Here is a 68,754-nt window from a genome sequence, read left to right on the forward strand (position 1 = left end):
GTACAAATACTCAGGTAAGATTGATAGGGGGATTATACATATCATCTGTCTTAGTGTTCTGTTGCTATGAAGAGAAATCATGACCATAGGAGCTCTTATATATTGTTATATTCTACACATGTATATTAACAGTAAACATGTCAGAGGAACAGCAGATGGCAACTGAGGTTCAAGATGTCAGTCAAGCAAGAGGAAAATCTCTGATGAACCAATCTTATTTAGACCACGAGATGACAGGCTCCAAAATATCTCTTGCTTCTGCTGTACTTTTACATGTTGTTCTCTGGTATCTGATATTATATATAATATATATCATATATGAGTAAATGTGTATAAATATATGTATATATACGTGTGTGTGTGTGTGAAGAGTCCCCCACTACCTGTATTGTAGTGTGTTTGTCTCATGAAAACATCCTGATCTTGGACATTAATATCTGTGGATTGTCAGAAAGATGACTCCTCCCTAAGCTGTATAATTCTGATCAACAAAAATGCTTACAAGGATATGCTGCACAGTCAATAGAATCTGCTTCTGTTCTCAGTTCAAATTCATGATAACTGGGAGCCAGAATGGCTCGAGTTCCTTTACTCTTATGGGTGAACTCCACCGGCTGACATAAAGCTTCAAAGGAGCTTTGAGTTAGACCAGAGGCCTTGTGAATGGTTTTTAAGACAAACATTCCCAATCTTCAGTAGTTCACAATGACAAACAACTGTACTGTCCGGCTAGGTTGGAAATACAAAAAAAAAAAAACTCAATTATTGCTAGCTGCAAATGATTAGGTCCTTGCACACTTTGCTAACCTAAATTTGTGAAAACAAACTCTGACTAGTCAAGGCTAAGAAAATGATTTGACTCTGTAGCCCAAAAGAGGGCTGCAGGTATTCTTAGATAATTAAAAATTACACACAGGCAGAAAACACACTTTAGTTTTAGATCTTATGGGCATAGTATCATGGAAAGTGTTGGCTGAGGTGATATTAAAACATATACAGTAACCTAGACCTGTACTAGAAAATCTATGGCATCTCCCATTGCCCCTGCATCTCCATGCTCTGAGACTCACAGTCTCCAGAGCACCTCAGAGATCCAAAGTAAAAATGAAATTTACAACTTCTGATTCCAGAGTGTTAGTGAAAAATGTTTACATAGCCGTGAGTTCTATAAATAATTCAGTTAATAATTGAATGTAGCCCTTTTGTGAGCCCTGGACTGGCTGAGAGAGTCTGTTGGAATATGTAAGCTGTAAAAGGGAACAATGAAGTGGTACATGAGAGAACAGCGGGGTGAGAATAAAGAGAGCCTGTGAGTGTTCTTCCCTCCCTACCCCTCAGACAGAGAAGTCCTGGCTTCCCCACGCTGTGGATTCCCTTATGTCCTGATGCTGCCTTAGAGACTGGACCTCTGAGGCAGTGATAATATTCACACTCATAGTCTGCAGGGTTAATTAAGGTTGGGGAGAAAGTTTAAAAATTTACTGGAATTTCTGTTTCCATCGCCACCTAGTGGTTACAAAGGACACTAAGGCAGGAAGATCCCAAGTTCAAGGACAACCTAGGCTGTAAAATGAGTTCAAGGCCACTGAAGTGGTCTTAGTGAGACCCTGCTTCAAAAGTTAAGTCAAATGAAATGCCCGAAGGGGGTTCGGGATGGAGCTCGGGGGGGAAGTGCAGCATTTCAAGGTCCCTGGCTTCACTCTCCAGCCCTGAGAAGAAACATTCAGGAAGTCATACTGGTACAGTTTGGTTGATTTTGTCAACTAATTTCAGCAGTTAAATATTTAGATATAAGTCTAACAGAACATCCACAACTGTGTATGGTGAAAACTACACACTAATTAAATAAGGCAAAGGGGGCTGGAGAGATGGCTCAGTGGTTAAGAGCACTGGCTGCTCTTCCAGAGGACCCAGCTTCAGTTCCAGCATCCACAGGTGGCTCACAACTGTAACTCCAGTTCCAGAGCACTGACGCCCTCTTCTGGCCTCTACAGACACTGCACCCACATGCAGGCAAAACATTCACACACAAAATAAAATGAATAAATCCAATCGATAAAAAAATGGCAATGAATGAAGAAACATACTGTTTGTGAGCCAGAAGAGTTAGCACAGTAAAGACAGGCACAGTCTTCAAACCCGTCACCATCTTTGCAAACAAAGAACAAGGCAAGAAATTGGAACAGCTGAAACTGTCTTGAAAAGAATAGAGGCTGGAAATCCGTCTGCCAATGTTAAGGCTTACACAGCTACAGAAATGAAGATGTGTGTCACTGGCGAAGAAATTGGATCACATCAACAGAGCAGAATAACCCAGATGCAGGTCAACTCAGTATTTCCAATTAGTGCATATAGTGTGTGTGTGTGTGCATATGTGGATGTGTGTGAGTATTTATGTGTGTGTAGGTATACATATGTGTTATGTCTGTGTGCATGTTGTATGTGTGTAGGGATGCATGTGTATATGTACGTGTGTGTGCATTTGTGCACGTGTATGCGTGTGTGTGCATGTGTGTGTATGTATGGTGTGTGTGTGTGTGTAGTGCACATATGCCACCATGCTGTATCAGAGGTCAGAAGACCATTGTGGGAATTAGTTCTCCTTCTACTCTTTGGTTTTCTGGGAATCAAACTCAGTTGCCAGGCTTGGCTCAAGCATCTTTACCCACTCAGCCATCCTGTAGCCCCTAAATAATTTTTGATGAAAATGTGAAAAGTTATGGAGAAGGCAGAGTTTTCAACACACGGTGCTGAAGGAATTAAACACCCGTAGAAAAAAGAAAGTCCATGCCTGGTGGCAAAGCTGATAAACCTACCATGTGGGAGGTGGAAACAGGAGGGTCGGGAGTTCAGGACCAGCTTCAGCTACACAGTGGGTGATGCTGAGGCCAGCCTGGGATATCAGAGATTTTGTCAAGAAACCCTACAGGCAAACAGCTTTACATTTCATATTTTAAACTACCTTAGAATGAATATAGACTAAAGCAGACAACATAAAATTATAAAACTTTTAAAGGAAAAGTCATCAGGCAGGAATACCCAAAGAGGAAAATTTGTGAGAAACAAAACCAAAGCTGAACCAGGAAGGAGTAGAAAGAAGAACAGAAGCGAAGGTGAGAACAGCCCGGTTTTTCCCGTGCGGAGCTGGCGTCTTTTGGGCTCTGCAGCAAAGAACAGGAGGCTGCACACTCCTCAGAAAAGGAAAGGAAAACAGTTTTATATTAAACATAAGAAATCGAATAATGCTCAGGCTTTACTACTTCAAACAGTTCATGCTCTTTATTGCCATGTAGAACAAATTCTGAGACCATTTGAGAAAGAATAATATTCCTTCTGGTGCTTGAAAAGGCACCAGAAAAATTTCCCACCAACTAAACTATAATTGATTTTAAAGCAAGCTAAAGTCATGAAGAAAGTGTTGATGTGCCCCAGATCAAGCCATCTAAAATCCCGAATGGATGGGAGGGACTCACAAGTCCCACCCTTAGCTGAGGAGCTGCTGCAGGCAGTTGACGGCTGCTGGGGTTGGAGAGTCCATGTTCTTCAAGGGTGCAGCCCCTGACAGGTCGCCCACACTCAGCAGATGGACCTGCTCCCGTGTGCATGCAGGCGGGGCTAAGCTGACTCAGTGGATAAAAGCAATAAAAGCAATGAGAGGCAAATGTGCTGGGGAGGAGAAACTGGAAGCGAGAGGATGAGCTGGATTTGAGGGAAACAAATAATAGGCATGTATGAGATTCACAATAATTAATGGAGAACAAAATGATGGTCTGTTGAAGGGAGCGAGCTGTTCCACTCACAACTCCAGCCTTCCCACCTGCATAGAACAGGAACACTCCCGATTTTGTCAAATTGAAAACCAATTAACAGGTGTCAGGAATTCGGCAAACCAGAGGACTTCATTACTCCACTAAGATCACTCCTGAGTGAAATTAGTTCTTTGATTTAGAAGCACACAGCAGTGAACACAAAGGCGTCTCTGCTGCAGGCTGGAATCACTGCAAGACACACACAGTTTACCATCGTAGACTTGGAACTTCTAGTGCAAATAATCAGGAATAGAGCCAACGATACACAATAAATAAATGAAGAAAGAATCCTAGAACTGGACCAATCAGCGATAAGTTAACAGACCTGGGCGATTAGCATCAATGGTTATGGTAACATCTTGAAAAGAGAAACAGGATAAAATGTGACTCCAGATAAAGGTATTGCCTCCTGTAGATGCCAAAAGGACCAAACCAGAGTCCGACCCCTGCCTCTGCATCAGAAAACATAAAGGGCAAAACCGTGTGTTAGGTGGGCCATGAGTGTGCAGGGAACAAACTCCAAGTGTGGGAAACTCTTCACCATGGGTGACTCAGGCTTCTCAACAAATTTAATCCTAACAGAAAAAAGGATAAAATAAAATGTCTGGAGGTCTAAGACACAAGAAAGCAAAGGAGTGTGGTACTCAGATGTACACCTGGCTGAAGAGGCTGTTAAATAACCCCACAGTACAGTGTGTGCCTGCAGGGGTTTGTTGGCCAAGGCAATGATGAGTTCTTTAGAGACTGCCAAGGTCTGTGTCCTGCTGAGTTGGTAATTACAAGGGCTTTGTCTTAAATATGTCACTGAATTATACACTCACTACAGTTATCTGTGCCTGTTTTGTTTTACAATGCAAGGGATTTGAAACTGACCATCTGGAAGACTGGAAGCTATGGCTGGAAGACAGAAACACTGGGGTCCCCACTCACAGAGTTAGAGTCTGACCACAGAGACTAAAACAACTCAGGACCAGAATGAATTAGGTCCTAAGGGAATCTCTGGACAGTGTCCTGGCATGGGCACTACTGAGTACAGGCAGGAGGGAGAAGGACCGAAGGGGAAGATACACGCTGTATCTCATGAATCTAGAGCCAGGGTTCTTTACCCGCCCCAGGGTCCTGGATTTTGACACTCCTTCAGGCTCTGGGGAAGAAGTGTCCGTTAGGATCTTACTGGAGATGAGGTGGAGAAGCTCTTGAGACCTGCAGGAACAATGGGGGGGGGTCTCAGGGGCTTCCCACCCTCCCATCCCAGAGACTCAGACAACCACCCAGCCAGAGGCCTCCTTCATCCCATGATATCTCACTCTGGCCAGAGAACCAGGCAATGATCTGTCAGTCAAAGACAAGGAACTGAAGCACTTACCTCATCACCTGACCAGGTCTCCATAGATGCTGGAAAGAGAGAATGGGATCCCTAGTCAGGATCAAATGGAATTTTCCTGAACAGGTGGCCTGCAATGCCACTGTCTCTGCCTACCCCTTGGGGGTGCAATGCCAGCACTCATCTCTCCTTATCCCTGGGGGAGGGTGCAATGCCTACACTCCTCTCTGCTCACACACACACACACACACACACACGACTCCCCTGGCCTTAGAAAACACTATCACAGTGATCCCAAGCACAACCAGCCTTCCCTCACTCGGATCTGTACAGTAACGGAAGTACAGGGCACACAGAAAGGTTCTCACGGGTGTGCTACCTTTGCAAGCCTTGATGTGGATAACAACCCCCACCAGGAAGACGATTAGCCCAATCAGGAACGCTGCACCTCCACTCAGTATCTTTTTCCACGAATATTCAGACTGAGCCACTGTGGGAAACAAGATTTAAAGTCAAAGTAATGTTCAATGTTCCCAATACTGAATGGAACTACTTTGTGTTGTTACTATTGTTTTGTTTTTGCTTTGCTTTTAGAGACAGCATTTCTCTGTGTAGCTCTGGCTGCCCTAGAACTCACTCTGTAGACTAGGCTGGCCTCGAACTCAGAGACCCTCCTGCCTTTGCCTCCTGAGTGCTGAGATTAATGCCATGATTCACCACTGCTCAGCTGAACACAACTTTTTAAAACCCCAAAGCCTATACTGAACCCCATCCAGTACTGCTCAGGGAAGAGTCAAGTCTAAAACTGGAGATGCTTCCCATCTGTCACCCCATCTGTCACTGATTCTCTCTCTGTCTCTCTCTCTGTCTCTCTCTCTCTCTCTCTCTGTCTCTGTCTCTGTCTCTGTCTCTCTCTCTCTGTGTGTGTGTGTGTGTGTGTGTGTGTGTGTGTGTGTGTGTGTGTGTGCCTGCCTGCCTCATCCTCAGCTCCATCCACCTTTGCTGACGCTGCTGTAGTTGTTTTTGCATTGGCCTGGGACTCACTAGGCAGGCTAGGCTGGGAGCCCATGAGCCCCAGAGTCTGCCTGCCTCCACCTCCCTGGCCCTGGGACTACAAGTAGGCACCAGAGCTCCTGGGGATCAACCTCAGGTCCTCAGGCTTAGGTATGACAAGCACTTTACCAACTGAGTCACTTCTCCAGCCCTGTCCCTGGCTTAGAGCCCATGACAGTGTCCCTAACAACAAAAGCAAAGTGTGATAAAGGATTCTAGGTCCCAGAGTTGGAGACAAGTGCTGAGTTAAGAGCCTCCTTGTCTCTCGGACACTCTGAGGATGGATGTCTACCATGTTTTCTCCTACCCCAACCCTAAAATTCACAGATCAAGATGAACACAGAAGTGACACCAGCCCTACAGAAAAACCACTAAATAAAGCTCACCCCACTCCACAGAAACAGGACTCTGGAGGCTGGGGTGCTCCACGAGGCAGCTGTAGACGTCCCCAAGCTCCGGGGTCATTTCCAGGGTCACTGTCATCTGGAAGGTCCAGTCTCCGTTCCTAACAAGGCCAGTGGACATGACCCCAGACCTCTGCTCCTGTCCGTTCCGAAACCACCTAACATTTATGTCCCCGGGATAGAAGCCTGTCACAGAGCAGAGCAGCAGGTTGTGTTGCTGCAGCAGCGGGGTCCTCTCTGGGCTCACTGTCACCTCCGGGGGCACTGGCAGGAGAGAAGAAAGGGCTCACAAGGACAAAAGCTTCTATAGGGCTGTGTTCACCCTTGATCCGTGGCCCAGGCGAGCTAAGTAGAAGCTGGAAGTGCAAGAAAGTTGACGAGATGGCTCAGCAAATAAGGGTGCCAGCCACTAAGGCTGAGGACCCGAGTCCAGTCTCTAGGACCCACACAATGGAAGGAGAGAACAAGCTGCCTCAAGATGTCCCCTGACTGCCACGTGTGCACTGTGACATGCATGGAACACACACACACACACACACACACACACACACAAACTATAAATAAATGTAATTTAAACATTTTAAGGGCCTCTCATAAGAAAGGTTCCCATGGAGACCCCCGCTAGCCCCGCCCTCACTCACCATTCCTCTCCACGGTGAAGGGGGCCCCCAGCTTGTAGTTCTGCCTGCAGACCATGTTCACAGACGCTCGACTCTGCTCCACGAGGTCCCAGCGTTTGTTCCACTGCTCAGCATCAGGCTCCCCCAGCTCCGTCAGCGCCACAAACATCCCCAGGTCACTGTCGAAATGTAAATACTCCTCCAGGTTGAAGATGAACCTGACCACGAAGCGCACCTTGTCTGTCCCGTTGGTGAAGTAACAGTCCGCCTTCGCCTGAATCACAAAATCCTCTGGAAACCACAGAAGGGTTAGGAACCAGCTGCAGCTCCGGGAAAGCCCTGCCTGCTGCACCAGTGCAGCTCCAGGAAAGTCTGTACCTGCTACACCAGTGCAGCTCTGGGAAAGCCTGTGCCTGACATACCAAGTCTGAGGGTGTGGATTTGACAGTCATTTTGCCTGCACCATGCCAAAAAGCATAACGTTAAGAGATGAGAACACCGAATGGCTTCAATTCTCAGTGGCATTTATTAAAATGTGAACTCTACAGGGAGAACAATTCTCAGCAGTGAGTCCTCCCCTGTCTAACACGTGGGTCCTGCAGATTGGACTCAGGTTGTCAGTGCTGGCTTACCAACTGAGCCATCTTGGACACATTTTAAATTTCTGATCACACTTGGAATGGTATCCATGGAGAGGAAAGAGGAGGAAGGAAGCAGGAAGAAGAGAAAGACTCCTTGTAATGATACCGTGCTGTGACTCAGCTCTGCACACTTGAGAGTGATACAGCAGGCAGGTCATGGGAGAGCTCCACGAATCTACTCTGAGCTACGACTCCAAGGATAACAGCTATTGTGCTTGATCTGTGATCTGCTCACTGCTAAGCTCAGCAACCTCCACCAGCGAGGCCCCGCCTCCACCCAGAATGACCTGAATGGCCATCCAGGCTCCTCTGTCTTGGTCACTGAGTTCAGGTGACCTGCCATCCTCCAGTCCCTCAGCGTTTCTCCCATTCTCCATTCCCTCGCACAAGCCAAAGAAGAAAAAAATATGTGGATTATTTCATCCTTTAAAATCTATGCTGAAGCTGTGCAGTGGTGGCACACACCTTTATTCCCAGCTCTTGGGAGGCAGAGGGAGGAGGAACTGTGAGTTCGAGGCCAGCCTGGTCTACAGAGTGAGTTCCAATAGAGCCAGAGCTGTTACACAGGAACCCCTGCCTAAGAAACAAACAAGCAGAAACAAAAACAAAACAAAAAGCAACTCTATGACTTTTTCATTTGTCAAATAGACAAGGTGAACCCAGAGCGGGGTTGTTTTTTTTTTCTCAGAGAATAGCGATGCTCCCTCCCCAAGCCTTGTTCCTCTTCTGTATTGGTTGAGACCCTGACATTAAAGGGAAATCTTTTCTTAGCATATCACATCCTGTTTTCTGCTCATAACCCCACGTCTTCATGGTCTAACAACGTACGTGTTTGCACAGCCTGTCTCCCAGGCTAGAAAACAAACTGCACACAGTAGCCTAAGGCCAAAGATGATCAGCATATTCAACTTGTCTCTTCCACCTCAGAACTGTCAGCACAGTGCTGAACACTTCCATGGGTTTAATAGAGGACAGAGGAGGTTTTCTCCAGGTCCCCAGATAAACAGAAAGTCAGAACAGCGTGGACTCTTGTTTAGGAGACTCAGCAGTTCGCAAACTCCAGCTTTCACGGTTCTAGGGTCTGATATTGATGCATAAGGAACCCAATAAGGAAAAAGGTCTCCGTCTTCCTTCCTACAACCCCTGGCATCTGTGACTCAGGTACTGGAATCCCTTTCCAGGCAGCTCCTTGTCTGTGGTGAGGAGGGCATGAGGGCTTCCTGGCCAGCAGGAGGACCGCTGCTCTTTCAGTCAGAGCCACTCTATCCTGAGACTTTGCTCTATGGGGGAGACGAACCCCCACACCAAACACACCCAGACACAAATCTCTTTCTTACCTGGGGAGTCTCTGCCTTCAGACATGAAGGAAGCGGGCCTCATGGTGCTCACTAGGAGAGCCACCACCCAGAGGGCCCTCCCAGCACCCATTCTGGGGGGACAGGAGACAGGAAAGAGGCTGAGGGGCCTCTTTAGAATGGGCTGTCTTCCACACAACTGAAAGAAAATCACAAAGCATAGATAACTCTCCAGCTTCCCCTAGATTGGGACCATCTTCACACTGCTAACCAATCAGGACTGGAGACTTTGCATCATTTGTTGCTAGGCAGATGCAACTTTGATAAAGTTGCATTGGTAGAGTCAAGAACTGGTTACCTGGAGATCAGTGTCCAAGGTTTAGGTCAGGAGGCAGGAAGTCTACAGAGTCTGAGGTCCTAGAACAAAGCAGGCTGTCTATTGTGTATCCTGTGTCCTCATTACAGGGTCCCTGAATTATTCAGACCTGGAGGTCTCCCCTCCTACAGGGTGGCTGACATCTGAACTATCCTGACCAGGAGGTCTCCCCCCCTACAGGGTGGCTGACATCTGAACTATCCTGACCAGGAGGTCTCCCTCCTACAGGGTGGCTGACATCTGAACTATCCTGACCAGGAGGTCTCCCTCCTACAGGGTGGCTGACATCTGAACTATCCTGACCAGGAGGTCTCTCCTCCTATAGGGTGGCTGACATCTGAACTATCCTGACCAGGAGGTCTCCCCTCCTACAGGGTGGCTGACATCTGAACTATCCTGACCAGGAGGTCTCCCTCCTACAGGGTGGCTGACATCTGAACTATCCTGACCAGGAGGTCTCCCTCCTACAGGGTGGCTGACATCTGAACTATCCTGACCAGGAGGTCTCCCTCCTACAGGGTGGCTGACATCTGAACTATCCTGACCAGGAGGTCTCCCTCCTACAGGGTGGCTGACATCTGAACTATCCTGACCAGGAGGTCTCCCTCCTACAGGGTGGCTGACATCTGAACTATCCTGACCAGGAGGTCTCCCCTCCTATAGGGTGGCTGACATCTGAACTATCCTGACCAGGAGGTCTCCCCTCCTACAGGGTGGCTGACATCTGAACTATCCTGACCAGGAGGTCTCCCCTCCTATAGGGTGGCTGACATCTGAACTATCCTGACCAGGAGGTCTCCCCTCCTACAGGGTGGCTGATGTCGACAGCAGGGGGTGCTGAGCTAAGATGTAGACAGTGTTGTGACCGTGGCTTAAAGGGAGTCAGTGGCGGGCTTGTCACAAAGCAGGAGACAGAGTGCACTGTGTCCTGTATGCCAAGCAAGAAAGGGGGAGGAGACTGAGACAGGACAGACAGGGAGAAGAATTCTCAAAGGAATAAAACCGTGCAAATATATTCATAAGAACAGAGTATAAGGAAGCACTGGGGGCCAGGTCAGCAAGATGGAAGGATGGGGTTCTATAGAACACACTGGCTAGCAGGACTACCAGTTCATGGGTTCAGTGACAGCCTGGGCTGCAGAGTAAGTCCTGGTCTCAAAATAATAATAATAAATTAATAATAAAAATAGTCAGTGATGGTGATGATGATTGACAAAAGTTTAAAAGTTTAAATACAGTGCTGAAAACTGCGTGGGGAGAGAAGTGGAAACTGATCCACCTCTGCTGCCTCAGTCAGCTCTCTGTGGCTGTGGTGAGCACCAGGGTCACAGCCTCCTGAGGAGGAAAGGGCTTATTTCACCCACAGCTTATGGTCCATCACTGAGGGAAGCTGGGGCAGAACTCAGGGAGGAGCCTGGAGGCAGAGCTGAGGCAGAGGCAAAGGAGGATCTCTGCTTGCTCACTGGCTCCTCGTGGCTTGCTCACCCTGCTTTCTTACAGAACCCAGGACAACCAGCCCAGGGATGGCCCCACCCTCAGTGGGCTGGCCTTTCTACATCAATTATCAAGTAAAAAAAAAAAATGTTCTACAGACTTGTGTCAAGCTGACAGACAGGCTCTCACTTGCATGCTCATGCAAACACACACACACACACACACACACACACACACACGACCAGTACACCCAACAAAGTAATTTAAAGATGTGTATATTATGCAAAGAATTTTATCCTATTGACATGTTTATATATGCATTTTAGCACCTAAACAAGGCATTGTGGGCAATGGCAAAAGATTTGTAATCACATCACCAAGCCATTCACTTGTTCATATGATCCAGAGGGTGATCTACAGTAGCTGAGCTTCCCATTTCAAAATGGGAGAGTTTATTAAACACACAGCAAGCAAAATGAATAGAATAAATAGCCAGTAGCAGACAGAAAGGGCAGATAAAGCACAACACCATCTATCGAGTGTTCCATACACCCAGCAGAGAGGACTAGCGCAGATAATATCACAACACCATCTATCGAGTGTTCCGCACACCCAGCAGAGAGGACTAGCGCAGATGATAACACAACACCATCTATCCAGTGTTCCGCACACCCAGCAGAGAGGACTAGCGCAGATAAAGCACAACACCATCTATCGAGTGTTCCATACACCCAGGAGAGAAGACTAGCACAGATATTAACACAACACCATCTATCGAGTGTTCCGCACACCCAGCAGAGAGGACTAGCGCAGATAATATCACAACACCATCTATCGAGTGTTCCAGACAGCCAGCAGAGAGGATTAGCATTGCCAACTGAGAGCAAGCAAAGAGAGCACACCAAGCAGGTTCCCAAGAGAAATCAGCTGGGGAATTGCACTGAAGCAGTCAGCTGTGTTCCCATGGGTGGGGAGAGTCCTAGCTGAGTGGCCCTGAGGCAGTCAGCTGGAAATTGGATCAAGAGAGCCCAAGGTGGAGAATTCTTCCTCTTCCTGTAAAGTTTCTGACTTCCCAGCCCCGCCACAGGCATCATCGTATTATGTGATAAACAGTAAAAACCTCAGTTAGAAATGACTCAGCTTCCAGCTGTTCTCTAATGCCCTCGGCTTTTTGCTGTCTTCCTTTCTCCCTGGGTCAGGCTGACCTCCAGAAATTTTGGAAGAGAAGGGGAGGGGCCTCCTCACTCCCGAGTCCACTTCCAGCCTGTGGGAGTTCACCAATGTCACGTGCACTGTATCACTGACAGACACATCCACGAACTAGCGTCTCCCATAGCTACAACTTTCAGTGTAAAACATAAATTTCAGAAAACCACATTTAGATAGCTGCTATTTGGAAAATGTGAAACAGGAGTACGTAAACTTCTATATCCCAGTGGTGTAGGAGGTCCTTCTGTCTGTGTGTTGCTTTTATTGGTTAATGAATAAAGAACTGCTTTGAGCCTATGGCAGGGAAGAACAGAACTAGGTGGGGAAAACTAGGCTAGGAGACAGCGCATGCTGGGAGAAAAATGGGTGAAATTAGAGAGACGCCATGTAGCCCCACCGAAGACAGATGCTGGAACCTTAGCAGGTAAGCCAGAGCCACATAGCCATACACAGATAATAGAAATGGGTTAAATTAATACGTAAGAGTTAGCCAATAAGAAGCTAGAGCTAATGGGCCAAGCAGTGATTTAATTAATACAGTTTTATGTGGTTATTTCGGGGCTAAGCAGCCAGGAACCAACAAGCAGCTCTCTCCTTACTACATCCCAGTTTTCTATTGCCGAGATAAATGCCATGGCCAAAAAGCAAGTGGGGAGGAAAGTGTTGTTTGGCTTACAAACCTCCATTACAATGCCATCTAGAGGGAGGCCAAGGCAGGAACCTGGAGGCGGGAACTGAAGCAGAGGCCATGGAGGAACACTGCTTACTGGCTTGCTCTGCCTGATTCCTTATATAACCATGAACCACCTGCCAAGGGATGGCCCCTCCCACCGTGACCGGAGCCCTCCCACATCAATCAAGAAAATGTACTACACGCTTGCTCAAGGCCAGTCTGGTGGGGACATTTTCACAATTGAGGTTCCCTCTTCCTCAACAAAACCAACCAAGGAAGGTGGGCTGGAGAGATGGCTCAGTGGTTAAGAGGTCCTGAGTTCAATTCCCAGCAACCACATGGTGGCTCACAGCCATCTGTAATGTGATCTGGTGCCCTCTTCTGGCAGGCAGGTATACATGGAAATAGAGCACCATATACATAAATTAAATTTTAAAAAAACTTTTAAAAAGTGGGGGACAACACACTCACTTAAATGTAGGTTAAATCTCTCCAGAATGACAACCCTAAAGTTGAGAACTGGATCTTCTGGCCAGCCAGGGCGTGACGGAGTGAAGCTGTGTTAATATATTACACATTCATACATTTTAAAATGCTGCGGGAAGGTTACAGCTAACACCTACCCACCTGCTGGGGCGTGGCCTCATGGACTATTTACCTGGATGTGGAAATGCATCCAGCCCCTTCCTCGTCCTCTCTGCCTTCCCTGCTGGACCCTGGTTTTGCTGGTTCAGTTTGTTTGAATCTCATCTTTATGCATCGTTCCCGCAGAGAATCCTGATTTGTAGGTTTTATCTATTAATAAATACCTGTATACTGTGGGATTCCTTTCAGTTAAGCATCTGATCTCCGCCTCCATTAAAAGGAGAATCGTGAGAGAATAAATGTTCACAAATGTTTGAAGACTTTTGTTCCCAAGTCAAAGTCCACCTTGTTCAACGCTGAGATCCTATGACGTTAGTGGCAGTTTCTAAACTTGTGTTCTTATTTTCAGATTGGGATAGCCACACCTGCTACATGAGATTATCTTGAGAATAAGGTAAGAATATGTACACCAGGCATAGCATTCAGAAAGCATCCAGCTCGTGAGAGTCCCCAGAATGACCCAGTTTTTTCTAGAGCCACCAGGTGGCATCAGACTCACACCAGTGCTGGTCCCTAGCTCACCAGACTAAGGAAGGTCTCCATTTCCAAACCCTGACTACTCTACATTCCCTCCTGGGGATCCATGAAGGCTGTGCAACCTCCAGGAGGCAAATCCGACTGTGCAAGACACTGAGGACTTGAGACTGGATGCTGTCCCCACAGAGAACAGGGAAAACTGGGGAGCTGTCTAGATGTCCCAAAGAAATGGACAAATAGAGTGGCCCCTCTCCATTCATATTCTAAGCCTTCCCTACCCGTCATCACCTACCAAAAATCAAGTCAGAATGGAGCAAAGACTTCGATGTAAGAGCTGGAAACGCAGCCACAGGAGACGCTGCAAGAGCGAGGTGTGAGTGGTGACCGCAAACGCTCCAGCAGCCCGGGGGTGGGGAGTAGAGAATTGAAAGTGGGGTAGCATTAGATTAAAAGGCTTCTTAAGAATCAAAGAAACTGAACAGGAGAGACAGGTGGAAGGGGAGAGACGGAGAGAATGGGAAAGAACAGTCCCACTGGTCAGCCTTGTAGACCAGGCAGTGGTGACACACACCTTTAATCCAAGGCTCACACTAGTTGCCACAGAAACTGGTGGTAGTTGTGCACACCTTTAAACCCAGCACTAGAGAGGAATATAAGACGGGAGGAGACAGCTCTCACACACAGTCTCATTCTGAGGATTCCTGGAAACAAGATTGCCATTTCAGACTAAAGTCAATGTAAGAACCAGTGGCTGCCTGTTTTTCTTTGATGACCTTCAGGTTAAACACCGATATCTGTCTCTGGGTTTTTATTACTCATGCTACAGTAGGTACTTGTAGAACAGCCTACAAACCCATTGACATGTTGTGGGACAGCCTATGAGACCATAGATGTTGTGAGGAGGCCACTTGTTTGTTCCTGGCTGCCCAGACTCAAAATAACCTCCCAGAAACTATATTATTTAAATCACTGCTTGGCCAATCACTTAAGCATATTGCTAGCTAGCTCTTATATCTTTGGTTAACCCATTTCTATTAATCTGTGTATCACCATGTGCTTGACTTACCAGTAAAATTCCGTCCAGCATCCAGCATCTGTCTCTGGCAGGGCTCCATGGCTTTTCCCTGACTCTACCTTCTTACTCCCAGCATTCAGTTTAGTTTTCCCCTCCTAGCTCTATTCTACCCTATCACAGGCCAAAGCAGTTTCTTTATTCATTAACCAATAAAAGCAACACATATACAGAAGGACTTCCCACACCACATAGATATATTGTAAAACAGCCTACATACCTATAGGTAGTTGTGTAACAGCATACACGCCCATAGGTAGGTTGTGCAACAACCTACACAACCATTGATAGGATGTGGAACAATCTACAGACCCACTGATAGGTTCTGGAACAGCCTGCACACCCATAGGTAGGTGGTGAAACAGCCCACACACCCATAGGTAAGTAGTGGAACAGCCTGCACACCCATAGGTAGGTAGTGGAACAGCCTACACACCCATAGGTAGGTAGTGGAACAGCCTGCACACCCATAGGTAGGTAGTGGAACAGCCTACACACCCATAGGTAGGTGGTAGAACAGCCTACACACCCATAGGTAGGTAGTGGAACAGCCTACACACCCATAGGTAGGTAGTGGAACAGCCTACATGCCCATAGGTAGGTGGTGGGACAGCCTGCACACCCATAGGTAGGTAGTGGAACAGCCTACACACCCATAGGTAGGTAGTGGAACAGCCTACACACCCATAGGTAGGTGGTGGAATAGCCTGCACACCCATAGGTAGGTGGTGGAACAGCCTACACACCCATAGGTAGGTGGTGGAATAGCCTGCACACCCATAGGTAGGTGGTGGAACAGCCTACACACCCATAGGTAGGTAGTGGAACAGCCTACACACCCATAGGTAGGTAGTGGAACAGCCTACACACCCATAGGTAGGTGGTGGAACAGCCTACACACCCATAGGTAGGTTGTGCAACAACCTACACAACCATTGATAGGATGTGGAACAATCTACAGACCCACTAATAGGTTCTGGAACAGCCTACATGCCCATAGGTAGACGGTAGAATGGCCTATATGCCCATAGGTAGGTGGTGGAACAGCCTATACACCTATAGGTAGGTGGTGGAATGGCCTGCTATATTATATTTACGGTGCTCTTCCAGGTGTCAAGAATGACAAGTGTTGTGATTGTGGCAAAAACTACCAGAGACTCCTCACAGAGCATCTTCCACAAGGGCTTCAGCTTCCCTCAGGTCACTAAATGAAAGAATTCTTTTCACCTTATAAAAGGGGCATTTTGTGGAGAGGGAAGGACAAGGTTTCTCCCTCCTGAATGCTTCTCTCGCCCTGCCTGGGAGGTGGGTGGGTCAGAGGCTGCTGTGCACTCTGACTCCTCTGCTGTGCACGCTGTGGGCGGCCAGGCCGGGAGACAGCAAACAGTCCCAGCAGGCTCTGGCTAGCGCTGGAAAGTACCTGCTGTTTCCAGGAAGGCCTAAGTTTCTGTTTCCTAGAACTGGAGTGTGCCAGTCCCAGCACTCCCAGTGCCCGTGAACCAGACGGAATCTAATTCTCAGTGGTGGATCTGCGGCAGGAGTTCCCTTCTCCAACAGACTTGCTATTCATGGTCTGTGAGCCTGGGCTCTGTGCCAGGCCAAAGACACACAGCCCAATGAGACATGTGACTGTCCCTGGGAGCTCCAGGCCTAGAGGACAAGTGGGCAGGGAGCTTAAATGAGGTAAGAACCAGACTCCTGGAAGGGAGTCTCCCAGCTGAGCATGGGGAGGCTTTTCCTGGAAACCCTCAGCTAACTTTGGAAAGGCTTGTGGGAAACCAGGATGATGGCCATGGAGCTTCCTGTGGCCTGGGCCAACGGGACTAAGAAAGGGAGGTTCGGGTGTCCATGTGTGCTGGGCAAAGGCCCAGACGCAGGTCATAGAAGTGCCACCAGCCCAAGGGCACTCCAGGAAGAAAGCTTGCCTTCCTGAACAGCTGGGACAGGGAAACTCAAAAGAAACCTGTCTGGAGACAGAATGAGCAAAGCGGTGAATGGCAAAATCCTGGGAGAGAATACACTGGAGGTGATCTCCAACGAGCCAGGGGCTTCACTTGGTCTGATTTGGGTTGGAGATTCCGGACAGGAGATACATTCAGACTCCAGGTCTATGCAACACCAGCTCCTGCAGTGCACGACCCCGGGTGGTGGCTGGCTACAAATGTCTATTGCAGGCTGGAGAGGCGGCTCAGGGGTTTAAAGAACTCATTGCTCTTACAGAGGCCTGAGTTAGATCCATCCCACACCCACATACCAGCTCACAGTCACCTCTATCAGGGGATGTCTGAGTTGGGTCCCCCCTGCACTGATGGAGGAAGGTCATTGGTTAAGTAATAAAGAAACTGCTTGGCCTCATAGGTTAAAACATAGGTGGGAGGAATAAACAGAACAGAATGCTGGGAGGATGAGGAAGTGAGCTCAGACTCAACAGCTCTGCTCTCTGGAGCAGAGACGCCATGCTCCGCTCTCCTGGGCGGACGTGAGAGCTCTGCTCTCTGAGGCACACGCGATGAAGCTCCGACCCAGGATGGACGTAGGCTAGAATCTCCCTGGTAAGCCACCTCGTGGGCTACACAGATGATTAGAAATGGGCTAGTCCAGGTATGAGAATTAGCCTAGAAGAGGCTAGATAGAAATGGGCCAAGCAGTGTTTAAATGAATACAATTTGTGTGTTGTTATTTCGGGGCATAAGCTAGCTAGGCGGCCAGGGTGCTGGGGACGCAGCCCTGCCGCTCCTATTACTACACTGCACCCACATACCAGCTCACAGTCACCTGTATCAGGGGATGCCCTTTCTGACCTCCACAGACACCAGGCACACATGTGGTACACACACACAAACATGCAGGCAAAAATGTACACATACTATTCATATGCACACACTATTCATATGCACACACTATTCACATGCACACACACTATTCACATGCACACACTATTCATATGCACACACTATTCATATGCACACACTATTCATATGCACATACACTATTCATATGCACATACACTATTCACATGCACACACTATTCATATGCACATACACTATTCATATGCACATACACTATTCATATGCACACACTATTCATATGCACACACTATTCATATGCACACATACACTATTCACATGCACACACACTATTCATATGCACACACTATTCACATGCACACACACTATTCACATGCACACACTATTCATATGCACACACTATTCATATGCACACACTATCATATGCACACACTATTCACATGCACACACTATTCATATGCACACACTATTCACATGCACACACACTATTCACATGCACACACTATTCATATGCACACACTATTCATATGCACACACTATTCACATGCACACACACTATTCACATGCACACACACTATTAGCTGCTTTTCTTATTGGTTCAGCAAACACTTGACAAAAGCATCTTAAGGAAGGGTTTACTTGGCTCACACTTCAGGGTACAGTCTGTCATGTCAGGGAAGGCAGGAATGGAGGTGACTGGTCACATGGCCTCCACGGCAGGAAGCAGAGAGATGACATTCCTGCTCAGCTCACTGCCCCCTTCTGTGTAGTCTGGGCCACGCCCCAGCCCATGGGATGGCTCCCCCACAGTTATTCCAAGCTTGACTAACCCAGTCTAGAACTCCCTGATAGACATGCCCAGATGTTTGTCCATGATGCTAGGTGCTGCTAAAATGTCGATCAATATTAACCATAACATATATTAAGGAAAAGCGTTTTATACTTATTTATTATATTCAGCAAAAAAAAATGTTTCTAGAACCACGAAGCACTCACTCCACCCATGACCACTCCACCCCCCAACTCCCACCACTCGAGCTCATCAAAACACACAAGGTCCAAAAATGGTCCCGGTCTTTATCCAGCCTCCAGCACAGTCCCGTGGGTCCGTTTCTGGCCACAGGCCTGAGAAGCACTCACTCCTCCTGTCGCTGCTGTACCAGGTGAGCATAGACATCCTGGTCTTCCCTGAGCTGGTCTTGCTCCAGCAGCTGCCCCTGCTTGAGCACCAGGACCTGGTCGGCGTTCTGAACCGTGTGCAGCCTGTGGGCAATCACCAGCACCGTCCTGTCTCCCTGCGATCTCCAGGCCTGCAGCTGCAGAGGACAGTCACAAGCCTCAGAAAGGCAAGAGTGGGACAGCACAGCTGGGCCATGCCCTGTGACTCAGGGGAGAGAAGGCACAGCTGTGCAGGGCTGCAAAGGCAGGTGATGGGGTCTGTCCCTCCTGGCTGCGCTACTGCCGCTGGGAAAGGCAGCTATGGAGGACCAGACACCCCGCACCATTCTCCTTTCATCCTGAAGATAGTTCATCTTCATTGCCAACTCAGCTTAAGAAAGCCCAGGGCATGGGCAAGGCACACCTTTGGATGTGTCTATGTGGACTGACTCATCCAGAGAGGGCTTGACTGAGGGAAAATCCACCCTGAAAGTGAGCAACACCATTCCATGGCCTGGGTCCTGGATCACTCTCTGCTTCTCGATCCACCAAGATGTGAGGAGTGCAAACCACACACACTCCCACAGCCATGCTGTCCCTGCCATGAGGGCTTGTGTGCTCTCTCAACCCTGTGAGCCAAAATGGCCTGTCTTCTAAATTCCTTTTCTCGGGTATTTGGTTCAGCAAGAAAAAAGTAACCATTGCAATTCAAGCAGTGTACAGCCCTGCAAGGTGCAGACTTTCTCCCCATCACTGGGACATCCGCCCTTCCCAGCCCGCCCGTCCAGCTCCACACCACCTGACCCTTCACTACTTCCCTTAACCGCACTGTCCTCTGCCCTCCCCACGCTGGTACTCACAGCCTGCTCACACTGGGCGTCCAGGGCACTGGTAGCCTCATCCAGGATGAGGACCCGTGGGTTCCGCACAAGAGCCCGGGCGATGGCCAGACGTTGTTTCTGTCCCACAGCTAACTGGCCCCCTTTCTCCCCTATGTCTGAGGAAATCAGAGAAAGTCCCTCTTGAGACACAACAGGTCAGAAAACACCCCTCCCTGCTGGGAAGGACAAGTTCGCCAATCAGGTGATAGCAAAGCCTGGCAGGAGGGGAAGGGAGTGGAGAAGAATAAGAAGTGGGAACAAAGGGCGGAGCTGGGGGCGGGTGTATGTGTGTGGGCTCTTCCTCCGCAGTGTCTGTCTGTTTTTGGAACAAAGTCTCTCACTGGCTTGGAATGAGACCTAAGGAACCTCCTCCTGACTCTGAAGACCGAGAGCTGGGATTTCGCACAGCCTGGCTTTTTTCCATTATAGAATGGTTTCCAGACATGGAACTCAGGTCCTCATGCTTGCAACGCAAGCGCTGTATCCAATGACCCTTGCACCAGCCCCCTTTTCTCCTTCCCCCGGCAGGGTGGGCTCGGGACCTGTAGGTACCTGTGTGTATCCCGTCAGCCATTTCCCCTATGAAGTCGTCTGCACAGGCTGCCCGAGCAGCTGCCATCACTTGAGCGTCCTCACAGTCCTTCAGGCCGTAGGCAATGTTGTCCTTCACAGACCCGGAGAAGAGCACGGGCTCCTGTCCCACCAGAACCACCTGGACAGAGGGGACGCGTGCAGAGAACTGGTACCTCCTCCCCCCACCCCCTACACCCAGTCTCTCCTCAGAGGTCCCTGGGATGGACCCCAGCCTCTCTTCCCAGGGGCTGCCTCGTCTGCCCCCCATGCTTGCTCCTCTCTCCTGGCCCTCCCTCTCCGGAGCCCCTCCCACCTGGCGGTGCAGGTAGTGGTGATCATACTGGACCAGGGGCTGGCCGTCCAGCAGCACCTGGCCCCCCGTGGGCTGGTACAGATTCTGCAGCAGGGCAGCCACGGTGCTCTTCCCGGACCCGTTGGGCCCCACCAACGCTGTCACCTTTCCAGGGTGCAGTGTGAACGTCAGGCCCTAGAAAAGCAGGAAGAGGTGAGGGCAGCTTTCTAGAGAAGCCGATGTACAGGCTGCGGTGCCTGACCACGGGGTCTCCCAGTCTCCCGCAGGCACCTTGAGTACAGGCTTCTCGGGGCGACCTGGGTATGAAAATGAGACGTCTTGGAATTCCACGCGGCCATCCAGACTGGCAGGGGCCAGAGTCCCAGGCTGGGGCAGATTTGGCTTTCGATCTATGTAGCAGAAAACCTTCTCAGCGGCACCCACGTTGCTCAGCATATCCCCATACATGTACACCAGGCTCTGGGAAACAGGAACGGACAGGAGAACTAGTCACACCCCACAGGAAGACAGGTCCCCATCTCAGCTCCCCACACACTCTGCCAACAACATGACCTCCACCAGCCTCTCCCCGCCCCTACCCAAAAATGAGCCTTTACCTTTGAACGTGTGATTTGGATGGAACTGGGGGAGGGAAAGTTGGCGGGGTTGTTTTTAGTTAGGAGGAGAGAGAGAGTAGGTTTGCCTTTGCTCTTTTGAACAGTTTTGGCTCTGTAGCCCAGGCTGGCCTCGAATGTGACATCTTTCCCCAGGGTGACAAGAACCATAGGATTACAAACACGTGCCCTCGTGACCAGAGTAATTTTGGTAGAATTTAAAGCTGCAGTGTTCTGATTTGCAACTGAAAAGCTCTGAAATCCACACAGCATCAAACCTCAAGGCTTCGGCTCACTGCTCTGCACTCTGTGTGCCCGGTGTCGCCTGGCTTGAGACAGGAAACCCTTTTAAAAGTGGCCACTGTGGGCCATGGGGGGCCCCCCCAAGGCGCGGTGCCCCCGAGTGGGGTGCCTGCACTCTCAGCTTCCACACCCTCACCCTACCCCTACATCGGACACCCCCAAGGTGAGCAGCCTGGCCAGGCGCCTGGATTTCCAGGAGGAGCCGATGACAGGATTCGTGAGTTCTCGTTAGCTGGGGGAATTTGGCATGGACGAGCTGAGGGGCTGCAGGTGGGGCAGGATGCACGGGTTCTGGGTGGGGATTGAGGGGTCTTGGAGGCAGGGCTGTCCCAGAGGGCGCCCGCCGACCCACACCTGTCTGTGAAGTATGTAGGGTGGGCAGAAGCCACAGTCGCCGCCGCCAGGGGCTTGCTCCTGGCTCTGTCCTTTGCTTCCCTCCGTCCTCGCTCAGTTGTGATCCAGCAGCCCCCCTCCCCACTGCCTCCCCAGCTCTCAGTGACCCCGACTGTCTCCTGACTTAGCCGAGTTCAATCTCATCCCTCCCAGCAGCTCCCCTTCCACCCCCCGGGGAACTGAAGATTGTCCTGGCCGCGACCTGAGACCTCCATGAGTGGAGGGAAGAGTGATCTATGTCTCTTCCCCCAGCAGCTCGGACCAGTCCTAGCCCCGCCCCCAATCCCTTTCCCTTGGGGAGCTGGGGAATTCCTGCCAAGCACCTTGAATGGGAGGGGTCCTTGAAGTGGGCAGGGCTGGGGTCCAGCGGGGGTGGGGGAGGTTCCTGCTCTGCCCCTGCCGGGTCCCACCCAGTCTTGTCCTCCCATCCTCTCATCTGTTCCCCCGCTGGAGACGGAAGATCTTTTATTTTCTATTATTTATAACCTCAGACTTGGGCCCCCTGTTCTACCCCATTGACTTGAGTGTCCTGTGTGAGAGACCGACAGACAGATGCCTCAAGGACTTTTACTTTTTATTACATAAAAAATTAAAAAAAAACAATAAAAAAAATAAAATTTTAAACTAAAAAAAAAAAAAAAAAAAAAAAAAAAAAAAAAAGTGGCCACTGTGGCCAACCTATCCTTTGAAATTATCAGATTGCCTGGCACAGCTCTCCACACATGGCAGATGGTGAAGAAGTAACCAGGAAAATTATGGTCAGAGCCAAAACAAGGTAACTTATTTTTTTTTTTATTTTCGAGACAGGGTTTCTCTGTAGCTTTTGGTTCCTGTCCTGGAACTAGCTCTGTAGACCAGGCTGGCCTTGAACTCACAGAGATCCGCCTGCCTCTGCCTCCCGAGTGCTGGGATTAAAGGTATGTGCCACCACCGCCCAGCTTTTTTTTTATTTTTTTTTTAGGTAACTTATTTTTTTTAAGTGATCAAATGTAAAGAAATAGCTAAGTACCTGTCCTAGTCAAACTATGCCACTGGGTAACCCAGCAGTGGATGAGATCAAGTCTCTCAGCTGGTGCTTCCAAGTTAATACGGGAAGACACCACAGAGCAGAACTCTTTACAGCCCTGATGATTTAACAGATGTAAGGCATTGGTTATCAGTGGCAGACACCAGCACCAAGAGAACCAGATATGCTATGTCTCCCAGATAAAGAGCACAGCCATGGGCTGGAGAGATGGCTCAGAGGTTAAGAGCACTGACTGCTCTTCCAGAGGTCCTGAGTTCAATTCCCAGCAACCACATGGTGGCTCACAGCCATCTATAATGACATCTGGCGCCCTCTTCTGGTGTGTTCTCTTATTTCCTGCAAGCATATATAGAGGCAGAATACTGTATACATAACAAATAAATAAATCTCTTTTAAAAAAGAACATAACCATAAAAAGGGAAGTGGTGAATCTTAAAGTTTCTGTATTTATCTACAGTAGATAGAAAATACAGACACAGGTAGACACTGGGGCAGTACTACAGAGACTCAGCCCACAGAAAGAACACAGTCCGCAGGAAACACCACAGGACAAAAATATGCCTTCCTGTTGGAGACTGTAAATCAGCAGATACAGAGAGGTTGAAAGGACACCAACCAATGACACCGTGTGAACCTGCGGAGATCTGAGCACTGTGTGACTGGATGGATCTAAGAACTTATTGCTAAGTTTTTGGTGTGATAATGACTTTGGGGGCTATGTACCTCAGATGCTTATATTCTAAAGTCAAACATGGAAATGTCTACAGATAAGACTTGATAGTCTGAATTTGTTTCAAAGTGGTATGAGGGAGTAAGGGAGAACCCAGCTCGGTGAACTGTTAGGAGTAGGTTAGGCTTAAGGTTAGTTTAAGGCTAGGGGTAGGGTTGGGTTTGGGATTGCAGTTAGGAATAAGGTCAGTCAAGATGAAGCTAGGTTAGGGTTACGGATATTTGGGGTTGGGTTGTTTGGATGGGGTTAGTGCTAGTTTAGAATGGAGTTAAGCCAGGGTTAGAGTTAGTTATGGCTAGAGTTAGGGTTGGGGTGAGAGTCAAGGTTAGGGTTTTGATCATCGTTAAAGCTGATAATAGTTATTTGAAAATATATTTTTTAAATATTTATTTATTTATTATGTATACAATGTTCTGTCTGTGTGTATGCCTGCAGGCCAGAAGAGGACACCAGACCTCATTACAGATGGTTGTGAACCACCATGTGGTTGCTGGGAATTAAACTCAGAACCTCTGGAAGAGCAGGCAATGCTCTTAACCGCTGAGCCATCTCTCCAGCCCCCTTGAAAATATATTATAATGTATTTTATAGCATGTTCAAAATTATCCATAAGAATATTAACTAGTTTGTTTGTTAAGCAAATAAAGCTCATGGCCCAAAGGTCCAGAAAGAATGCCCAGGCCTGTCCTGAGGCATCTCACTCACCCGGACATAGTGCCCCACTTCCTCCTGGTACAGCAGGAAGGAGAGCAGGCCTCCCCTGGTGACCTCACCAGCCAGGATCTGCTGCACCCCGCAGTTCAGAATCAGCACCTGCATGCCCAAGGCCATCACCTGGAGGGAAGAGGGGAGAGATGGGTGAGCCCCCCCATTTAGTGTGCCACCCTGGTCCCCAGAACCTCCGTGGTCTGGCTCCTCATCCCCCTCTCCCTCCACAGACCGCCTCACCCTCCGGATGACTAAATACACGGCTCTTTCCAGGTCTCGGCGCCACCACAACTGTCGGCATCGTTCCAGGGCCTCCTTATAGCGGCTGACCTCCTGCTCCTCGGCCCCAAAGCTGCGCACCGTCTGCAGCCCTCCTACCGCCTCGCGCACCACCTGCCCAGCCTTGGCCACTGCATCCTGGATCTCCGTTAACACAGCCTGGGAAAGAGACAGTAGGCAAGCTGGTTAATGCGACAGAACACAACAGGCGGGGCGGGGGGGGGGGGGCGGGGGGGGCGGGGGGACTAGAGAGGGGACAGAGGGAGGGGATGGGAAGGGAAAGTGCTGGGGAGATGGCTCACTGTTTGCCATGCCAGCATAAGGACCGGAAGCCCCAAGGGACCCCGCCTTGCTCCTAAAAAACACCTGCGTGTGCACACATTCCTGGCACCTACCCCCCATCGTGTGTCTCACATGCACACTCAAAGAGAAAAGGAAGGAGAGGATGCACATTGCTGAACTCTCACTGGTGAGTAACTTCCGTGTGAAGAAAATGATGTCAGGTGGGGAAGAGACGCGGTAGTTAAGAGCGATGACGGCTCAGCTCTGTAGAGAGCTTGCTGCTCCTCCAGAGGACCAGAGGGCAGTGCCCAGCGCCCAAGCTAGGCGGCTCTCAATCGCCTGCAACTGCAGCTCCAGGGGATCGGGTGCCATCTTCTGGCCTCTGAGGGCAGCTACACACATGTGTGTGCACACACGTGAGCACACACACACATGCACAAATGGTAAAACAAACCTTTATTTAAATAAAAAGGTGGGGCTGTAATTCGAAGTGGATCAAAGACCTGAGTGTAAGAGTTAAAATTGTAAAAAAAAAAAAAAAACAACTCTTTCTATAAAGACTTATTGTGTGTGCGTGTGTGTGTGTGTGTGTGTGTGAGAGAGAGAGAGAGAGAGAGAGAGAGAGAGAGAGAGCAGGGGCCTCTGAGGCTGGAAGAGAGTACTGAATAGCTCGCATGTAGGTGCTGGGAACCAAACTCCAGTTCTCTGCAAGAGTATTAAAGCTCTGAGCCACTGAGCAACCTCTCCAGCCTCCAGCTAACTGGCTTCCTTACACGGGTTTGATAATATTATCTTAAATGGACACCAAAAGCACAAGCAACAAAGACAGATGCAATGGACCCTGTCCACAGGGCAGCACAGGACCCTGTCTACAGTGAAGGAGACATCAAGATGCATCTTTGTAAATAGGGTAAGAGGCTAAGGCAGCTGCTGCTCTGGGAAGGCAGCTGGTCTGAGCACCCCAGCTGCACAGCAGGAATGTTTTGCTTCAAGGCAGGCTGGGCTCAGCAGGGCCTTTGCCTCTGAATATACTGTTATCTCCAAAGAGTGAACCACAGCAAGCACCAGCTGCCAAGTGTGGGTGCCACTTTAAGACCTGCGCACTGGACTGAGCTGAGTCTGAGTCATGGTGAAACCGCCAGAGCCTCAAGGCCACGACATGCACAACAGTGACTATCCAGGACACCGAGACATTGAACACAGCCCGACTGTGTGTGTAGGAACACACACACCCACGTAACAGGACACCGAGACATTGAACACAGCCCGACAGTGTGTGTAGGAACACACACACCCACGTAACAGGACACCGAGACATTGAACACAGCCCGACAGTGTGTGTAGGAACACACACACCCACGTAACGGGACACTGTGACATTGAACACAGCCCGACAGTGTGTGTAGGAACACACACACCCACGTAACGGGACACTGTGACATTGAACACAGCCCGACTGTGTGTAGGAACACACACACCCACGTAACAGGACACCGAGACATTGAACACAGCCCGACAGTGTGTGTAGGAACACACACACCCACGTAACAGGACACCGAGACATTGAACACAGCCCGACAGTGTGTGTAGGAACACACACACCCACGTAACAGGACACCGAGACATTGAACACAGCCCGACAGTGTGTGTAGGAACACACACACCCACGTAACAGGACACTGTGACATTGAACACAGCCCGACTGTGTGTAGGAACACACACACCCACGTAACAGGACACCGAGACATTGAACACAGCCCGACAGTGTGTGTAGGAACACACACACCCACGTAACAGGACACTGTGACATTGAACACAGCCCGACTGTGTGTGTAGGAACACACACACCCACGTAACAGGACACCGAGACATTGAACACAGCCCGGTGTGTGTGTAGGAACACACACACCCACGTAACAGGACACCGAGACATTGAACACAGCCCGACAGTGTGTGTAGGAACACACACACCCACGTAACGGGACACTGTGACATTGAACACAGCCCGACAGTGTGTGTAGGAACACACACACCCACGTAACAGGACACCGAGACATTGAACACAGCCCGGTGTGTGTGTAGGAACACACACACCCACGTAACAGGACACCGAGACATTGAACACAGCCCGACTGTGTGTGTAGGAACACACACACCCACATAACAGGACACCGAGACATTGAACACAGCCCGACTGTGTGTGTAGGAACACACACACCCACATAACAGGACACCGTGACATTGAACACAGCCCGGTGTGTGTGTAGGAACACACACACCCATGTAACAGGACACCGAGACATTGAACACAGCCCGGTGTGTGTGTAGGAACACACACACCCACGTAACAGGACACCGTGACATTGAACACAGCCCGACTGTGTGTGTAGGAACACACACACCCACGTAACAGCAGCTCCTGAGACTTCTCCTGTGCGCTCAGCCTGCCTGCTGTCTCGGCTGAGGCTGTACCTCGGTGTCTCTGGTCAACCCTCTGCTGCTGCCTTTCCTGTCTTGGAGAATTCTGCCACAGCCCGTGTGTCACCAGCCTACCCAGCATGCCAGCTAACATCCAGAAAATATGCAGAATACGTTTTAAAAATACATAAAGAATGTCTTTTAAAAAGCAAATTTTAAGCCTGACAGTGGAGGTGTACACCTTTAATCCCAGCACTTGGGAGGCAGAGGCAGTCAGATCTCTGTGAGTTCAAGACTAGCATGGTGTATAGAGTGAGTTCCAGGACAGCGAGGGCAACACAGTGAAACCCTGTCTCCAAAAACCAAAAACTAAAATAAAAACAACAGCAACAACAAAACTACAATTTTTTTAAAATAAAAGAAAAAATGGACATAGGAATTCTCTTAGCCAAAGGGCCGAAAAGCAACAAAAGGAATTGGATGGGCATCCCTCCAAAGAATGTCAAATGTCCCGAAAGCTCATGAAAACACACTTAACAACATCAGTGGTTAGGGAAATGCAAACCAGAGCCACGATGAGCCACTGCACCACAGCCAATAAAATTCTAAAAATTAAATGGCAGTAAGTTGGTGGGGATTGAAGAATCAGAAGGCTTGCACTTTGAACTGTGGTCCAAAGGTGAGGAAGATGGTGTTTTTACATCCTGTGTGCTTTACTACAACAGAAAGCCTGAGGGGGAACTAATTCAGACTCAAGTCCTCCCACCCCTGCATGCCATCCAATTATGTATGCTGAGGTGAAAGGGGAAACTTTCTAGGGGCTGGAAAGATGCCTCAGTGGGCGAGAGCACCGGCAGCTCCTCCAGAGGACCCAGGTTCAATTCCCAGTAACCTACACTGCTCACAACTGTCTGTAACTCCATCGCCCTCTTCTGGCCTCCTCAGGTACTACACACAAATGATGTATATACATTCAAGCCAAACACTCATACACATAAAATAAAAACAAAATGTAAACCTCCTAAGATGTTCTTCACACTGATTCCCAAACATTTGTGGGAAAGGCATGCACCAAGTCGCTCTCTCTCTCTCCATGCTGAGATTCACATGTGGAAGCCTGCACACCGCCACACTTTAGTCTCCTCTCAGGGCACTGTGACATGCACACGTACCTGGTGGCGGGGGTTGTACACCTTCTCGGCTGCTATTGTGAGGGGCAGGTCCAGCAGCGAGAGGAAGGTGAGTCTGGGCGACACCCGGAGCATGAAGAAGTAGAGCCCCAACACCTTCACCAGGCTCCGCAGCAGGATGTTGGCATTCAGGGGGAGCCAACGGCTCATCAAGGAGGTGTCCGAGCTCAAGCGTGAGTTCAGCTCCCCTGGGGAGGACAGAGAGATTGAGCGGACCGGGAACACTGCAGAAACCCAAAAGACTCTGGGCCCTCTTACTGACTCTCTCCCGCCTCTTCCCCCACAGAGACTGGGCTATACCTTTACCCTGCTCTAAAAGGCACCTGCCAGGGGGCTGGAGAGATGGCTCAGCGGTTAAGAGCATTGCCTGCTCTTCCAAAGGTCCTGAGTTCAATTCCCAGCAACCACATGGTGGCTCACAACCATCTGTAATAGGGTCTGGTGCTCTCTTCTGGCCTTCAGACATACACACAGAAAGAATATTGTATACATAATAAATAAATATTTAAAAAAATAAAAGGCACCTGCCAGGCCCCAGAGGTGGAAGGGGGAAGAGGGGGCAGGGAGGAGAGTGACGGGACAAGGAAGGGACAGAGGACCCCAGACCCAGATGCCAAGTTCACCTGTTTTGGTCTCCTGGAAAAAACCAAGGTCTTGGCGCAGCAAGGACGAGAAGAGCAGCTCTCGTATCCGCAGGTTGATCCTGGACATGGTGAAGAGGAAGAAGCCTCCTCGGCAGCCTGCAGACAGGGAGCTGGGGGCAGGGGAGAGAACAGGAGGGTGGGGTGGAGAGAGGGAGATAGAGAGAAGGGGGAGGGAGGAAATTGGGGCAAGTAGATAAGAGGAAAACAGAAAAGGGAGGTGAGAACACATGAATAAATGGGTAGGAGGGTGGATTGGGGGCTAGAAGTGGGGTCAAACTCAGAACAAATCCCCAAGTGCTCACACGTGCCTCATGTGGGAACAGCGGCAAGACCCTCCTTCCCATTTTACCAACTCCCAGTCACCAATCCCATCCTCCAACAAAATTTTTATTATATAAACTTACAGGAAGAAATGTTTTTAAATGCATAAGTGCAGGTGTTTTACAAAATGTACGTTTCATAGGCAAATTTAGCATATTGAATAAGCAGATATGAAATGGTGGAATTTGGGCAATCACAGTAAGAATGTGTGAGTGTGTGTGTATGTGTGTGTATCTGTATGTTAAACCCGGGTTTATAAAACAGCTCAGCATGAACCCACGTCTGAGAATCACCTGCCACAAGAATATTTTTAAGAAACCGAAACACACTGCGTGGCCATGCCTGGTAATGACAGAAGTGCCGCCCCTGGAGCCCACACTGTGAAGAGACAGAGCTGACTCGGCAAGCTGGCCTCTGACCTCCAGGGTGCACGCACACACCCTTACTCACAAAAGAACCACGAGGGTGGGGGTTGGTTTAGAATACACCCAACAGGCCAAACTTAAGGGTCTAGAAGAGGAGAAGTCTCCAAAAAGGCAGGGTAGATGGGAGGGTAGAAGGGAGTTTCACACGTGCTAATTCTGGAAGAGACCAAAGTGAAGTACCAAAGTCAGCAGCTACAGAGACACTGCAGGGAATCAGAGGAGACACCTCAGGGAATCAGAGGAGATACCGCAGGGGATCAGAGGAGACACCACAGGGAATCAGAGGAGACACCTCAGGGAATCAGAGGAGATACCGCAGGGGATCAGAGGAGACACCGCAGGGAATCAGAGGAGACACCTCAGGGAATCAGAGGAGATACCGCAGGGGATCAGAGGAGACACCGCAGGGAATCAGAGGAGACACCTCAGGGAATCAGAGGAGATACCGCAGGGGATCAGAGGAGACACCACAGGGAATCAGAGGAGACACCTCAGGGAATCAGAGGAGACACCGCAGGGAATCAGAGGAGACACCGCAGGGAATCAGAGCCTGGGTCGGGAGGCTTTGGGAGGGAACTGACCCATAAGGTCATAGCTTCAGAGGGAAAACAGCAAAACTAACCAGAGGCACAATGAAGGCTAGGAAGGGAGGTGGGAGGAGAGAGACAGACAGACAGGCAGACAGGCAGGCAGGCAGACCCTCTGGAACCTGCACCCTCTTTCTGCACCTGATCGTTCTCACGCTAGTCACAGCTCTGCCACGCAGTCTGGTTTTTGTTTACTTGAGACTGCGGGCACCTGTGTCTGTATAAGAAGAAGCAAGGCCCACGGTGAGGAAGCAATAAGATGGGGGGCAGAGAAGGAGGGAGGCCGGGAGGAAGAGACACACCCTCCCCTGCTGGAGAATCCTGGAAGATACTTCAAGACACTGAGAAAGGTCCCGTTTGACACATGGGCTATTTTTGTTCCATGCGACCCTCCTCCCTAGCCCTATAAAATAAACTTTGAGGATGTTGGAAAATACAAGGAGGAGGAGGAGAATGGACGAACGGAGGTCGGTGCGTGTTTCAGTTGAAAAACTTTGTGCTTTGTGAAAAGCAAATTCAGGCTGTCCAGACCCTGTCCAGACGAGGGTCTACCAAGGGGCCTGAAGTCAATCATCCACTCACCTCCCAGCAGAGAACAGGCACATGAAAAAGATGGCACTGGCAAAAGTATTCGGGTCAAAATCCCCTCCCAGGATGTCAATCACACGACCAGAATAGTGAGGAATTAAGGTCTCCCCTGGAAGAGGCAAGAAGGATAAGGGGGCTGCCCCCTGCGAAGGCCCTTCCCCCCACCTCCCTCTCACTGAGGCCTTTCCCTCTCACCCAACACAGCCACCACGAGGAAGAACAAGGCAGCTATGAGGAAAGGAAGGTCGGGCCTGGAGAGCTTCAGCAACCGCCACATCAGGGCTTTGTTGTTCTCCTGGCCTGGTTCCTTCTCCTGGGCTGCCGGAGGGCTCAGCACAGCCCACACGGCCCACCCCAGCGCGGCAGCCCCATAGCCAGCCAGCAGCCAGCCCCAGGAGGCAAAAGCCACTCTGACTGCTGGGGCACTCATGGTGCCTCCCACCAGGGCTCTCAGCGAGAAAAAAAGTGGGGTGGCCAGGCAGAGCAAGGGAAGAAAGGTGCCAACAAGTCCGAGCAGCCCTCCCGCTGTTAGCAGCCCCCACAGTCCTCCAAGGCGCAGGGTGCTCTCCAGCCACAGTCCTGGAAGTCCCTGGGGAAGCAGATTTCCCAGAGACCCTCGAAGCAACGCGAGTAAAGCCATGTCCACCAGCAGCAGAGCGGCCCAGGGCGTCAGGTGGGCCAGCGCCATGATGGGCTCTGCAGGGAGAAAGGGAGAAATTAGGGCGGTGGAGTTTCCAACCCTGGTCATGGGCCTCCTGCCCCAAACCGGCATCAGGATTCTCAGCTTCTCTCATTTTGTTCAGCCTTGCCGGAAATGTCACCTCCTAGTCACACCTCTCCCCGGAAAGATGGCACGCTGCTTGTCTGAAGGAGTGGGGAAGGCCACCACACACACATACACACACACACACACACACACACACATACACACACACACACACACACACGGGAGGGGGCGGGGAGGTCTGATCTGCTGCCACCACGCCTGTACCCTTGAAGCTTCTTGGTGTTAACTAAGAAGACTCAGTCCCCAGTCACACTCCCTCCACTCCCCGGGTCTTTAGGGCCTGGAGACAGGGTGCAGCGGTGGGATGAAGCCACAGAGGACTTGCGGCAGGCGGCGCCAGCGCCGGACAGGAGAAAGCAGTGGACTCCGGGCAAGGGAGCAGAGGACCTGGGCAAGGGGTGAAAGGGAACCTGGGACACTGGGTGCGGGGCACAGGACCTGGAACCGAGGACCTGGGACCTAGAATGGGGCAGGGGAGCGGGGCAGGGGACGTGTGGCAGGGAGGAGCGCCGGGCAGAAGACCTAAGACAGGTAACGCGGAGAACGAGCAGAGCGAGATGGGGACACCAAGGGTTTGGGAGTGGACCGCACCCCTGCTAGCGCTCGCACTCTGTCCACAAGCACTCACCTGCGGAACAGCAGCTCAGGAGGTCTTCTGAAATCTGCTTCTTCCCAAACTGGATCCCTTGGGTGCGCCGGCGGCTCTCTTAAAGAGGTCGCTGGTCCCGCCGCTTTCGCTTTCGCTTCAATCAACGCTGCGCACAGCGGCCAGCAGGTGGCGCCTGCTATCTGCGGGCGGGGTGAACGCCCAGGTCCCTAAGGAGGCTCACCCTCGTTGGCCGCTACTACTACCAAAACTCTCAGAGGCTCTGAGCTGCTTTGTAACCGGAAAAAGCCTGCGCTTCCCCGGTTACTCCCTCGAGCTCAGAACTATTTCAAGAAGCTCTCATTTGTCTGGGACTGTAGGTGAGAGGTAGGAACACTTGTCTGAGCTCCAGGTTCACTCTCCAGTAGATATGAGGAAGGGGAAAGGGGCGGAGGAGGAAAGGAGCCAAGAGGAGGGAAAAGGAAGGAAACAGAGAAGGGAGGAGAAAGGGGGGAGAGAGTGGAGGAAGAGAGAGGAGGGGAAAGAAGGAAGGCAAGAATGGAGGAGGGAGGGGTTTTAGGTGCCCTCTGGTCACCCAAACAGGGAAAGAGAGGGGGGAAGAGGAGTGAGGAGGGGTTTGTTGTTTTCATTTTGTTGTTTTGTTTTGTTTTCCAGGCACACTCAGGACAGGGTCTTGGGGTAAAACACAGGGCCTAGATAGAAGGCCTCGCCGCTATCACCAGGCCTAAGGTTTCCTTTCACAGATTTTGAACCCAGGAGGCTCTGGCCTTTTGTCCTCAGACTTCCCCCTCTGTCGCACCTGGGGTGAGGGAGAGGCTGCCAGAGGCTAACACTCTCAAACAGCGACAGTTTCTACCGACTTCCTCCCCCAGAGCCCAGGTTGTGAAGAAATCAGCCCTCAGGGCTCAAGGGTAGAGCCCTTCTCTAGCTGAGGCTGACACCGGTTCGTTCTCAGCTATGAAAACAAGGTGTCTTTGTCGCACACGCCAGGTCCCTCCACAAAGCCCCACACTCAGAAATGACTCGGCGGGTTGAAACCACCTCTAAAGAAAAAAATCCCCTTTGAAATGTTGACTACTCATGAAGCACTTGATGTTTAATTTCGGGCTGGGAGGTAAGAGCATTGAAGTGGGTCCTGCTACATAGCCACCCTTATCTGTCCCTAGTGAAGAAAGCTCCTGCCTGGATGCTCGTCTTCTCCTCTGCCTGGGGCCTGGCTCTTGACCACTCCTGTGCTTCCGACCCTACATTCTCTTCTTCTCTTTCTCTTTTTCCTCTGCTTCTCCGACTCTGGGGAGTCTGGCTCACCTCTCTTCATTACGCTCTCACCACACAGCCAGAGGTGACATCGTGAAATTGAACCCCAGCAGCATCTTTATATTCAATATCCAGTGTCACAAAGGTGCTACTTAAGCGATTCACAAAGCCCTCCGGGGCACCCCAAAACATCCACAAGGGGGCACACCGGCGTCCCCAGACCCTGACACTCCAGGAAGGGCGGCGGGCCGAATGAAATGGAAAATGAGTGTCCAAAGAGAAGGGTGATGGGTCCTCCTGAGAGCTGAGCGCCAGGGGATGTCCAGGAAGAACCTAGTGATGCTCGGCTACTCAGAGAGAAGGTGGCGCCCCCTTCTCAACTGAAGCCCTGCTTGGCTTCCTGTTTGCTCCCTAACCCTCCCTCCAAAGGACCCCACAGCCTGCTCCATTCAGCCACAACACAGAGATATGTATAACCGTTTTTCTTTTATTGTACTTAGAAGGTACCCGGGGATGGGCTGCTTGGGGAGACAGAGGTGAACCTGGCCCTCTCCACGGCCTCAGAGCTTTCTGTCTCCAGCCCGGGTTGGGCCCTTCTTTCTCCTGGCACTGAAGCTGACCCAGGTCCCCGAGTACCCAGCAGCCGCTGCCATCACTGACTGGCCTCTCGGTACTTGTGCATCAGGTCGCTGACATCCGAGCTTTCCACCTTCACCCAACCGTCTTCCTTCATGTGGTACACTGTGAGTGATTGAGAAAAAAAAATGGCGTCAACCTGTTCCTCAGTAAGCTTCCAGTCTTCAGTAAGCCTCCGGTCAGTGGTGTGGCGTGGCTGGCAGCAGCCGCTTACATGGGCTCTCGCGCTCACACCCCGCGTCCACACACAAGCTGAGAACCTTTTCCTGGGACTTCTGTGTTGTCAAATGTGAAAATCTCCAACCCAGTGCCCCCAAGTCCCCCAGTCTAAAATCCCCCTCCCAATGAGTTTGGGGAACCCCAGACCAGTCTCTTACTATTGACTACTCCTCCAGAATAGCAGTCTCTGTGGGTGGCGTGAACGATAGCCCTGCGACCAAGGTCATAGGCCTCTTCGGGACTGAGATCCTGCCGGTAGCCACTGTCCATCACCCCATAGGCGTAGCTGTTCCCGCTGCCCGTGGAGAACATCTGTCCTGAGAGCCGAGTCCCATTTTCATCTACGTAGTAGAGTCCTGGTCCCTATAGGATGGGAAACCATCCTGAGAAAAGTCTGGAACTGGTTTGTTGGTAATATAAAGACTTAGTGTGATTGATGAAGAGTGGCCATCATAGCGATACTGCCGTGGAGAGCACACTCTGGGGGCTGGAGAGATGGCTCAGAGGTTAAGAGCATTGCCTGCTCTTCCAAAGGTCCTGAGTTCAATTCCCAGCAACCACATGGTGGCTCACAACCATCTGTTTGTCTGGTGCCCTCTTCTGGCCTGCAGGCATACACACAGACAGAATATTGTATACATAATAAATAAATAAAATAAATTTTTTAAAAAAAAGAGAGTACACTCTGGTAAACATCAGAACCGGAACCAAACATGGAGGAAGGTAGTGTTCAAGGGGTAAGAAACAGCTTATCCAGAGTGGGGAGCATAGGAACAGGTCATCCCTTCTTGTCCCAGCCACAGCAAGAGTGGGGAGCTTAGGAGCGGGTCACCCCCTTCTCGTCCAGCCACAGCAAGAGTGGGGAGCATAGTAGCCGGTCACCCACCTTCTTGTCCCAGCCACAGATCATACTGCCCATGGAGAGGCCCATGCCCCGGTACTGGAGCATCATGTTGGAAAGTAGCTTGGAGGCTGCCGACACGGATATACGCTCCCCATTCCGCAGGTAGTACAGCCTAGGGGAGAAGGAGGGAAGCCTAAGGGGTGGCAGGTGGAAGGACTCCCACAGAATGAAGCAAGAAAGGATTGCAGAGATGAGTGTTTGGAAGCTATGCGCTGGTGCAATATGAGAACAAGGCAGAGATTTGGGATTTAAATTATCTGAACCACATTTTAAAAAGCCTGGTAAAGTGGGGCACACCTTTAATCCTAGCACTCGGGAGGTCGAGGCAGGAGGATCTCTGTGAGTTTGAGACCAGCCTGGTCTACAGAGTGAGTTCCAGGACAGCCAATACTACACAGAGAAACCCTGTCTCGAAAAACAACAAGAACACCATCCTGCCGGGCGGTGGTGGCGCACACCTTTAATCCCAGCACTTGGGAGGCAGAGGCAGGCGGATCTCTGTGAGTTCGAGACCAGCCTGGTCTACAGAGCTAGTTCCAGGACAGGTTCCAAAGCCGCAGAGAAACCCTGTCTCGGAAAAAAAAAAAAAAAGAACACCATCCTACAGGATGGATGGCGTCCACATTAAAGAATCGGCAGATTACCTGGTTTTATAAGCAGAGCGAGGTCTAAGATTTGGAGATTTTTAATTGCCCAAAGCCTTTTTTTTAAAAAAAAAATCCCTTGCCGGGCGGTGGTGACACACACCTTTAATCCCAGCACTCGGGAGGCAGAGGCAGGCGGATCTCTGTGAGTTCGAGACCAGCCTGGTCTACAAGAGCTAGTTCCAGGACAGGCTCCAAAAAACCACAGAGAAACCCTGTCTCGAAAAACCAATTTAAAAAAATCCCTTATTAGCGCTGGGCTGGATGGCCTGGGTAACTGACCTCGGAGATGTGAGGATTGAACAAATGAAATGAGGAAATCTGCCCACCTGCATTCCTTGGCCAGCAGCCGCTCCCAGTACTGACAGTCAGCAGCGCAGCCAGACATGGTGCCAAGCAGGTAAGGGTTAATCTCGATCACCTTGTTCACCCTTAAGGTGGCTAGAAGAATTTTGAGATCAAGGGAATGAGCCCACAGTGCACCAGCTCCTTAGTAGTGCTCTACCTAAGGCGGTGTGCAGGCCTCAGGCTACCGAGAGAAGGGAACACCTCCCACCCTAAATCACGCATACTCACCAATGTAAGTGCCCGCAGAGGCCCGGGAGTCCACTGCCACGATGACCCCATGCTGGAACTTGAAGGCTAGTGTGGTTGTACCATGGGCCATCTCGATCTGAACATTCCTTTCTTGGTCACAACCAAAGGACTTCAGGAAGTCAGTGGGCTAAGAGAGAAGAGGCGGAAAGGGGGCTTTGGACACCTCAGTATCAGCAGGGTTTTGGAGAGTAGTGGGTGAGGAGGGGTCTCCCGATTCTCTAACCACCAACAGCCAGACTGGAGATGGAGGAGGAAAAGCAGGAGGCATGGCCGCCATCCTTTCTGTTTTCCAGCACGAGGGAGCAAAGGTCATGGTAACTGACTTCACGGTGTTTGCCATCCATGGCTCCTTCAGGTCTCACAAAGCACATTATATTAACCTACGCTCACTTTACAGTAGAGAGGCTTGAGACCAAGACCAGCATGTTCCAGGACACACAAGGGTGGGTTGTCGAGGCCAAGTGAGCCACCCAAGTTCACAGGTCATCCAAGACAATGCTCGGCCCCTGTAGCAGAGTTGTGTCTGTGAAGGTGTGGTGGTTTGTGCAGTGTCTTTGGGTGGGCACCCCCATATTCTCTCTGTTCTCTCTCTCTCTCTCTCTCTCTGTTCTCTCTCTCTCTCTCTCTCTCTCTCTCTCTCTCTCTCTCTCTCTCTCCCCTCCCCCTTCTTCTCTCCTCTGCCTTCACCTCCACGTGGGTTTTTTATGGCTGTCCTGGATGCTGCTCTCCTGGGCAGTCCCTCCAGGCTTCCTCACCTCCTCAGACCCAGGCAGACCCTCCTTCCTCTGCCTCCCGTTGCATCTCTCACGGGTCCCTACAGTCCTTACCTGCATCCCCCGCGGAAGCGCGAGCTCCGGAGCTTGCACAGAGAAACTGTAGTGTCCCGGGTCCGAGCGATACCCGCTTTCTGCACCCAAGGCAGCCCACTCGGGCCGCTGCCCCCCAGCGCCTCCGCACAGATCCAGTAACGCCATGACCGTTTGGCCCCGGAGATCCGTCGACTCTCCGACAAGGAAGTGAAAGCGAAAGCCACAGCACAAAGGGGAGGGAACCAGAACCCCCCCCCCCCCCAATCCCCTGCCCTTTCCGAGAAGAGCCCAATGAATGGGTGTCTGAACTAAGAATGTCATACTGGGGATGAGTTTCCCTGTTGCCCGGTGGGTGAGACCAGCTAGAGAATGGGCGGTGGGATGGAAGAAGAGGTGTCTTTAGAGGCCCTGAGCAGTGGGGTACGTGAGAGCCCACAGGCGGGGCATCCTCTGGAAACAGTAGAGGACCGGACAGGGTACCGACACCTAAAGAGGTGCTCCAAAAAGCTGGAGCCTGTGAGGAGCCTTGAGCAGCTTCACCTAGGCGTGCGTCCTGGGGAGCGGGGCGGCTTGCAAAGGCGCATCATTTTAGAGAACCTGGAAAATACGATAAAAGGGCGCATGGGGTCCTTAGTTCCTGGGATGATGGGGGTGGGGGGAGCCAGCCAATGCGTAAGGAAGGGCCGTTCAAGGAGAGCGCACAGTTCGGGTTTTTCCATGTGGTCCCTCCTAGGGCTCCTCCCGGTTCAACAGTCTCAGCACCCCGAGGCCACCCACGAGAACGCGCCCTTCTACCCCGGCTGTTTGCCGAGTTCAGGTTCCTGCTGAGCGCTTCTTCCTCGTATTCTTCTAAACCCCGCCTCTCCTTGCAACCTGTACGGACCTCATCTGCCCAGCAACTGCTGGCGTCACAGTCATCTGGCCCTCCCTGAATGGAGAGATTTACTAGATAATCCCGTCCGCTTCTTTGAGATTATCCCAGCGTGTGCCTCTGAGGCGCCAGGTGAGAGATTCAGAAAGCATCAAGTCTGACGAGGTGGCCCAGTGGCACCCTGGCTTCCCCACTTCCACACTTCCTTTTGCCTCGGGCTCTGAGACCCAGCTACTGAGGGAGCTGCGGGGATGGGGGGGGGGGGGGGGGGGGCGGGCCTGCCTCCTGGTCCTGCTCAGCACTCAGTGCTGAGGAAATCAAAGATGAGTGAGACTCGGGGCTGTGTGTTGGGAAGAGCCCTGGCTAACTCAGTGAACGGTTTGCGGACGCTGAGGAACTGAAGTTACAGTACAAAACAACAGTTTTATTATAAATATCAAGAGCCCACGGGTTACCCATAGGCCAGTTTATGCCTTTGGTTAATTAAAAGCTGCTTCATTTTGAGCGTTTCTTCTCATCACTTCCATCCCCAACACCGCATAAACCAGGTTTTTGGTGCTGTGGTACCAGAACAACACCAGGAGAGAGGAGGCAGGAGAATCCGGAGTTCAAGGTCTTCCACGTTTAGGGTCACTCTGAGGTACATGAAATCCAGTCTAAGAGGCAGGAGTGGGGGTAACATTCGTGGTAAATTCCGGGCATCTGCCAAGTGTTACATTTTTATCTTGCTCCTCAGCTGAGCCCCGCCAATGGGTGTGGTGATATATTTGCTCCCAGGGTCTCTGCCACGCAGAGCAGAGGACAGGGGAGGAGGGCAGTGTGCAGAGCGCAGGTCCAGAGGCCTGTCAGTCTGAAGGAGCCCTAAGAGCCTCCACCATGGCCCGGTAGCACGATCCGTTCTTCTCCATGAGCTGCAAATGGCTGCCCTGCTCGCAGATGGAGCCGTCTTTGAGAAAGAGGATGTGGTGAGCCTGCTCCGCCAGGCTGAGCTGCTGCGTGATTAGCAGCACTGCTGGAGAAGCCGGTCCCCGGTTCTCATAGAGGAGCCGCTGGACCTGCAGAAACACAGACTTCATAGGCCGGGGCCTCTGAACTTCCAGGGCTGGTGCACACTGCAGGGCGACAAGCCCGGACACTGGCATTCCTGGTCTGAAGCCTTTTTTTGTTAAGGCCTCTTCGCAAGAGGTGGCACAGATTCACTAAAGCACCAGTGGAGGGAACTGAAGACTCCCTCATCTACCCATAAGCTGGGAATTTTTTAAATTTCTTCTTTCATTTATTACATCCTGACCTCAGTTTCCCCTCCCTCCTCTCCTCTCAGTCCCTCCCCTTCACTTCCCCTCTCCCCCATCTACTCCTCTGTTTCCCTTGAGAAAAGGCAGGACTTCCTGGGATATCAATCAAGCATGGCAAATCAAGCTGCAGTAAGACTAGGGTTGCCTCGTCTAGCCTTAATATGTGGGTATTTTTTTACATTCAAGAATATATGTTAATTTGTTGTTCATTTGTTTGTTTGTTTTTGTTTTTTGTTTGTTTGTTTGTTTGTTTGTTTGTTTTTCGAGACAGGGTTTCTCTGTGGTTTTGGAGCCTGTCCTGGAACTAGCTCTTGTAGACCAGGCTGGTCTCGAACTCACAGAGATCCGCCTGCCTCTGCCTCCCAAGTGCTGGGATTAAAGGCGTGCGCCACCACCGCCTGGCTATATGTTAATTTGTGCTTTGAGAATTTCACACATGTATACAATGAAATATAATCATACCGCCTCCCATTTTCCCTCCTCTCTGCCCCACCCATCCACACACAAATTTCCCTGTCCCTACTGCATACACCCTTTTAAATAACCCACTAATAAACTGAGAATGTTTATATTTAAAGAAATTTAACTTCGGAGCTGGAGCGATGCTGTGGAATATTTCTTTACACTGTGTGAAGATGTGCCACTGTGATTGGTCTTGATAAAGGGCTGGGTGGCCATTAGTTAGGCAGGAAGAGGTTAGGTTGGACTTCTGGGGACGGAGAAGACTCAGAGAGTAAGAAACCAGAGTCGCCAGCAAGATGGGGAGGAAACGGGATGGGCAGTACAGAGTAAAGGTGCATAGCCACGTAAAAGATATGGATTCATGTAATTTGTAAGAACTAGTTAGTGAGAACTCAAGAACAATGGCAATGGGTTTCTGATCCTACTGCACGCACTGGCTTTGTGGGAGCCTAGGCAGGTTGGATGCTCAACTTACTAGACCTGGATGGAGGTGGGGGTTCCCTGGACTTCCCACAGGACAGGGAACCCTGATTGCTTTTCGGGCTGGGGGGAGACTTAATTGGGGGAGGGGGAGGGAAATGGGAGGCGGTGGCGGGGAAGAGACAGAAATCTTTAATAAATAAATAAATTTAAAAAAATCAAAAAAAAAAGAAAAAAAAAGGAAAAAAAAAGAATAAAGGCTGGAGGATGGAGAGATGCTCGGCAGTTAAGAATACTGGCTGCTCTTCCAGAGGACCAGGGTTTTACTCTCAGCACCCATAGAATGGCTTACAACTGTCTCTAACTCCAGTTCTAAGGGGATCCAATGCCCTCTTCTGGCCCCTGCGGGAACAGCACGTGCATGGAGGACAGACATACATGCAGGCACTACTCCCCACCAAATAAACAATGAAAACTGAAAAAAAAAAAACAAAATTATGTTTTTTACTACTAATGATGGATATTTATTATTTTTAAAATTTCATGTATTTTGTATGTGTGTACTAATTTGCACATGGAAATCATAGAGGACAATTTTTAGGGGTTGAGTCTCTCCTTCCACCATCACATGTACTGACCCCCAATAAATAAGTGTAATCCAAAAAAAAAAAAAGAACTAGTTAGGCCAGGCGGTGGTGGCGCAGGCCTTTAATCCCAGCACTCGGGAGGCAGAGGCAGACAGATCTCTGTGAGTTCGAGGCCAGCCTGGTCTACAGATGAGATCCAGGACGACTAGGGCTGTGACAGTGTCTCAAAACAAAGAAAGGAAGAAAGGGAAACAAGCCTAAGCTAAGGCCAAGCTTTCATAAATAATAATAAGTCTCCGAGTCATTTTTTGCATGCTGGCAGTACAAAGAAAAACCCGTCTACCATCTCAGCAGGTAAGGTACTGGCTGCTCTTCCAGAGGACCAGAGTTGAGTCCAGCACCCACATGGTGTTTCACAATCACCCGTAACTCCAGTCTCAGGGGATCCAGCACTCTCTTCTGACTTTCCCGGGCACTAGGCTCTCATGCAACACACACATATTCAGGCCAAACACTCGTACACATAAAATAAATAAGATGCTCATAGGCAAAATAAACACTCATATACATAAAATAAGTGTTCATACACATAAAATAAATAAGTCTAAAAATGTAAAGAAAAATTTAACTTAGTAACAAAGAACATGAGAATTCAGGCAGAGGACTTGGATTTGGAGCCATTGCTCAAAAGCTGTGTGATTTTTAGAAGGTTAATCAACCTCTCTTAGTCATCCACAGAATAAGCAGAGCAAAGGACTCTGATGGACAAACGAGTACAAAGGGCAGGATAGCATATCTGGGGCACACTGCACACTCAGCCCTTGTCGACACACTTCTAGGGCACAATGCATACTCAGCCCTCATCGACACACATCTGGGGCACAACGCACACTCAGCTCTCATCGACACACATCTGGGGCACAACGCACACTCAGCCCTCATCGACACTGTTAGGACAGAGGCCCTTTTTACGGGTTCTGAGTGTCCTGGAGAAAAGTTAGCGGGAACTGAAAACTCCCAAGACAGGTTTGAACAGTTATGTTGTTAGAGTAACTAACTGGATGAGCAACAGAAGCAAGGTCGTGGCCCTGAGACCTTAAGGAGATGACAGAGCAGGGCAACCCCACCCTCAGAGGGCAGGAAGACTGCAGTGAGTCAGGGTCCTGGAATATTATTTTAACTGGGTGAAGATGTGTTACATTTGTTTCTGCATCCTTTGTTTAGGGATGTAAAGATGTGTTACATTTGTTTCTGCTGCCTTTGTTTAGGGATGTAAAGATGTGTTACATTTGTTTCTGCATCCTTTGTTTAGGGATGTAAAGATGTGTTACATTTGTTTCTGCATCCTTTGTTTAGGGATGTAAAGATGTGTTACATTTGTTTCTGCTGCCTTTGTTTAGGGATGTAAAGATGTGTTACATTTGTTTCTGCATCTTTTGTTTAGGGATGTAAAGATGTGTTACATTTGTTTCTGCATCCTTTGTTTAGGGATGTAAAGATGTGTTACATTTGTTTCTGCTGCCTTTGTTAACAATGTAAAGATGTGTTACATTTGTTTCTGCTGCCTTTGTTTAATTACACAGAGATGTGTTGCATCTGTTTCACCTTGCCTGACTAAGGCACTTGATTGGTCTAATAAAAAGCTGAATAGTCACTAGCTAGGCAGGAGAGGGATAGGAGAGGCTGGCAGGTAGAAAGAATAAATAGAAGAAATCTAGACTTGAAAAAAGAATGAGAGAGAAGGAGGAGAAAATGAGAAAGAAAAAGAGAGATGCCCAGGGCCAGCCAGGCAGACACGGAAGAAGCAGGAAAAGTAGGACATACAGAAAGAAAACGCAAAACCCCCTGAGGCAAAAAGATAAGGAGAAACAAGTTAATTTAGGTTGAAAGAGCTAGCCCAAAATGAGCCTAAGCTAGGCTGAGCATTCAAAACTAATAACAAGTCTCCATGTCATGATTTGGGGGCTGGGTGGCAACCAAAGGAAAAAGAAAGCCTACTACATGTCTGACGCCAGCTTGGTCTTCAAACTGAGTTCCAAGCCAGCCAAGACTACGGCAAGATGGTCCCAGAGAGAAAGAAGAGGAGAACAAGAGCCTCACCCGTAGCTGGTTGTTGGCATCCAGGGCACTGGTGGCATCATCCAAGATAAGCAGGCGTGGCTTCCGGATCAAAGCTCGGGCCAAGGCCACTGCCTGTCGCTGACCCCCTGACAGCTGGTTCCCAGTCTCACCCACCTCTGCAGAGGGAAGAGACCAGCTGAGATGGAGACAGGTGTGTACACACACATGCACACACTCACACATACAGACACACATTCATACACAGAGAGACTCACACACAGAGACATGCAGACACACACACACGCACATGGCCAGCGGAGGCAGCTGGAAGGGGAGTTCTGAGGATGTGAACCACAGAAACAATAGTTTCAGCTACAAATTGAGATGCATAGGGCAGGAAGACTTGAGTAACAAAGGCAGGGATATCAGAGTCTGGGGTACCTGTGTCATAGCCCTGAGGGAGTCCAGAGATGAAATCATGGGCTCCAGACTTCATGGCCACAGCTCTGATTTCCTCCATGGTTGGAGTCTGGATCAGGCCGTAGGCAATGTTTTCTCGGAAACTTCTTCCAAAGAGCAGTGGCTCTTGTCCCACGGCAGCCACCTAAGGTGAAAGGTGAAGGGCCACAGGCAGGAAACACGGGAGTGTTATTGTCTAGGACTGCAGTCACAAGTAAGGGCACACCGTACAGTCACGTGTCCTGCACACTCACAAGCAAGTGCACACTGTACGGTCACGTGTCCTGCACACTCACAAGCAAGGGAACACCATACAGTCACGTGTCCTGCACACAGCCCCCACTGCATTCTCCCGAGCTTCTGCAAGAGTTTTCACTGAGAATATCCTCCTGGCTTGGTCTCCTCCCCTCCCCTACGCTTGCTCCTCTCTCCTGCCCCTCCCTCTCCGGAGCCCCTCCCACCTGGCGGTGCAGGTAGTGGTGATCATACTGGACCAGGGGCTGGCCGTCCAGCAGCACCTGGCCCCCCGTGGGCTGGTACAGATTCTGCAACAGGGCAGCCACGGTGCTCTTCCCGGACCCATTGGGTCCCACCAATGCTGTCACCTTTCCAGGGTGCAGTGTGAACGTCAGGCCCTGGAGGCAGAGAAGCACATGGCAGGAGCTCCTCCAGCCTGGAGCCTGTCACTGTTCTCGTGTGTACTGTGACATATTACCCAAGAGGAAACATGGGAGAAAACAGAGCAATCCCTGGCCTCTGTATGCATGGACTTCTGGGATGACGTCATGGAGGGAGAAAAGAGAGAAGCTGGGGCAAATGAATGGGCAAAAAGCATCACTGGGGGGGTAACCCAGACCCAAAAAGATGAACATGGGATGTACTCACTCATAATTGGTTTCTAGCCATAAATAAAGGTCACAGAGTCTATAATTGGTGATCCTAAAGAAGCTAAATAAGAAGGTGAACCCAAAGAAAAACATATAGTTATCCTCCTGGCTATGGGAAGTAGACAAAATTGCCGGGCAAAAAATTGGGATCTTGGGGGTGGGGTGGGATGGGAGTAAGGGGAGATGGGGAGAGAAAAGGGAGAAGGGGAGGATGGGGGACCTTGGGGAAAAAGGATGATTGGGATAAAGGAAGGTTGGATAGGGGAGCACGGAAGCACAATTCTTAGTTAAGGGAGCCACCTCAGGGTTGGCAAGAGACTTGAACCTAGAGTGGCTCCCAGGAGCCCAAGCCGAGGTCCTCAGTTAGTTCCTTGGGCAGCTGAGGATAGAGAACCTGAAACGACCCTATCCTATAGCAATACTGACGAATAACTTGCATATCACCATAGAACCTTCATCTGGTGATGGATGGAGATAGAGACAGAGACCCACATTGGAGCACCGGACTGAGCTCCCAAGGTCCCAATGAGGAGCAGAAGGAGGGAGAACATGAGCAAGGAAGTCAGGACCACGAGGGGTGCACCCACCCACTGAGACAGTGGGGCTGATCTATTGGGAGCTCACCAAGACCAGCTGGACTGTGACTGAAAAAGCATGGGATAAAACTGGACTCTCTGAACATGGCAAACAATGAGGGCTGATGAGAAGCCAAGGACAATGGCGCGGGGTTTTGATCCTACTTCATGTTCTGGCTTTGTGGGAGCCTAGCCAGTTTGGATGTTCACCTTCCTAGATATGGACGGAGGGGGGAGGACCTTGGACTTTCCACAGGGCAGGGAACCCTGACTGCTCTTTGGACTGGAGAGGGAGGGGGAGAGTAGGGGGGAGGGGGAGAAGGGTGGGAGGAGGGGGAGGGAAATGGGAGGCTGGGAGGAGGTGGAAACTTTTTTTTTCTTTTTCTCAATAAAAAATTAAAAAATAAATAAACACCCACTTAACCCCCCCAAAAAAAGAAGCATCACTGGGGAGTAAAACTGGAGGCTGAGCAATCCCAAGAAGTAGAAATAACATCTGCATCTCAAACGGCAGCTGGAGTCGCACGTTGCCTTGCCAACTCCTTTGTCATAGGAGCTTTCTCTTAATTTTTTAAAGATGTATTTGTTTAATTTTATGTGTATGACAGTTCCCAGCATGTGTGCATCCATGTCATGTCCATGCCTTGTGCCCACAGAGGTCCAAAGAGGGCACAGGATCCCCCTGGAACTGGAGCAGGTGGTTGTGAGCCACCATATGCATGCTGGGAACTGAACTGGGTCCTCTGCAAGAGCAGCACATACTCTTAGCCACTGAGCCATCACTTCAGCCCCAGAAGCCTTCTCTTTGAAGCCTCCTCTTGTCATTGGTAAACAACCTGTGCTTGGGTTGAGGTCATGTATAAACACAAGGCTCTCATCGGCACTTTTGAGGGTTAAGAAGGAGCCCTGGTACCAAGATGGAAGAGGCAAAGGTAGGAGAGGGGGATTCAGGTTCAGTGGGCAGTACCTGAAGAACCTGAACATCGGGATGGTTTGGGTAGGCAAAGGAGACGTCCTGGAACTCGACAAGACCTTCCATGTTTAAGGGTGCCAACGAGCCACTGAGTGGAGAACAAGGAGTCCGGTCCAGGTATTCAAATATTTTCTCTGAGGAGCCCACAGCCTTCTGCATCCAGGGATAGATGGAGAGAAGAACCTGCGTAGCAGAGTGGAATGTGGGTGGGGGCAGGATGGGGCAGGAAAGCAGGTCTGACCTGACTGACAGCATTCAGTGATCTGAAGAAGCAGAGAACCGTGAACCTGCACAGATGGACAGACAGAGACAGTCAGTGGCAGGCAGAGACAGCAATGGGCAGGGAGAGACAGCCAATGCCAGACAGAGACAGCCAATGTCAGACAGAGACAGCCAATGCCAGACAGAGACAGCCAATGTCAGACAGAGACAGCCAATGCCAGACAGAGACAGCCAATGTCAGACAGAGACAGCCAATGCCAGACAGAGACAGCCAATGTCAGACAGAGACAGCCAATGTCAGACAGAGACAGCCAATGCCAGACAGAGACAGCCAATGTCAGACAGAGACAGCCAATGTCAGACAGAGACAGCCAATGCCAGACAGAGACAGGCAATGTCAGACAGAGACAGGCAATGTCAGACAGAGACAGCCAATGCCAGACAGAGACAGCCAATGCCAGACAGACAGCCAATGTCAGACAGAGACAGCCAATGCCAGACAGAGACAGCCAATGCCAGACAGACAGCCAATGTCAGACAGAGACAGCCAATGCCAGACAGACAGCCAATGCCAGACAGAGACAGCCAATGCCAGACAGAGACAGCCACTGGGCAGGCAGAGACAGCCATGGGCAAGCAGAGACAGCCATGGGCAGGCAGAGACAGTCAATGGCAGGCAGAGACAGCCATGGGCAGGCAGAGACAGCCATGGACAGGCAGAGACAGCCATGGGCAGGCAGAGACAGCCATGGGCAGGCAGAGACAGCCATGGGCAGGCAGACACAGCCATGGGCAGGCAGAGACAGCCGTGGGCAGGCAGAGACAGCCGTGGGCAGGCAGAGACAGCCGTGGGCAGGCAGAGACCGTCAATGGCAGGCAGACACAGCCGTGGGCAGGCAGAGACAGCCATAGGCAGGCAGAGACAGCCATGGGCAGGCAGAGAGCAGACACACTGCACCGGGGTCTCACCTCGACAGCACTGGTGAACTGTAGCTGGTAGAGAACGAAGGAGACAAGGTTCCCACTGCTGACAGCCCCTCTGACCACCAGCTGCCCGCCGACATACAGGATGCCCACCTTCAGCAGCATTCCCGAGACCTACGGGGAAACCATGCGATAAAATGGACCGGAATGGTCACAAGTTGAGTCCATTCTCCCAGACATGAGGGAGGGGAAAGGAGGGATCGAGGGTCAGACTTGAATGCAGCTCAGGGAGTGCTCCATGTCCTCATCACCATCGTCTCCTTGACTGAGGAATATCTGACTCTTTAAAAAGATTTATTTTTGCAATCTTAAGTTATGTGTATGTGTGTGTGTGTCTTCCTGCAGGCATGTGTGCATGAGTGTAGGTGCCTGCAAAGGCCAGAAGAGGGCGTCAGAACCCCAGGAGCTACAGTTGCAGGCCATTGTGAGCTGCCCTACCTAAGCCCTGGTCATCTGGAAAAGCAGTTGATACACGTTTTTGTAGACGTTTTTTGTTTTTGTTTTGTTTGTTTTGTTATTTCTTGTTTGTTTGTTTGTTTTGAGACAGGGTTTCTCTGTAGCTTCGGAAGCTGTCCTAGAACTCACTCTGTAGACCAGGCTGGCCTTGAACTCACAGAGATCCACCTGCCTCTGCCTCCTGAGTGCTGGAGTTAAAGGCGTGCACTCTTAATGACTGAGCTATCAGCTAGTTCTCACACCTGGGAGTTTATTATTCCTTTCCTGTTGTTGTTTTGGATCTTTTATTATTTACTTTTTAAAGCTACAGGTATTTGTTTATATGTGAGTAGACACTAGGGTGCACCTTGTAGAGGTCAGAGGTCATCTTTCAGAGGCCAACTGTCTCCTTCTATCATGCGGGCTCCAGAGATGGACCTGAGGTCATGGCTCGGCAGCAGACAGCTTTACCTCCCAAGCCATCTCCCGGCCCTCACTTTCCCCGTGGCCCGTGCTCGGCCTGCGTATTGGGACTACAGATGAGAACCAACACCCCAGTTTTTATTCCCATTTACAAAACAGGGAAGCAGTCTTAGAAAAAGGTAGTGTGTGCGTGGTTACGAGCTGGTTGATGGCAGGATGGAGCCTGGAACCTCTGGTTATCACTTCCAATTCTCTCAATGTCCTTATCACAGACGCCTCTGGCCACTGGCCTCTGGCACTTCTTGTGGCTCCCACTAGCTCAGCCACACAGTGCCAGCAAGAAGCACACACAGCGCAGGAAGGTGTGGCTTTCTGAGAGGCAAAGACAAGACTGGAGCTGGGAGAGTAAGTCTCGCTAACACACCAAACTTGTGTGTCTCCGTGGAAGGATGCTCCCAGCACCAGAAAGCATGGAGGGAATGAAGGGGAGAGAGACGAGTGACCAAAAACCCCAAGTCGGTCACTCCCCACCGGACAGAGTGGGATTGGCAAGCAGTAAAATCAAGACACGTTGGGACAACGGAGTGGGCGTTCATCTCCGGGTACTCACATTCATGGTCCAGACTTCAGCTACATAGGCCAAGGCCTCCTTCTTGTTGAGCGTCTTCATCTCCTCCAGTTTCTGCCTAAACTTCTGGGCCTCTCCCTCCTCATTGGCGAAGCTCCGCACCGTAGGCATCGCTGACAGAGCCTCGATGGCCACCTGCGAGGACTTCGCTAGAGACTCCTGCACCTTCATTTGCAATGACTGTGGGGAGACACGGAGCAGAGGCATCACACTGGGCGTGCAAGTGAGAAGGACCGCCAATACCTACGTTTCCCTGGTGGAGATTAGTCAGAGGGACAGAGGAAAGAGAAAGGTCCGCAGCCATACTTCTAGGTAGATGTGCAGAAGAAACTAATTCAGTTTTTGTAAGATTTGTCTTTATTTTTATGCATGTATATGCACCATGTGTGTATAGGCATACATGGGTCAGAAGAGGGCATCAGACCACCGACCATCGTGAACTGCCTGGCGTGGGTGCTGGGGACCCTTAACCCTGAACTGTCTCTCCAGCCTGGGATCCGATTCATAAGGACAGATTGCGGCCAGAGAAGGTAGAGATCATGGCTGTGGATGCAGGGCGGTCTGGGGCCAGAGGCAACAGGGACGGGGGCTCAGGATGACAGAGAAGCCATGGAAAGTCACACCCAGTGTAGTATAGGAGAAACAGAGTGTGGGAACTGAGGACCCTGAGAACGTACCTGGTACACTTTCCCCAGCTTCCGAGGCAGAAGGAAAAGCAGGGGCAGGGTGAGCAGAGTGACCAAAGTGAGGTACAGCGACCCCCAAAACATGAACGCCAGGAGACACAGGCCTCGCCCCAGGTACCACATCAGCAGGTTCAGCTTGTCACTGACAGACTCACAGACCTTGGATGTGTCCTCTGTTACCCGAGATGTGATGGAACCTGCCACATTGAGGGCGAGAAAGCCGGTGAGAGACAGCGGCTCACAGAGACAAGAGGAGCTAACAGACAACAGGGCGCCACGGCGGGCATGCCAGCACGGCATCCTGAGGAGGCTGCAGCTAGCAGGGGTAGGAGCTTGGGTAGGTGTGGGAACCTCGGTGCAGGAAAGCTCTGGCAGACCTGTGTTGGCCTATAAAGAAGTTGTAGCTGGGTGTGGTGGTACACACCTTTAATGCCAACACTCTGAGGGGCAGAGGCGGTCAAGGCCAACCTGGTCTACTCAGTGAATTCTGGGCCAACCAAGAATGCTTTGCTCCATTTGTGATACATCATGAATAAGGAGGCCTGGGAAGTCTCTCAACTGGTAGAGGTTTTGCCTAATATACAGGAAGTCCTGGATTTTAAGCAAGATCTCATGTAGCACAGGCTGGCCTCAGGTTGGCTCTGTGGGTGAATGATTTTGAACTTCAGCCTCTACCCCCTGCCTCCATCTCCCAAGTGCTGGGATGGCCACGCCCCATTTATATGGCTGAGAGTTGAACCTAGGCATGTGTATGTAGCTGTTTATAAAGGGGGGCAGTTGAGGGCAGTGTTTATAGAGATATATAGGTTATATTATACAAACGAAAAAGTTTTGTGAGCTACCTGCTGGGTTCTGCAGGAAAAACCCTGTCTCCTGGCGAAGGACAGCCCGGAACACCTCTCCATGTGCGCGGCTGTGCATGTGGCCCATGGTGAGGTTGTAGATAGCATCTCCAGTAAACTCCAGCACTGTGCTAGAGGGGTGGAGAGACAGAAGGAGGGTCAGATGTGCTCCTGGGACAGAGTTCCGGATCCCTGCAGAGCTATACCGAAACAAGAGTCCCAGCATCCAGTTCCCTCTGCTCCGGGGGCCCCCCTTTCCCGTCCTCCACACCTGGCTATGGTGAGAATGGACATGAGCCAGATGTTGCGGGCAAAGCTCGGAGCCGTCTTATCCTGAAGAATCCAGTCAGTGATGCGGCCGGTGAAGAAGGGAATCGCCATTTCCCCTGGAGAGAGGGGGATCGCTCAGTCACAAACATTACCGTCTCCTCCTGCCCCTCTCCCTGAACCATCCAGAAAGCAGGAGCTTGCCAATCCAAGCCTGTTCAGCTACATCAAACTTTTCAAAGACTAATTAAGAAAAAATGTCAGTCAGCAGGGCTTGAGGCACAAGTCCTTAGTCCCAGCACTGCGAGACAGAAGCAGGCAGATCTCTCTGGGTTTGAGCCTAGTCTACATAGTGAGTTCCAGAAAGTACATAGAAAGACCCTGTCTAAAAGGGAAAAAAAGAAAGAAAGAAAAAAGAAAAGAAAGATGGCGAAGTGGAGAGAAACCCTCACACTGGGGCTGTGATGTCAAGTTCTGTTCCCTGTGCCCAGCACCCTTGTAAGAGCTACCTCTCGGGAGGGTCCTTCCCTTTCCGCCTAACTTGCCTCCGTAGGTTCTGACACGTCCCGCGACCATTTTATCTTCCTTTCTGCCGGTTACTCTGGATTCCTTCCCTGTCCCCTATGCCCTGCTCTTTCGCCCTGAGTCCCTCTTACCAAGGCAGGAGAGGACCAAGATCATCAGAACCAGGTGGAGGCGCCGCTTCTCAGAACCCAGGAAGCCTAACAGTCGACACACCATGTCTCCAGCACCCCTGCGGCTGCTGGGCGCCCAGAGGCTCCCCAACTTGTACCATAGGGCGGCAGCGGGCAATGCTGCCGCATAACTGAGAGCGAAAGCGTCGAGGCGACTGCCCCAGTACAGTACTCCAGCGTTGTCACCGTCCCGGAGCGCTCCCCAGGAGGCCAGCTCTCGGAATAAGGCAAGTCCCGGCTGAGCTAAACCCAGCGCCATTGCCAGCGGCGGCAAAACAGCCGACCATCCACGGGCTCCCGTGGTGACCCCGAGGACCCGGCGGACCCCCAGCCCCAGAATGGCCCAGCGACTCAGGCCCACCGCCCAGACCCGGAGCAGGGGCAACTCCGGAACCAGCAGGGAGAAGATTCCCGGGAGCCCGGGCCGCAGCAGCAGCCAGTCGACCAGCAGCAGCAGCAGCGCGGCCGCCAGCCAAGCAAGCGCAGCCATCGTGCGCTCTGTACAGGATCTGGTCCCAGCCTGGAACTCTCCGCGTCCCCGCTGCGCAGGAGTCTCCAAGGGAGGGAAGAAGGGCGGCCCGGCACCGTGCGGGGAAAGTCCCCGCACCCGGTGGCGCCGGTGGCGCTGCCTAGAAGTGCAGGCGTTTACAGGAAGGAGAAACCGAAAGCCGTGGCCTAATCACTAGACACGCCCCTTCTGAGAGCCGCCTGCCCCAGGCTGGCCTTTTCTGGCTGTTCTGGAAGCTGCTGCTGAAGTCAGATCTGAAGTTCTGGCTAGCGGCTCCTGCGCCCCATTTTTCTCTCCATCACTCTATTCCCCTCTCTTCTTGCCCAGCCTTTTTTGCGTGCTTGCATGAATTTTCCCATCCCAGGCCCCACCCCAGTTTCAGGGCGGTGCCTTCAATCGTCACTTGTCTCTGGGCAGATCTGTCCAGCTCAGGTTGGCGCAGGGCGCCAAGTGCAAGTAGAACTGCCCGCCCCTTGAGCGGTGATGGGGCGGGGCCGCAGGCTGCTAGCTGGGAGCGCGGCGCGCGGCAGCCGATTGGAAAGCCGAGCTCCGCTCTGCTAAGATGCTGCGGGCAGGAGCACCTACCGCCGGCTTGTTCCGGACGGGAGAAGTCCACACCGGGGTAATGGGTCTGGGGGTGAGAGTCAGCGGGTGGGGTGACCAGAGAACCCTAAAGCGCTGGAAAGCGGACAAGGAGACTGAGACTTAGGAAGTTTGTGGAGCTCAGCGTTTGCGCTCCACAGCGAACGTAGGGTATCCCTGCTCAGAAGTGTGGTGTCCGGGGGTCTGTGGAGGGACCCGCATGCGAAGCTGGTGGGAAGGTGCGTACTTTGGCTCGAGCTGGAAGCTTCTAAGGGAAGTTGCTACAAAGCGCTTTCGCTTTCACTCTGGTCAGTGCAGGGGGTGGGTGGACTGTTGGTTAAACTAAGTGAGGGGCTTGGGGACGCTGCAGAGAGGGGCTGACAAAGTGTCCTGGGTGCAGGACCTGGGTGAAAAGGTAACATGAAGGCTCGTTGAGAAGGACCTACACATCAAACATATCTTTGCTTAACCTGGCCCCCCACAACCTCTACCCTAAGCGAGGACAAGCTCTCTAGCGCTTGTGGGGGGCGGGGGGCTGAGGGGTGATCAGTGGCCCTCCTTGGCCCAGGTGCTGCCCTGCGGCCCCCCCCCTCCCATACTTGCAGGAAAACTTTGCCCTGGCCTAGGAGCTGGGGAGGAGATGGGAACTGGTTTCTGCTCTCTGAAACACCAACCACACTCCTAGCGTGGTTTGGGAGAGCAGCCGCTAGAACGGAATGGCCATTTCTGGCCTTTTATTTGTGGTCAGTACGTCAGAAAGCACACTCAGGTGCAGGGTCCCTGGAGATCAGAACGAGGTGTGGAGTGGCCAGAAAGGTTGGGAAAATCTCCCCTCGCTGCCAAGGAGCAGTGGGGAGTAGAAGTCTAATCAATCAGTTCAGAGTGAGACCTGTGTGAGCTTGGAAAAACCATTCTTCTCCTAAGGGGTTTTCTCGGTGCAGTGGTGCAACCAAGGGTCTCTAAGGCGCCTTTTAGCTCAAGGGGCATGGGGGAAGTAGACACGTCTTTATCCTCCTTCATGTTTCCTTAATTCTTGTCTTGAGCTGCTGCTCCCAGCAGCCCTTCCCCTGGTTGCAAAGAAGGCCCTTCGATGAGAATTCTGCTCTCTCTGAGTGATCCTGGCAGCTTCCTCCTGCCTGGGCTCCTGGCTGTGTTAAGCACTCTTCTGTGTCCCTTGTTCAGTAACCCTGCAAATCCGCTCCTGATTAAGTAAGGGTGCAGGTGGTGGATCTGGACCAGGAAAGACCCCGTCTGCTTCACAGTCACCCGTGTGGTGCGCACTGGGCAAGCAGTGCAGACGTTTGCTCTCTGGCCTTCTCCTCCTGTCCCGATTGCTTCGGCCTCTCGGAGCCCGGTCCTAGCTTCTCTCCAGGGTGGGAAGAGTCACACTCAGGCAAGCTGGAGCTTGGGGGTAGGTGTCTCTATGCTGTACCACAGCCAAGCTGTTTCAGTCCCCTGCAGTCGGATACAACAGCACAGAAAACAGAGGGAAGCTCAGGCCTGAAGGACAGTATGACCTTGAGTCAGTCTCTCTCTCTCTCTCACACACACACACACACACACTCGCCACCAAGAGTTTGTCTTCCTTAAGATGAACTGCTGAGGTGCTTCTTGCTCTGACATGTCTTCTGTGTCTCTCTGCAGACAACCATCATGGCGGTGGAGTTTGATGGAGGAGTCGTGGTGGGTTCTGATTCCCGGGTCTCAGCAGGGTGAGTATCATAAAAGCACTATGTGTTGGGAAGGGAGCTGGTGGCCCTAAGTGCACTTTTCCCGTACCCGCTTTGGAACAGTATGGTAACCATCCAGGAAATGGAGCCGAAGTTTCCAGAAAGCCATCAGAATGCAATGCTGGGTTCCGACCTCTGAATTCCTGGGCAAGGATCTGCAGGGCTGAATGTTTTGTAGCTTTTGATAGTCGTAAAGAAATCTTGTCTCCGAGGGGCATGGGGTAGGTTGTGGAGGGACCCTGCTATCTGCACTTAGGATGAAAATGGTTTTGTCAAGCAGGGATCTTGCTCATTTACCGCAGTTGGAACTGCATTTGCTTGGTCTCCCCCCACCCCGGCCATTTTCCTCACACACCAGTGAGGCTGGGGCTGACATCACCGCTGTTTCTGCTCTGTTCTGTAGAACCTACCACAGCCCCTCAAGGTGACTGACAGCAGAGAAACACCAGGAAGAGGCACGCTTTTCTTCTTCTCTTCACCTTTTTTATTATTATTTTGAAAAAGGGTTTTTAGCCCTGACTGTCCTAGAACTCACTCTATAAACCAGGCTGACCTCAAACGCAAAAGTCCTTTTGCGTTTGCCTCCCGAGTGCTGGGATTAAAGATGTGCGCCACCGCCACCTGGCTCAGAGGCACGTTTTTCTTAACAAGGTGTTCTTTTTATTGTTTTGCTATAAAATATAGCCATTTAAATTTTATTATTTAAATAATTTTATTTAAATTATTTGAATAATAAAATTTTATTTAAATTATTTGAATAATAAAATTTAAAAGTCTAGATTCAGGGGACTTTAGTGTCTAAAATAGAGTCTCCTGTAGTGCAGGTTGACCTCAAACTTGCTACGTAGTTAAACTGGCCTTGAACTGCTGATCCTGCCTGTACTTCCTGAGTGCCACTATATCCAGCTTGGGCCACGCTGGGTTTTGCGCCTGCCAGGCAGGGACTATGCCACCTGGGCTGCATCCCCAGCCCAGCAGTCTCACTGTGGTTAGCACCGTGAGTTACCTAGCTGACATAATGTCTGTTTGCTTTTCCTGTTTCAACCGAAGCATTGCAAGCCTCGCTCTTGTCAGACCGACTTGAACGTTTGGCTTCTTCCCAACAGACAAGCGGTGGTGAACAGGGTGTTCGACAAGCTGTCCCCTCTGCACCAGCGGATCTACTGTGCCCTCTCCGGCTCAGCTGCTGATGCCCAAGCCATAGCTGACATGGCCGCCTACCAGCTGGAGCTGCACGGGTACAAAGCCCCGGGGTCCTGTAAACCCCCAGCTGCATGGCTTTGCCGGCTTTGAACCTGCACTGGAGTGTCCGGGGACCAGTGTCCTGCTTCTGTGGAGAGGAAATCACAGTAGTGACCCTGTCTCCCCTGTGGAGGCTTGAAAAGGGCACATCGTGGCCCTGATATAGGAAATCAGGAAGACGCCAATTTGGCCCACCCCTAATATCAGGCAGTTGCCAGATGAGAAATCAAGGTCATTGGGGCGGAAGCAAGGCTTATCTGCTCTTACCCGGGAGGGCAAGGCCCTTAGAGTCAAAGGAGGGTTTATCAATAGGAGTGGAAAGGTGAAGCCCAGAAAAAGAGGGTGAACAGCTGAAGATCTCTCCCTGGTGATGTGGGACCCCAGCTCCCCTAGGCACGTGGGAGAGAAGCTGGAGTCTCCTGCTGCGGGCTCAAATGTAGCTGGCAAAGAGGGTGACCGTGGTGCCAAGGGTGGGAGAGGGTGACCGTGGTCCAAGGGTGGGACTTAGAACATGGTACCGACCTTAACTCCCAACATCCTCTTCAGGTTGGAACTGGAGGAGCCGCCCCTTGTTCTGGCGGCTGCAAACGTGGTAAGGAATATCACCTACAAGTACCGCGAGGACTTGTCTGCACACCTCATGGTAGCTGGTTGGGACCAACGTGAGGGGGGCCAGGTAAGCGTGTCCCTTCCTGGTCTCGGGGTTCCCGACTCCTCTCTCCAGAGAGATGAAAGTCTAATATCATTCTGGCAATGTGGTCCAAAGACAGGGCCTCTAAAACCTACACCTTCATGCCTTCAGTCCCAGCACTCGGGAGGTGGGGGCACGTGGACCTCTGAGAGTTTCAAGAACCCGATGTAGATAGAGTTCCAGACCAGCCAGGGCTACACAGTGAGACCCTGCTTCAAAGCATATGAATGAATGAATGAATGAATGAATGAATGAATGAAAAAAGGAAGGAAGAGAAAGAAAAATAGAAAAGAAGGAAGGAAGGAAAGAAGAAGGAAGGAAGGAAAGAAAGAAAGAAAGAAAGAAAGAAAGAAAGAAAGAAAGAAAGAAAGAAAATACTGCAGGTTCAATTGTGGCATCTCTGTCTTCATGTCTGCTTGTCTCAGTGGAGAAAGCTGTGGGGTGATCCTTGACTCTGACCTGTGGAAACTGGTCTCTAGGTGTACGGAACCATGGGAGGAATGTTGATCCGACAGCCCTTTGCCATCGGGGGTTCCGGCAGTACCTACATTTACGGTTATGTGGACGCAGCCTATAAACCAGACATGACCCCTGAGGAGTGCAGGCGCTTCACCACAAATGGTAACTAGCCAAGTGAGGGCTGATGGGGGGGGGTGGACATGGAAAGAAAGCAGACTGTCGGGAATCAGAAAAGGAATACATGGGTAAACAGCCCACGTCCAAGACTTTAGACAATATTCACTTTAGTTATGTGTAGGTACATGCGTGTGTCTGTGTGGGGGCTTGTGCGTGTGCCCATGGAGGCCAAAAGAGGAGCTGGAGTTACAAGCAGTTGTGAGCCACCTGATGTGGGTGCTGGGAACCAAACTCACCCGGGTCCTCTGTAAGAGCAATAAGTGCTCTTAACCACTAAACCATCTCCCCAGCCCCACCCTGCAAAACTGGGAGAGTGGAAGGGAACGAGGCAAATGTTAAAAGAGCTCTGGAGCAGCAGGGATGCATGGGGCTGCTTGGAGCAAATTAAGTAAGAGAATAAGATCACTATGGGAACCAGCAGTGTGCTGGGCTAGCACCACCCCGCCCCGAGTCAGCTCACATGGGCTTGATTTGGACAATGTGGATGGTGTGTTCATCTATACTCTGAAGCAGGACACAGTGGGGACGTTCACAGTAGGGACACGGTGGGGACGTTCACAGTAGGGACACAGGCAGATGCTGCTCTTCTGGGCATTTCTGAAGATGCCTTTTGAGGGAGACGTGGCCTGTGGCTGGAAAGGGGAGGGAAAGAGCACCGAGGCTAAGCCATTTCCTGCTCCTCTCTCCAATGCAAACCCTCTGCAGCCATCGCTCTGGCCATGAACCGCGATGGCTCTAGCGGGGGTGTCATCTACCTGGCCACCATCACTGCTGCTGGCGTGGACCACCGAGTAATCCTGGGGGACGAACTGCCAAAGTTCTATGATGAGTGATTCTCCCCAACTCCCCTGTTGTGGAGCCGGATCCTGGTGTCATGGACAGAAAGTGAAATGGGCTTCAGAAAGAAAGAGCGTAGGGAGGGGAGCTTCCTCCCCAACCCAGATATCAGAGTGCCGTTCTCATTATTTTTTAAATAAACTTTGCTATTAAAAAAAACACTTGCAAATAAAAATAAATAAAACACAAATAAATAAATTGCAAATACATGAAAAGATCCAACACCAAAATTAACCACATCCAAAACCTTCACAGCTCAATGGACTCTGTACAGTTAGACTTGGGAGTGGAAGTGGCTTCATGGTCAGGTTCACACTTATCATTGTTTCTTTTGTTGGTTGCTTGGTTTTTTTTTTGAGCCAGGGTTTCCCAGAAGGTATGGAGCCAGTTCTGGAACTCACTCTGTAGAGCAGGCTGGCCTCTAACTCACTGAGATCCACCTGCCTCTGCTTCCACATGCAGGGATTAAAAGCCTGTGCCACCACCGCCTGGCAACTTATTCTTTACCTCAAAGCTAAAACATCATCTTCCCCAGAGAAAGGGGGTAGAAGGCATTAGGAGAAAAAGCCCTATGTATGAGGGGTGCTGTGTGCTGATTTTTTTTAACTTTTAAAGATTTATTTACTTTTGTTGTCTGCATATAGATTTTTTCCCTTCATGAATTTGTACAGGTCCCTGCAGGGGCCAGAAGGACACTGGAAACTCTGGAACTGGAGTTAAGTTGTGAGCTGCCATGTAGGTGCTGGGAACTGAACCTACATCTTCCACAAGAACAGCCAGGCACTTAGCCACGGAGCCATCTCTCCAGCCCCTGGGTGGTTTTCACATAATGTAGACCAGGTGCTGAGGAAATGGCTCAGTCAATAAAGGGCTGGATGTGCATACATACGGGGGACCAGATTCCCAGCACCCATGCAGAAGCCAGGCACAGTGGCACCTGCCTGGAACCTCGGTGCTGGAGAGACAGAACAGACCCGTGGGACTCAGTGGTCAAGCAAATCACTAAGTCCCAGGTTCAGTGAGAGACCCTGTCTCAAAAGTGACTGAGGAACTCACCTGCTAGTAACCTCTGGGCTCCACATGCAAATAAGATAAATAATTCTTTCAAATAATGCAAGCCATAAAAATTCTCACACAACTGCTGGGTGCGGCTCAGAGGTAAAGCTCAAAGGAAGGAAGATAAGTGTTCACTCTGGGGCTCACAGATGAGAGTACAGAGCCATTGTCCCTTGGCAGGCAGCGTCACAGGTGTCCCAGAAGCCAAGGAAACCCAGCTCCCAGTTCCCATCTTCCTGTGTCCCGAGGCAGAGCCAACCACCCCTTCATCCTCCTGTGCTCAGATGATGCCCTGGTGGCCTTGAGGTAGTGTGAGTCTCCAGTACGCACTGCTGTTTTGTTATAAACAACTAAAAGAGCAAGCGTATTAAACTGAAGGGCGAGGAAGATTGAAGGTGGCGTGAGCACACAGATTCAGGTACGCTGAGCGATCCGGTGCCTCTGGAAGGGGGTGCTCGTGGGGGTGTGGCGTGAGCATACAGATTCAGGTATGCTGAGCAATCGGTGCCTCTGGAAGGGGGTGCTCGTGGGGGTGTCTAACCCTGCTAACCCTGCTGCTTAATTTATTTTGAAAAGGAAATGCTAGTTTAAGAGCCCCCCCACAGTGGCCACTGGGAATTCTGGGTAGGATTCAGAAAGCAAGAACTGAAAGCGGGCAGCGAGCAGAATGAGAACCCCCAGCCTGCCCTGAAATCAGCTGCAGTTGCTCAGTTGCAGCCAGGACAGTCTCCCGAGTGAGAGGAACTGAGACGGGACTGTGAGCAGGACAGTGCGGGGACTCTCCAAGCTCAGTCAGCCTTGACTCTCAAGCCTGGGACATGCCCGAACCAGCTCCGCACAGACCCGCAGAAACACACCGAAATATAAACCTGTTCAAGCTGGACAGCTTCGTTTGTTTCTATCGATCAAATAACCATATCATTGCACTCTTCATTCCAAGAGTTTGAAACCTCTACCAGAGGCAGACGGTTTAAAAAGCAACTGAGACAAAGGGAAAGTAAGGGTAAGAAAAATAAAGAAAGCCAAGGCTATAACAAATATATAGCTGGGCGGTGGCCGTGCACGCCTTTAATCCAAGCACTTGGGAGGCAGAAATAGACCTCTGTGAGTAGAGGCCAGCCTGGTCTACAAAGTGAGTTCCAAGATAGCTAGAACTGTTACACACACACACACACAAAAAAAACAAAACCTGTCTCAAAAACAAACAAACAAATACACAACATAAATGTCAAAAAGTAGAATGGCCAGCTAGATGACCGAGTGGGTAAAGTCTCTGGTCATTAAACCTGATGACCCGGGTTCTAGTCTCTGGACCCACGTGGTCAAAGGAGAACGCTGACTCCCTGAAGTTGTCCTCTGGCCTCAGGGCACACGTGCATCCTGAAAAACCAACAAATGAGAGTGTGGCACTGGCTCACACTGGTCGGCAGATCCACGTGAACTGGAGAATTCTGGAAGGCGGTTGTTAGCCCCTGGCAACTGCTCTTATCTGCAGTGGAAATGTCTATGCTGTGGAAATCAGAACACTTCAAGTTGGGACTTTCTGAGCTCTCAGAGGGTTAATTTAACAGGGCACACGTGTGTCACAAACTATCAACAGGCAACAGTTGGCTCTGAGCCACAAGTCCATGAAAGCAAAAAATGAACACCAGGCAGAAGAGTAAGGAAATTCTGTCTCTAAATCGCCATCTCAAATACCAAAAGCCGTACTCAACTCTTGAAGCCACTGGGCCGGGAACTGAGTGGTTTACACCTGTCCTAAAGCAATCCCTGGTCAATTTTAGAGAGCCAGAGGCCTGCGAGCTGTGCTCTGTAACAACCTGCCAGAAAATTAGAACATGGCAACAAAATGAGGCTTAGAATCCTCATGCTTTGGAAGCTAACAAAATATTGCTAACAAGGATTTAAGACAAAAGCACAAAATAGCGCACTGGGAACTGATCGGTAAAAATGTTACATATTGAATTTGTCACATGAGGCAAACCCAGCACTAGGGGGGCAGTGCAGGCAGACCTCTGGGAGTTTAAGGCAGAACAGGAATAGACAGTGGGGTCTTTTCCGTGTCCAGGAAAGCACACGCTGTCTACAGGAAGTGAAGCCATGTCTGCAGGAAGGAGGCAGTGGAAGGGGCAATGTGATCAAACCCATTTTATACATGGCCTAGTTAGGGGACTCTGGCGTGATGAGACACCATGACCAACGCAGCCTCGGGAGGATGGGGTTTATCTGGCTCACACTGCTCATCATCCAAGGACGTCAGGACAGGAACTCACACAGGGTGGGATCCTGGAGGCAGAGCTGATGCAGAGGCCATGGAGGGGCTGCTTACTGGCTTGCTCCTCATGGCCAGCTCAGTCTGCTTTCTTATAGAGCCCAGGACCACCAGCCCAGGGATGGCAACTCCCACAGTGGGCTGGGGTCCCCTATCAATCACTACAGCCTGGCCTCTGAAGTCACCCTCTGAAGATGACTTTAGCTTGTGTCAAGTTGGCACAAAACTACCTAGCACAATACTTATATGAAAATGTCCTTATGAGACCCAGTGCTATGTACAATAAAAAATTCACATGACAAATCTTGTAGAATGTAGCTAAATCTGTACTTTAAAGAGCTGTATCCCTCAAATACATTGATTTGGACCCGCAAGATGGCTTAGTGGGTAACAGCACTCGCTGACCTAACCTGGTCTTGGGCTTGATCCTGAACCCTACAGTGGACGGAGAAGACCGACTCCTCAAAGCTGTCCTCTGACCTCCACACACACCGTATCGTGCACAGTGCGTGTGCTCACACGTGTGTGCACACACTCGAACCATCATCGTCATCAACGCAAATACAGTAATTTTGAGAGAAAATACATTTTTATTATAACAAGAGAAGTTAGAAGTAATGGACCTAAAAATTCTCTGAAATTTGAGAAAGATCTGGGGCTGGTGAAGCACGCCTTTCATCCCCAGGATTTGGGAGGCAGAGGCGTGGGGAGCTCTGTGAGCTCAAGGCCAGCCTGGTCTGCATAGTGAGTTCCAGGCTAATCAAGGCTATGTAGTCAGAGAAAACAAGCACCCCTGGGAAAGACGCTGGTCAGAGGCTCGGCGGGTAAGGTACTTCTTGCTCTTGCAGGGGGCTCTGGTTTGGTCCCAGCACCCACATGGTGGCTCACAACCATCTGTGACTCCAGTTCCAGAGGACCTGGTGCCTTCTTTGACGTCCTGAGGCACTGCACACACGGTGAACATACACACACAGGCAAAACGCTCACCCGTTTTGTAAAAAGACCATGTACTGCTCTCACCAAGGGCTGGAGTTCGGTTCCCAGGACCATGCCAGGCAGCTCGCGGCTGCTGCAATGCCAGTCCTTTGTTGGATCTGCTGGCTTTACATCATGAAGCAGACCCAGTGAGGGGCTTCATGTACTTCAGGCCATTGTGTGCAAAAATCACTGTTCCATTGACATATGAGGGGCCCGGGTATTCCTCCCTTTTCCATGACTGCAACTGGACCCCTGCTGTTTCCGCCACGGCTCCCAGCTGCAGCCTTCAGGGCTCCTAGGCGTCTTGACAGACTTTATGCCAAAATTCAAAAAAAAAAAAAACCTTTGGAAAGACTTTTCCCCTTGATCTTGCATAAGTCCACGAGTTACAGAATGTTTCATTCCAGTGGGAACTGGTCAAGATTTTAAATAAAAAAAAAAAAGCTTCCAAATGGCCTTGCAGAGCAAATCTGTCTCAAGACAAGGCAAAGAGAGTGGGAGAGGGGGAGCCAAGCCAAAGTCAAACACCTTCATATGTCAGCCCAGCAACTTTAGTTCAGGATGCAATGACTCTGCACTCAGCCCATTTCTCCTTCATTTTTAAGATTTATTTTATTTTAAATTATGTATATATTTGTATCTGCATGTGAGTGCAGATGGCTGCAAATCCAGAAGACGGTTTTTATACCATCCGGGATCCCATTCCAGGGAATGGTGCCACCTGCCGTAGACAGAGCTTCCCGGTTTAATTCACCTACCCAAAATAATCCATGACTGTCTCCCCCAGATCATGCTAGCTCTCTGGGAGCTGGCCATGGCACACCCTCCCATCAGCATCCAAGCAATTACCTACACAGGTGGACGTCATAGCCTGGACAAACTGACCCCAGATTAGCTGTCCCGTGGCTCTGCCGAAACTTCGGGATAAACGTGGCTTAGGTAAAGGGAAGAATGACCTGAGTGTTACCAGCTAGAGCCGGTTCATCACTCAGGTGCCAGTCTCTTACATCCGGGAGAACCTAGAGCCGGTTCATCACTCAGGTGCCAGTCTCTGACATCCGGGAGAACCTAGAGCCGGTTCATCACTCAGGTGCCAGTCTCTGACATCCGGGAGAACCTAGAGCTGGTTCATCACTCAGGTGCTAGTCTCTGACATCCGGGAGAACCTAGAGCCGGGTTATCACTCAGGTGCCAGTCTCTGACATCCGGGAGAACCTAGAGCCGGTTCATCACTCAGGTGCCAGTCTCTGACATCCGGGAGAACCTAGAGCCGGTTCATCACTCAGGTGCCAGTCTCTGACATCCGGGAGAACCTAGAGCAGGTTCATCACTCAGGTGCCAGTCTCTGACATCCAGGAGAACCTAGAGCTGGTTCATCACTCAGGTGCCAGTCTCTGACATCCGGGAGAACCTAGAGCCGGTTCATCACTCAGGTGCCAGTCTCTGACATCCGGGAGAACCTAGAGCCGGTTCATCACTCAGGTGCCAGTCTCTTACATCCGGGAGAACCTAGAGCCGGTTCATCACTCAGGTGCCAGTCTCTGACATCCGGGAGAACCTAGAGCCGGGTTATCACTCAGGTGCCAGTCTCTGACATCCGGGAGAACCTAGAGCCGGTTCATCACTCAGGTGCCAGTCTCTGACATCCGGGAGAACCTAGAGCTGGTTCATCACTCAGGTGCCAGTCTCTGACATCCGGGAGAACCTAGAGCCGGGTTATCACTCAGGTGCCAGTCTCTGACATCCGGGAGAACCTAGAGCCGGTTCATCACTCAGGTGCCAGTCTCTGACATCCGGGAGAACCTAGAGCCGGTTCATCACTCAGGTGCCAGTCTCTGACATCCGGGAGAACCTAGAGCCGGTTCATCACTCAGGTGCCAGTCTCTGACATCCGGGAGAACCTAGAGCCGGTTCATCACTCAGGTGCCAGTCTCTGACATCCAGGAGAACCTAGAGCCGGTTCATCACTCAGGTGCCAGTCTCTGACATCCGGGAGAACCTAGAGCGTGTGTTCAGAGGAGACAGAAACCACGCCAATTTTGAGAGATTGGGTTGAATTTTTTTGTCCCAACCTTTGGCTGCTTCCGACCACCTGGGAAGCACACAGAGGACAAGGAACAGGAGTAAAGTTCATCTGAACTCGACATGAGTGAAAGGCTTCTACAATCTTCTTTTATTAAAAGGCTTATTGTTATTTGTGTTCCTGGTGTTCCCAGAAGAGAGTGCTGGGTCTCCCGGAGCTAGAGGAACAGACAGTTGTGGCCCACCCCATGTGGGTGCTCAGAGACAAACCTGTGTCCTCTGGAGAAGCAGTATGTGCCCTCAACTGCTGAGCCGTCTCTGCAGCCCTCTTCACGGACATCCTGCAGGATAACTGCTGTCCTAAAACCAGCACAGATGTACAGGAAGGCAGGTCTCCCGCCTGCTGCTGGGGGCTGTGAAGCTGTAGAACCGTTGACTGGATTCTACAGTGGCTCTGACAACCACGAGTCACCAAGCCCATCAATGGTCTCACCGGCAGAAAGAGACCCCGTGTGGTGGCTTGGATGCCACATTGAGAGGTAATTAGATCATAGGTGGTCACACTTATTAACCCCTAATCAATGGGCTAACCCATCGATGGGCTCACAATTTCAGCATTATTGGAAAGGAGATGGCTCTTATCAAAGAGAGTGGGTCACAGGGTCATGCCTTGGAGGGGTTCATTTTGTCCCCGCACCCTTCCCATCTGCCTCTTCCTCCTACCTGCCATGATGGGAACAGTTTTGCCACCACCTCAAGGAGTCCAGGGTATGGACAATGACGGATTACATTGACTCAGACTCAGAGATGTCAGGGTGCTGTGGAATTCCCCTGCTTCATAAAGCCCACCTTCTTAGAAATGAAAAAAAAAAAAAGACTCGCTCCCCACCCCACCTTTTCTGAAGTCAGGGCACCAACGCAGGAACTGAGTCCTGTCCTTCAGAGCTACGCACCTGACACTTCAACTCAAAAGAGCAGCGTAAGGAAGCGAGATCCGTGTGTTAGTCATCTCACTGGCAAAGGACGGTGGCAAAGAGAAGCAGCGGCTGGCTTTGGGGAAGCAGAAGTAACAGGGGAGTTCCTGGGGCAGAAGTGGCCGAGCAGGTGGGTTGGGTGTCTCCACACCGGAGTCAGTTCCTCTCCACAGTGGAGAGCATCTCCACACTGGAGTCAGTTCCTCTCCACAGGACGGACAGCAATGGGGGGGAGGGAGAGGGGGAGGATGCCAGGTACTGGATCGTGTGTGGTTCCAAATATTCCCCTTTGCCTAAACAAGCAGAGGCTCCCACACATTGCTCCATATTTCCTGCTGAAAAGCCGACTCCAGCCAGGACTGGGGGTACACAGCTATAAGCCAGCCCTCAGGGGCAGAGGCAGGACAAGTAGAAGTGTGAGGCCAGCCTGGGCTACATGGAGAGATCCTGTCTCAAATAAACAGAGATGGACCATAGAGAGGAGGTAGAAGAAGAGGAGAAAAAGGAAAGACAGGAGGGAGGGAGCAAGGAAGAATGGAGAGTGGAGGAGGACAGGATGGGCTGGAGATGCTCCAATAGTTAAGAGAGCACACTGTTCTTATAGAGGACCAGAGTTCGGTCCCCAGCGGCCTGTAGCTCCAGCTCTAGGGGATCTGATGCCCTCTTTTGGCCTCTGTGGTCACTGCATCCTCATGCACATACGCAGTCACACACATGCAAATAAAAATAAAATTGGTCTCTAAGAATACATTTCTCAAAGTGCTTCAGTTCAGCTTCATACACTGTGGGAGTCTGAGTGAGAATGGCCCCATAGGCTCATGTATTTGAATGCTTTGTCTCCGGTTGGAGGAACTGTTTGGGTAGGATTGGGAGGTGTGGCTTGGAGGGGGTGTGTCCCTGGGGGTGGGCTTTTCCAGTTAGCTCTCCCTGCCCCGCCTCTGTCTCCTGATTATGAATCAGATGTGAGCTCTCAGCTACTGTTCCAGCGCCATGCCAATCTGCCTGCCGCAGCGATTCCCACCAGAACTCACCCTCTGAAACCAGAAGCCTCCAGAAGACTCTTTCTTCTGTAAATTGCCTTGGCCACAGTGCTTTGCCACAACAATTGAAAAGGAATTAAGATGTGTGTTCATCGTTTCTTTTATCTAGCTTGTTTTAAGATTCAGACAAAGTGAGACATGGTGGCACACACCTGTAATCTTAGCATTTGGGAGGTAAGGCAGGGAGGCTTTGAGTTCAAGACCAGCCTGGGTGTCAGGCACGGTGGCACACACATTTAATCCCAGCACTCAGGAGGCAGGTGGGTCTCCATGAGCTCAAGGCCTGCCTGATCTACAGAACAAGTTCCTGAAGAGCCAGGACTTCAGAGAGTGACCGTGTTTAAAAAACAAAAGCAAAAACAGAGCCTGGGCTACAAAAATCTAACAAAATAGAACATTCATAAGAATTTTAAGGACTTTTAAATTTTATATGTGTATTTTGCCTGCATATATGTGCACCGAGTGTGTGTGTGTGTGTGTGTGTGTGTGTGTGTGTGTGTACGCGCACATGGTGTCTGGTGCTCATGGAGGCCAGAAGAGGGTTCGAATCCCTGGAAGTGGAGTCACAGACAGTTGTGAGGAGCTGTGTGATGCTGGGGACCAAACCTGAGTCCTCTGCAGAAGCAGTCATCTCTCCAGCCCTCGCGAGAATTTTTAAGTCCTCTTAGAGCCTGACAGGTGGCAATATCCCTTAGCTGGGTAAATTTCTTCGAGCAATTCTATTCTCTATAAATACCAAGGGTGAAGAAGACCTGGTAGGCTCAGCTCCACGGAGCTTGAAAAGTGTCCTTCTCTGTCATTTCTCTCAAAGGTCCCATTTTTACCGGGTGACCCACAGCAGTAGCCTTCAGGTGCTGAGAAAGCAGAAAGTGTCCATCTGTGACCAGAGAAAAGGAGCCACCCAGGTGTGACTATTTAGCCAAGACCTGCCTGGCGTCACTCTGAAGTCCGACTGCATCTTAGACAGTGATGGCTTCGCCAGCTTCCATCGTCTTCTATTCAATTCATGGAGCATACATTTGAATTTCTACTAACCAACAGGCTTTTAAAAAACAAATCAGGGCTTCTTTGTATAGCCCTGACTCTTCTGGAACTTACTCTGTAGACCAGGCTGGCCTCAAACTCAGAGATTCACCTGCCTCTGCCTCCCGAGTACCGGGTTAAAGGCTTGTGCCACCACAGTCAGGCAACAGGGCTTTTTTAAATCCAGAAATTAAGTCTTCCTAAAAATGGGCTTAGTGACAATCAGAAACAAAATAGGAGCAAGAGTGTAGACTAAGCCGTCCTGAAAACTGGCAGTCACAAAAGCATCAGTGGTGTTCTCCAGAGAAGCATTATCTAGACTCCTAGTTTGACTTCTGTTGCTATGATAAATATCATAATCAAAAGCTAGTCGGGGAGGAAAGGGCCGATATGGCTTACACGCCCGTTCACAGTTCACAACTGATCACTGCGGGAAGGCAGGGCAGAAACTGAAGCAGAGGCTGTGGGGGAGCGTTTCTCGTGACCCACGGCTCACTCAGTTTGCCTTTCCACAGAACCCAGGCCCGCCCACCCAGGGGTGGCACCGCCCACAGTGGGCTGCTCCCTCCCTCATCAATCAAGCCAATCTGATGGAGCTGGTTCTCAAATGAGGTTTTTATTCCCAGATGATCCTAGCTATGTCAAGTTAGCCAAAAACTAACCTACACACAGAGCAAGATTTGGACTCCTGTTTTCATCTTTTGTTTTTCAGTTTTCCCCACACTGTAAATATGATACTAGGATTGCTCTTTTAATGAGCACCAAGAATGTTAAGTACCTAATTTAGGCTGAGCCGTGGAACAGTCGGTCTCTGGCGCCACCTAGTGGACAAATGGGTATTGGCTGCCTGATGAGAAAATGTGCAGGTTTGGGAGTGTGAAGAGATAACTTGACGCTTTTATTAATTCTGAATGCAAGGTGTGAAGCTGAAAACGGCAACGGCTAGAGGAACTTTCAAATGGATTTGTCTCTTTTCTAAGTGTCCAGGATGTGAACATTAACCATTGTTAGAACTTTTGCATCTTATAGCAAGGGGATGGGACTATCCCGGACCGGCCATCAGATGGGCTATGAAAATGTGGTATGTCTATACATACGTACAATACATACCATATTGATATAGACATGGGTATGTGTACTTGATAAAATATTGAAGGTATGTTATTATACTAAATATAATGTGGAATATATTGCATGTTACAGTTTGCAAATTGTGTGCTTATAAGGTATGCATTTTATACATTAGATGCATATCTGAGCTCATGTTCATAAACCTGTATTTTCCATTACATAAGAGTGGGGTTAATTGATGTCAGTTATCTGGGCTATCTGAAGGTGCATTTGTGAATATAAAGAGAAAAAAAGAAAAAGGTCCTGTGAGCTTCAATACATTGAGGAGAGCTATGGAAACCTGAAATTCATGCATGTTCTCAGACAGTGTTCAGTGCAATGTGTACAGCAGTTTCCTCTAAGACCAAAACTGCCCTCTTGGAGAGGATCTAATTAATAAATAGGCTGTTTGAGCAGATATAAAACAAGAGGGAGTTCTAGGATAATATTCAGCCCTTTTTCAGGATTGCCTAAGAGCAACAAAAAATACAGATATTTACATTACAATTTATAACTAGAAAAACTACAACTATAAAATAGCAGCAAACATAACTTCTGGTTGTGGGTC

The 68,754-nt window shown here is 50.5% G+C and overlaps 5 protein-coding genes across 7 annotated transcripts; 1 reads left to right on the forward strand and 4 right to left on the reverse strand.

Annotated features, from left to right (window-relative positions):
• Window positions 1–3,264: 3,264 nt before the first annotated feature.
• Window positions 3,265–9,366, reverse strand: LOC142854255 (HLA class II histocompatibility antigen, DO beta chain). 2 transcript variants are annotated; one of them, XM_075979560.1, is made up of 6 exons: window positions 9,189–9,366; window positions 7,232–7,501; window positions 6,573–6,854; window positions 5,513–5,623; window positions 5,176–5,204; window positions 3,265–5,012 (listed from the first exon to the last, which is right to left on the reverse strand). In XM_075979560.1, the coding sequence occupies exons 1-6, from the start codon at window positions 9,277–9,279 to the stop codon at window positions 4,980–4,982; spliced, it is 816 nt and encodes a 271-aa protein (XP_075835675.1). In that variant the 5' UTR covers window positions 9,280–9,366; the 3' UTR covers window positions 3,265–4,979. The 2 variants fall into 2 exon arrangements, with proteins under 2 accessions (XP_075835675.1, XP_075835676.1); XM_075979561.1 differs by having other exon boundaries at window positions 6,573–6,776; window positions 9,189–9,362.
• Window positions 9,367–18,762: 9,396 nt separating this feature from the next.
• Window positions 18,763–32,817, reverse strand: Tap2 (transporter 2, ATP binding cassette subfamily B member). The gene is made up of 12 exons (XM_075979565.1): window positions 32,669–32,817; window positions 31,449–31,949; window positions 31,248–31,362; window positions 29,312–29,442; window positions 28,671–28,876; window positions 24,760–24,957; window positions 24,517–24,645; window positions 21,036–21,224; window positions 20,766–20,939; window positions 20,432–20,591; window positions 19,859–19,995; window positions 18,763–19,156 (listed from the first exon to the last, which is right to left on the reverse strand). The coding sequence occupies exons 2-12, from the start codon at window positions 31,939–31,941 to the stop codon at window positions 18,977–18,979; spliced, it is 2,112 nt and encodes a 703-aa protein (XP_075835680.1). The 5' UTR covers window positions 31,942–31,949; window positions 32,669–32,817; the 3' UTR covers window positions 18,763–18,976.
• A 1,554-nt stretch (window positions 32,818–34,371) lies between these two features.
• Window positions 34,372–38,152, reverse strand: Psmb8 (proteasome 20S subunit beta 8). Its single transcript, XM_075979566.1, has 6 exons — window positions 37,732–38,152; window positions 36,884–37,031; window positions 36,637–36,748; window positions 35,646–35,775; window positions 34,918–35,122; window positions 34,372–34,645 (listed from the first exon to the last, which is right to left on the reverse strand). Exons 1-6 carry the CDS (start codon window positions 38,032–38,034, stop codon window positions 34,557–34,559), a joined length of 987 nt encoding a protein of 328 aa, XP_075835681.1. The 5' UTR covers window positions 38,035–38,152; the 3' UTR covers window positions 34,372–34,556.
• Window positions 38,153–38,987: 835 nt separating this feature from the next.
• On the reverse strand, window positions 38,988–52,365 carry Tap1 (transporter 1, ATP binding cassette subfamily B member). The gene is made up of 11 exons (XM_075979564.1): window positions 51,447–52,365; window positions 50,795–50,909; window positions 50,524–50,654; window positions 49,673–49,878; window positions 48,978–49,175; window positions 47,495–47,623; window positions 46,298–46,486; window positions 44,330–44,503; window positions 43,851–44,013; window positions 43,449–43,585; window positions 38,988–39,639 (listed from the first exon to the last, which is right to left on the reverse strand). Exons 1-11 carry the CDS (start codon window positions 51,973–51,975, stop codon window positions 39,430–39,432), a joined length of 2,181 nt encoding a protein of 726 aa, XP_075835679.1. The 5' UTR covers window positions 51,976–52,365; the 3' UTR covers window positions 38,988–39,429.
• Window positions 52,366–52,461: 96 nt separating this feature from the next.
• Window positions 52,462–57,909, forward strand: Psmb9 (proteasome 20S subunit beta 9). Of its 2 annotated transcripts, none has more exons than XM_075979567.1 (6): window positions 52,462–52,615; window positions 54,220–54,287; window positions 55,412–55,543; window positions 56,094–56,223; window positions 56,718–56,859; window positions 57,580–57,909. In XM_075979567.1, exons 1-6 carry the CDS (start codon window positions 52,556–52,558, stop codon window positions 57,705–57,707), a joined length of 660 nt encoding a protein of 219 aa, XP_075835682.1. In that variant the 5' UTR covers window positions 52,462–52,555; the 3' UTR covers window positions 57,708–57,909. The 2 variants fall into 2 exon arrangements, with proteins under 2 accessions (XP_075835682.1, XP_075835683.1); XM_075979568.1 differs by lacking the exon at window positions 52,462–52,615 and adding an exon at window positions 52,728–52,814.
• Window positions 57,910–68,754: the final 10,845 nt, after the last annotated feature.

Source organism: Microtus pennsylvanicus, chromosome 7 (assembly GCF_037038515.1).
Source record: "Microtus pennsylvanicus isolate mMicPen1 chromosome 7, mMicPen1.hap1, whole genome shotgun sequence".
Classification (NCBI taxonomy): Eukaryota; Metazoa; Chordata; class Mammalia; order Rodentia; family Cricetidae; genus Microtus; species Microtus pennsylvanicus.

Bases quoted from the DNA above. Each gene is read 5' to 3' on its own strand.
- LOC142854255 (XM_075979560.1), bottom strand. From the start codon at position 9,279: ATGGGTGCTGGGAGGGCCCTCTGGGTGGTGGCTCTCCTAGTGAGCACC. The intron at 6,855-7,231 runs GTGAGTGAGGGC...CTCTCCTGCCAG, and splicing joins CTTCACCGTGGAGAGGAATG to TGCCCCCGGAGGTGACAGTG. The intron at 5,013-5,175 runs GTAAGTGCTTCA...TTGTTCCTGCAG, and splicing joins AGACCTGGTCAGGTGATGAG to GTCTCAAGAGCTTCTCCACC.
- Tap2 (XM_075979565.1), bottom strand. From the start codon at position 31,941: ATGGCGCTGGCCCACCTGACGCCCTGGGCCGCTCTGCTGCTGGTGGAC. The intron at 24,646-24,759 runs GTGAGGCGGTCT...TCTTCCCTCCAG, and splicing joins TGTATTTAGTCATCCGGAGG to GTGATGGCCTTGGGCATGCA. The intron at 20,940-21,035 runs GTGCCTGCGGGA...CTGCTTTTCTAG, and splicing joins CCGAGAAGCCTGTACTCAAG to GGCCTGACGTTCACACTGCA.
- Psmb8 (XM_075979566.1), bottom strand. From the start codon at position 38,034: ATGACATTCTTAGTTCAGACACCCATTCATTGGGCTCTTCTCGGAAAG. The intron at 36,749-36,883 runs GTGAGTATGCGT...AAATTCTTCTAG, and splicing joins CTCTGCGGGCACTTACATTG to CCACCTTAAGGGTGAACAAG. The intron at 34,646-34,917 runs GTAAGAGACTGG...AATCACTCACAG, and splicing joins TTCTGGAGGAGTAGTCAATA to TGTACCACATGAAGGAAGAC.
- Tap1 (XM_075979564.1), bottom strand. From the start codon at position 51,975: ATGGCTGCGCTTGCTTGGCTGGCGGCCGCGCTGCTGCTGCTGCTGGTC. The intron at 49,879-50,523 runs GTAGCTCACAAA...TCAATGTGGCAG, and splicing joins TTTCCTGCAGAACCCAGCAG to GTTCCATCACATCTCGGGTA. The intron at 39,640-43,448 runs GTGAGGCTCTTG...GTGTTTCTGCAG, and splicing joins ATGCCAACAACCAGCTACGG to GTCCAGCGGCTCCTCTATGA.
- Psmb9 (XM_075979567.1), top strand. From the start codon at position 52,556: ATGCTGCGGGCAGGAGCACCTACCGCCGGCTTGTTCCGGACGGGAGAA. The intron at 52,616-54,219 runs GTAATGGGTCTG...GTCTCTCTGCAG, and splicing joins CGGGAGAAGTCCACACCGGG to ACAACCATCATGGCGGTGGA. The intron at 55,544-56,093 runs GTACAAAGCCCC...CATCCTCTTCAG, and splicing joins TACCAGCTGGAGCTGCACGG to GTTGGAACTGGAGGAGCCGC.